At 47.4% G+C, this 72,089-nt stretch overlaps 2 long non-coding RNA genes and 1 pseudogene across 5 annotated transcripts; 2 read left to right on the plus strand and 1 right to left on the minus strand.

Moving 5' to 3' along the window:
• Nucleotides 1-9,647: 9,647 nt before the first annotated feature.
• Nucleotides 9,648-34,165, minus strand: LOC131830639 (uncharacterized). 4 transcript variants are annotated; one of them, XR_009353255.1, is made up of 6 exons: nt 33,834-34,165; nt 28,630-28,825; nt 15,697-15,839; nt 14,369-14,504; nt 13,617-13,790; nt 9,648-12,801 (listed from the first exon to the last, which is right to left on the minus strand). It is a non-coding gene; the product is annotated as an uncharacterized LOC131830639 (long non-coding RNA). The 4 variants fall into 4 exon arrangements; XR_009353254.1 differs by having other exon boundaries at nt 14,355-14,504; XR_009353253.1 differs by having other exon boundaries at nt 13,617-14,504; nt 15,697-15,833.
• LOC131830974 (U6 spliceosomal RNA) lies at nt 12,907-13,003 on the plus strand (annotated as a pseudogene).
• LOC131830638 (uncharacterized) lies at nt 29,402-37,835 on the plus strand. The gene is made up of 2 exons (XR_009353251.1): nt 29,402-29,494; nt 37,535-37,835. It is a non-coding gene; the product is annotated as an uncharacterized LOC131830638 (long non-coding RNA).
• Nucleotides 37,836-72,089: the final 34,254 nt, after the last annotated feature.

The following is a 72,089-nucleotide window of genomic DNA, read 5'->3' on the forward strand; positions in this document are numbered from 1 at the left end:
GTGTCTGTTCAAGTCTTTTGCCCATAATACTCCTTGCCTTAATTACTATTGTTTGATAATAAGTCTTGAAATCTAGTAATGTAAATCCTTCATTTTTGTTATTTCTTAAGATTGCCTTAGCTTTTCTTGGCTCTTAAATATCCAAGTAACTTTAGAATCAGCTCATTGACTCCACAGAAAATAAAGGCTTTCTAGAATTTGTTTGAGATAGCATTTAATCTATAGATGGATTTTGGGAGAATCAATATCTTTATAATGTAGAGCTTTCCAATCAAGGAACATAGTATATCCTTCCATTTACTAGGTCTTCTTTAATTTCTTCAATAATGTGTTTTAGCTTTACTTGCATACCCTTTGTTAGATTCATTTCTAGGTATATGATGTTTTTTGAATGTGGCATTACCATAAGGATAGATAAATAGATCAGTGGAGGTTTGATTCTATTCTGGAGCGTTAAACATGTTTTATATCTTAATCTGAGTATTTACACAGATGTGCACAACTGTCAAAACTAATCTAACTATATTCTTCATTAATATACTTCATCCATTTTCCCTGTTTGTTTTACCACAACAAAGCAGTATGAAATATATATATATATATGTGTGTATATATATATATATATATGGTAAGGCAGATAATTCAAAATAGAAAAAAATGATAATAATAAAGAATATAAATTACAATAAGTATGATGACTTTTTGACAAATTAGCATCAAATTTTCCTCTTTTGGCGATATTACCAGTATAATAACCAAAAAGGTACAAGAAGACTGATACTTTTATATACTACAAGAGGAAGTAAAAATTGTTATAAACTTACTGGAAGGCAGCTTGGGAAAATGTTTAAAAATGTGCATGCAAGTCCACTAGAAACTTCACTTTCAGAAATATATTTTAAAGAATATATCATACTTTTACTTAATGAATATGTCATAGCATAAATTTAGCTATTAGGATGTTTACTATAAAATTGTCTATAATAATAAAATACTGAAATCTATCTAATAATAGGGAATTAATAAGATAAATTATGATATAGAACAATGAAATATCAACCACTAAAATTTATGACATAGAAGAAAAGTTAATGATACAGGAAAGTATTCTCAATGCACTATTTGGCAAAATAAAGTAGTCTACAACAGTGATCATTGAAGAAGTTCCAAATTTGAGTTTTTAAATTCAAATTTATATATCTCATCACAAGAAAAAAATTGTAAGTGTGTGAGCTGATGATGTTAATTAAACTTAGAGTGGTGATCATTTCACAATATATGCATATGTCGTATCATACTGAAGACCTTCAACTTACACAATGAATCAATTATATCTAAACAAAACTGGAAGAAAAAATATATAATAATAAGAAATATATAAATATAATAAAATATATAATATAATAAAATATGTAATAATATATAATACATAGGTGTGTGTGTATATATATAAAGAGAGAGAAAGAACACAAGGGTATAGAACTAAATGTCAGCAGGGACTTTCTGTGTATTGTGATCATGGGTGATATTTTCATTTCTTCTTATGCTTTCACTTTTTCTAAATGTTTAACAATGCACATGTATCACTCTTTTTCTAGTAAAAAGAGTATTTTAAGAAATTGTAAAAGAAAGATGGTAGGCACAGCCCTATCTAATACATTTAAGAATGTCAATGAATAAAACTGTTCTCTTGCCAAGAAACAGAAATTGACAAAAGAAAAAAATACAGATTTATATGTGTTATGGAGAAAAACACACTAGAGTTTCATTGGGATTGTGGGCAACTTCTTCTTAACGTCCATCTTCAGTTTTCATGCTTCTTCCAGTAAATATATATTCATATTATAATCTGATAAAAAGCCATGCGAACCCAGGGAAAAACAGGGGAACAGCAGGAGCTCCCCATGCGGTTGGAGGACTGGCCTTTGTGTTGACGGCAGACACTTTGCAGAGCTCTGGACACAAATACACAATCACCATCTTTACTCAGACTCCGTCCCAGTGTCTACACACAGTCCCTGCAGATTTCGCACACGCTCTCTCAAACTTCACGGCCCACAAAGGTAGACGTTACTCTTCAGATTTTCACAGGTGAGGAAACTCAGCCCCAAAAGGATGGTCACTTACTCAAAGTGGCCAGAGACGTATAAAGGGGAAGGAGAGATTTGAACCCCTTTTTGACCCACTTTCAAAGTCTATGCTGCTTACGCTACATGAAAACTTTCTTATTGTCATATCACAGTAAGACCACCAAAATGTTGTTATAAACTCTAAAGCCACAGTGCACAAGGGCCTCCTTCAAGATAAATACAATCTGTTTGGAATGCACCAGCTTTATTGAAAAATATTACTGAAATCAAAGCATTTTGCACTACTTTATTCATTATTTTTATGGTACTCCAGGATTTTTGTGGGATTTGTTTTTCATTTCACTTCTGTAAGCCTGCCAATGCTTTAAAGCAATATTTCAATTGAAGGCGGGGGGTGGGGGGGGAACCAGTTTTCCCAGACAAAAACCTCAACAGTGTTTTCCATCCTTCCTACGGTTTGGGGAAATCCTCCCCTCCCCATCCCTCTCCCCAAGTCCCATGAAGTGCAAATTTAATACTCAAGCTACTGTTTAAACAGCCTTGAATGTTTAAAAAAAATGAAATCGGCAGTTGCAAAGTTTTGAAATGTCCACATTGCCAGCCTTTCCACCGAGGATGACTCAGATCACTCTGATACAAGGACAACCAAAAAATACGCTCTGTGGGTCCTTGAAGTCAGACATTCCGTTGCCCTAAGAGATGGAGGATTGAGGGAGGGGTCTTCCAGGACTTGAGAAGCCAAACCAGACCCCTGATGTGAAAACAAACGGCTTCACTTGTCTGTTCATTTCACAGACGCTAGTGTTTTCACCAGGTACTGGTTTAGGGTCTGGTTTAGGGCAGGTAAATTTAGGCACTGAAGTTTATTTTCTGCAGACATCGAGCACTCCTGTAATGATGTGGCTCTGGAAAGCCCCCCTGGAACTCTAGGAAAGCCTGGCAGGGGAGGGGAGTGTGTGGGGAGGGAGGCTTTGGAAGGGATCAGAGCCCAGGGTGAGGATACTTTGCCCACAAACCCACCCCTCACCTCACCTGACGCAAGCACCTGACGCAGCTTGACTAGGATCTGTTTCATGTACTTGGATTCCCCATCAGTTTTATTTTGTTTGTTTGTTTTAAGATTTTATTTATTTCTTTGACAGACAGAGATCACAAGTAGGCAGAGAGGCAAGCAGAGAGAGAGGTGAAGCAGGCTCCCCACTGAGCAGAGAGCCCTATGTGGGGCTCGATCCCAGGATCCTGAGATCACGACCCTAGCAGAAGGCAAAGGCTCAACCCACTGAGCCACCTAGGTGCTACCCCCCTCATCAGTTTTATTTTGGATGAAAGACAATGTGTTTTGTTTTGTTTTGTTTTGTTTTGTTTTGTTTTGTTTTTAAAGCAAGTTTGAGAAGAATCCCTGCTTTACTGCCCTGAAACATGCAGAAAAAGAACAGGGGGCTTCTCTGTGCCTCAGAACACTGAAAGAATCAAACCCTTCAATCACAAATGCCCAGATTGAACCTCCTCTTTGAAGAGTTGAGGAAACTTTGGACCAGAGCAAGGGAGAGAGAAGCTCAGGGTCACAGAGATGTCTCAGCAAATGTTACAGCAAAAATGAGTCAGAGTGACTTGTCCATCTGAGAAAACTTAGCCCCAGGCTTTTAGTCAGCAAACCACATTGCCAAAATGCACCTTTTAAACTCACGTCCTGCTTCTTTTCAAAACCAGAAATACATAGGAGTAACAACCTGAGAGCGAATATTATTATTAAATGTGGAAATTAATTTTGAGCTTCCTACCACTCCAGGTGAAAAGAGAAATCCACAGTGTTGCATCGTTCTTATACATAAGGAAACATTGATTCTTTTTAATGGGAAATGATTTTATGAAAAAAGGTGTCCTTATTTAAACTTACAAAGAGAAAGAGTTGTCCTCTTTTTTGAATAGAATAAACCAGTAAGTCCTGAGATACTACCTTTCCTACCTAGAGAGACTTTTTTGGTAAGTTTGTGGGTTAATATGTGAATTCACCCATTGGCCACTTCCACAGATATTATAAATTAAATCATCGGTTTTGTAAATTGAGATCATAAAACTTCTAGTTTTCTTTTTCTCGTTCTTCAGGGTTACATCCTTTTCCCCCCCTAAACTTTGCATTCTGTGTGGCTTGTATCTGTAAGCAAGGAATAAAAATTCCGTAGAAAGAAGAGCATAGAAAAAAAGAATAAAATTGTTTGCAATCTGGGGGGCACTGAGCACTCCGTACGCCATCCCACAAGCTTGTCTAACACTACAGATTCCTACTTCATGTCACTTACTTCCTGTACTCAGCGAAACCCACCCTGGACCTCTCTTTACCATACCACAACTCTTTAAAATGGCTCCTGGAATCAAAATACGGAAAAGTCACGGACTAACAGGGCTCAGAAGTTTGCCCTGGTGATAGGGATCTTCCTTCAAATTCTCCAGCCACCTGCTATACGTAAGCCAGGCACTGATCAAGGTACTCCATGTCCCCAAACAGTAAGGATCACTCCTCTGCCTTTGGTGACCTCACTCCTGTGGCCAGAGACAGCCAGCGGTCAACACACAAAAAAGACAAAAAAGAACAACAAGCAAACAAGAAAATCACAGACTGTGTCACAAGCTGGGAAGGAAAGAAACTAGGAGCAGGGATGGAAGGTAATTGGAAATAGGAGGAATGGGCGTGGGGCTTTCCACTGGGGATCATCGAGGCTTCTCCAAGAGGTGACAGTTAAGCTGAACCCAGAAGATGAGAAGCAGTTGGGGAGCCAAAGGCCAGGCAGAACCGTGGGAGCCTGGATCTGAACCAGGCAGTTCAGGAGGCCTTGGGTCCCGTCTTGCTGAGTTGCTCTGACAACCCCATAAGGTCAGCATCTTCTTCCATCTCATAGGCATGAACACTGGGGCTCAGAGAGGTGGAGTGATTTGAGCTACACCACACAGCCAACAGCAGAGGAGCAAGATTTTAATCCAACAACATCTGGCCCAAATCTCTGCTCTTAGCATTGGCTTCATTTGTTTTGGCTCACTGATCCATCGGCGACCACCACTGACAACTCAACATATACGGGGTCAGTTGATGAACTAGCTAGTTGTCTATTCATTTTTTTTTATTTAAATTCAATTACCCAACTTACAGTGCATCATTAGTTTCAGATGTAGTGTTCAATGATTAATCAGTTTCATATAACCCAGCGCCCATCACACCCTGTGCCCTTCTTAATGCCCATCACCCAGGAACCCACGCTCCTACACACCTTTCCTCCAGCAACCTTCAGTTTCCTAGAGTTAAGAGTCTCTTGTGGTTTTTCTCCCTCTCTGAAGGTTTGTCCATTTGTACTCACACTCAGCCTCATTCCAAAGAGGGTTTGAACCCCCAGATTCTCTGTACTTGCTGCCCTTCTGTACTCTCCTTCAAATAGAGCCTCCTGCTCCAGCTGGATGGGTGGCACAGAAATGCCATGGCAATGATTTCTCAGGGTTCATGTTCAGACTTTTACAGAAACTCACAGACAAGGAACCTTCTGACCCTCTGTCGGTGTTCCCCTTGGATGCTGCCGTTCAGTGTTCCAAAGGTCCTATGGATACCTAGAAACTCGACCTTCCCTTTCTCAGGCCAAACACCAAGCAAAAAAGCAAAGAATCTTCCCACCTTCTCTGGTGATGCAGCAATCATCCCCTGGAGAATCGGGGTGGGGGGGCTTGCGTGCTCTGCTCCTCTGCCCGTCTCTGCTGTCATCATTATGAACATGGACAGATGTCACCATGGAAGCATCCCTTCGTGCTCTCCCTTGCTCTGACTTGAGCTACAGGGGTGGTGAAAGCAGCCTGACGTGGAAGAAAAGTCTCCTTCTAACCCCATGGCTCATTCCCAAGCCTGCTGGTTGATGAAACCCATTGCAATGACTTCGATGAAGTACAGGAAAAATGGGTCACTCCCCAAATGACCACATCTGCCAAAAATAGGCATGTTACATCATTGCCACACAGGACCTGACTCTTAACTCAACCAGGTGTGCAATTTTGGGTTTTTTCTAGTAATCTTCCAGCTTTAAAAAGAAGCTGCCCCTTCAGGAGCCCTCATTAGCTCAGAATAACGGTCACATGTGTTCAGCCTTCCCAGCCACTGGGAACTATTCTTGGCCTTTTACCACATTAAGCCCATAATTCTCCCCGCAGCTTGGCCCGGGTGGGGGGCAGGGGGTGTCATCATCACTATCTTCCAGATCAGGACACCAAGGCATCTCTTGCATCACTTGTGTGACATCTCAACTAGAAAGGGGTAGGGACTGGATTCAAGCTGTTTCCCCCCGCTCTGCCGGTCGCAGGCAATGAAACAGCTTTTCCAAGTCATACGTGGTTTTCAGCCTGTTACTCTCACGCCCAAGTCAGAACCTCGTATCCAGCTGTCATCACGGACAGGAAAGGCGTAAATGTTGGGGGTGACCTTAGCAGGCTCTTCTCAGATTCTGGTTTCACTCTGAAGCATGCAAAAACCATGCATGACAAAAAATATATATTTTTTAAGAGAGGAGGCTGGATGTAGGTAGGCAAGCTTGGAGACAAGATTAGAAGTCTTCGGTTCGAGGGTCTGAATTAGCAGCTGCCTGGGACAGGTCAACGCCCGGCTCTGGTGGCCCTGTCATTTGCAGGGTGACAAGCCTCCCTCCTTTGGACCCTCATGTGAATTTGAGCCAGAGCCACCAGATGACCTTCCAGGAAATGGTGCTGTCTTGTGGGCTTTCCCAGGGCCTCTGCCGCCTGGGTTCCTAAAACCCAGCTCCGAGAGGGACCTTCTTCCCGCCCCACCCCCACAGCCATTTTTATACTGGGTGGTGATGTGTCCATCCGGTGAGGAGCTCTGGGCTGAAGATGAAGTTGGCTTTATCTTTAACTGCCTCCAGAACAGGTCCCAAGAAATCATATTTTTGAGGTAGAAACCCATGAGCCCCGTGGTGGCACAACAGTCCGTGTCCTGCTAGTTAGGAAAGAACGAGAGGGAGAGAACATACAAGCTCCCACCTCGCCCTCGGCCCCGACCCAGGGAAACAGGAGGCTGGAGACCCCCGGAGCTCTGTCTCTCCCTGCTCACTACCCCCACCACTAGGAGGAGATGGGCCACACATGTGCTCCAGGGCACGCACAGGACGCACACAAGGACATGGGGGGGACATCAGCTTAGAGCCCTGGTGAGAAGCCAATCTCCTGGGGCTTCCCGTTCCCAAGGGACCAGAGCGATAATGTGGCTCTGCCCTATAGAAATAAAATAGGAGGGGGGGTCTGGGTGGCTCAGTGGGTTAAGCCTCTGCCTTTGGCTCGGGTCATGATCTCAGGGTCCTGGGATGGAGCCCCATATCAGGCTCTCTGCTCAGCAGGGAGCCTGCTTCCTCCTCTCTCTCTGCCTGCCTCTCTGCCTACTTGTGATCTCTGTCAAATAAATAAATAAAATCTTTAAAAAAAAAAAAAGAAAGAAAGAAAATAGGAGCCCCCTGTGCCACTTTAAATTGCCCAATATCCCTATACAACAAAATAAGTAAAAAGAAACAGGTGAAATTAATTGAACAGATTACTTAAGCTCATCAATCCAAAATATTATCACCTCAGCATGTAGTAAGAATTATTGAGATATTTCACATTCTTTTCTTACATACTAAGTTTTTGCGTATTTTGCACTCATAGTACATCTGAATTTGGACAAAGCCACATTTCAAATGCTCAAGGTGAGTGGCCAGGAGCCGCCCTCTAGGACAGCAGGGGTCCAGCTCATTGCTCTGTCTGGATTATCGATGACCTTCTGCAGCAGTTCCCCAAGGAACTAACCAGCTCCCTGCCACCCCAGTGTGGTCAGTGGCAACACCAGCATTCCCCGGGACTCCTTAGAAATCCAGAATCTCAGGCTTCCCCCACGATGTATTTAAATCAGAATCGAACTTGAACACTCTCCCTAGCTGATTGTCACACCAGAAACTCTGAGAGCCTCTTGCCTTCTCTAAAGGACTTCCACTAGCAGGGGACTCCCTTGCCCATTCCCAAGGAAGCTCAGACCACCTTCAACTGGTTCCAGTTATTAGAAAAGCACTCATCCTTCCTTCCATTACTGAGCATTCTCGATGACCCAGGCACTGTGCTAAGTGTGTCACACCAATGATCTCATTTAAGCCCAGCACCGCCCTATGATATGGGGGCTAATTTTGGCTCCTTTTTTATAGCTGAATAAATGGAGGTCCCACAAACCTAGATGACTCACCCCAGATCGTGTGACTAGCCAGCCGCCTGTCTCAAGGCATGTTTTCTTAGCCACTTACTACATACACCAGGGGAGGCCTGAACCTTCTGCCTGCTGGTTTCTCCTACATACTACCCAGAGCCAATTTGGAGCCTAGGAAACTTTCCCATCTTCATAGTAAAGGAAAGTGTTTTGCAGATTCAGTAGAGATGGTCTTCAGTACCACAACTTAATATTTTTGTGGGTTTCTTTTATTACTGATTTCATTTCTTTTCATTTCATATTTCATTTATTGCTTGAACAAAAGCTGCCTGCTCAGCATTTCCTTCCCTCATCAAGGTTCAAGACAAGTTTAGAAATTGGCAACTAAGCAAATAGGCAGAAATTAATAAAAGTCAGATGATGTCATTAGATAGCTCAAAGGTTCCTGGTTTCCAATTAAATAAGGTAGGTGGTTAGAGCAATTATGTAAGGTACACATATTACGTGAGGGACCCCAATTATGTGAGGTTCACGTGTAGGTACTATGCTGAGGACGATACTGAACTTGCACAAAATGTCACGAGACACAAGCAGGAAGGCTGGGTGATCAGATGGGGAAAGGAGAATGCAGACGGTCAGAGAACACAGCGACTATGGGACTATGGGGCACAGACAACTTCACTTGGGAGGGTTCCAAGGGATCCCAGAGAAAGAGACGGTCCTCCCGAGCAGTGGGTAGTAACCAGAGGACCTTCATCATAATCTGTGTGATAGTGTCAAACATACCAAGAAGCCACAAACAGAAAAAACATACAGTAGCTTCAAACACGAATCCCGATTGAGAGTCCTAACAGCAGACCATCTGAATTACAGCCCATGATTTATGATCTAGAACCTTCTGAATGGATATTTCTACATGGCTTCAGGCCCTGGTTGATTGGAAGATGGTTAATGATTGCCCAGCACAATCCAGAGACTACAGTCAGTGGTCAAACACACCCCACACACCACCACAGGCCCCCTCGGAAGCAGTCCACTCTCCAAGGTCACTGTCGTTCTTTTTGTTCATCAAACACCTCGCACCAATGTGACGTGTCTTCCTGCAGTACATGGGTCAGGGTCTTCAGAATAAATAAGATTCCCAGCAGCAAGAAACTGTATTTGGTTAACGTGCAACAGATTCTCTGGGACAGAACCAATCTTTGTCACCACGGTAACCTCAGAGCCCAGGACAATGCTTAGCTCCCCAGGGCAGTCAGTATAAAACTATCAACTGACCGTCCTTGGAGACCTCACTCCTGTGTTCTAAAACTCTTCATTGCTACAAGTAGTAATCACAGCCATTAATATTTATTGGAGGTTTATTTTGTCCCAAACACCATGCTTAACACTCGACTGATATTAGCCAAACATCAAACACCCCTCCAGCATGAGGAGATCACGACCATTATTTGTATTTTCCATACAAGGAAACAAAGGCACCAGAAGGTTCAGGAACATGTCCAATACCCTCTGCCAGTAGGTGGCAGGACTGGGATTTGAACTCAGATCCACCAGCTTCCTTGTCTGGAAACATCTCGCTATAATGTTTCATTTTCCTGCTGGGCATACAGAAACACACAGTAACTCCAAATGCTCCTTCTTGGGCAGGAGGGTAAGGATGGGCATTCCACAGCAGGGACAGCTCCCTTTGAAATGCCCTCGGCAGCTTCTTTCAAGGGCTTACACATTCGCTCATTCTGAAGGCTGAAAGTCATTCTGGGGCTAGGACCCTGGGCCAGGCACCGGAGATAGAAGGATGAATAGTTTCTGGTTCCCACTCTCCATGGGTCACAGGCTGGTCTCAGCGGTCAGAGGAAGGGTCCAGAATGTTGACAAAGTGGAGCACTGAGATAAACTTCTACTGGACATGGCCAAGGCATCAGCAAGCTAGGCGCTGAGCAGGGTGTAGAGACACTGTATACCCTGCCCTCCAGTGGATCCCCACCTTTCTTCCCCCAAACAGACCAGGAACTGAGTAGTCCACCCTTGCGCCTAACTGCAGGGTCAAGATCAAATGTGTTAGAGGCGTGCGGAGCGGGTGAGATGATTGTGAGTTGAGGTCATTGCCATTCTCAGGGAGATGAAAGAAAAACCAGCCCTGACAGATGCCTTGAGTGTCCCTGTCATTTCTAAGTATTTCCCTGGAGATGGTTATTTGGAAGAAATGGGATGGTAATTCTTGCTGTGGCCACATCTGTACAGCAGTCCTAGGCTGGGTACACCCCAGGACTGCCTCTGAGCTTCCATGGCTCCACTTTGGTTAGAAAACCTCAGAAGAAGGTCATCTCAGGGAAGGGTGCACAGGGTTGGATGTGGTTAGTAACTACAGATTGCAGAGGTGCAGGAAGGTCAGGTAAGTTTCTTGAACTGGGCTTTGACCTTGAATAACACATATGAACTTCTTTAACACTCCAAAGGGTAACTTCTAGCACAAATAGCCTAGAGATCTTTCTCCAGAAGGGCCACAGGGGCAGGCCCACTACACAGAGCCCTGACCACGGCTCAGGGGAGCCCTTCCATCTTTCACTGGACTAATTTTCCAAAGTGCTTTGTAATTAATGCCTCCCAGAAGAGAGCCCCTCCTTGTCACCGAGAAGAGAAAAATAAAAGCATTCCTGCAACAGGTTTGTACCTTGGGCAGAGCAGACTGATTTGTAGTCAGCTCAAATAACGGGCCATGATGTGAGTGATAATAGAAGCCAGTAGGTTACAGGACAGCCCATCACAGGCCCCTCAAGCATGTCCATCACCTATGAAGTGCAGAAGTACAGCTGACACAGAGTCTGCAGAAGATGTTAGTGCTCTGAATAGAACAATTTATTTTCCCCTTTGTGGAATTTTTGCAAGAAGATAGCTGGTTTACTCTCCATAGCACCTGCAAGTACAATCTGTTTCTACACCGTGCATTATTTACTCACTCACCAAACATCTATTGAGCCCCTCCTAAATGCAAAACACTTGGGTAGATGCTGGAGAAAAAAGACAAAGTCCTTGCCCTCATGGAGCTTACATTCTTGTGAGGGAGACAGACACAAATAAAATAATAAGATAGAGCTGTTAAATATCTCAAGACTTATGATTGACTTTGTGCAAAAATAGAAACAAGAAGTGACTAATATTAAGAAAATTTGTATTTGGGGTTCAAGATCAAGAAAGACCTTTCTGCAAAGGGAACCTTTGTACCACATTCAGAAAGGAGTCAGCCTTATAAAGGACAGAGACGCTCTTTGGGGTATTAACAATAGCTTGTGCAAATGTCCTGGGGCAGGATAGAACACAGCTGAACTGGAAAAGCTGAGGGAGAAGCATGGGGTGTACTATAATGAGTGGGAGAGAAGAGTATGGAGGAGTGTGCAGGAGCCAAGCCAGACGCTCCATGCTCTGAAGGTGGCCTCTCTTCTCTACTCTTCTGCCTAGTTTCACTTAGCAACTCAACACAACAGACCAGTGCCTGACTCCTCCCACTCTCCCCCATTCAGCACCCCAGGACTACTATCTTATGGCTTAAATAGAAAAACCAACACACTCTGGCCACTCTCTGCTTTGTTCCGGCAGCTTCCGCAGTGATGAAGAAGCAGGCTCCATGAAAAGAGTGTGGGTGATGTCTTCCCAGCGTGCACGTTCTTCCCACCCCATCGAACCAGCCTGGGGTGGCTGCACTCGGTATGCTGCCACGGTCGTTGATAATAATTGTTGCATTAATTGGTGCTGTCCGGACCAGACAGAACGTAAAAGATCCCACTGTGTCCAATAATTAATGTTTTTCCCTCACTGCAACGCCATTAATAAGGGGCTCTTCCAAGAAACGAGTAATTGGCTGGTTGGGCGTCATTAGGGTATTTATAGATAAGCTTTGGTCTGAAGACATAGAGGAAAGCTGATTATGTTTATTTAGACTCTATTATCTATCGCTAATGTGTTATCCTGCGTTCCGATCATCTCCATTCTCTGGGTCCTAATGATACAGGGCACACTCACAATGTGATTTCAGTGACCTGCAACATGGCTTTATCTCCGCTGCAAGGGACAGAGGGGGACAGAGGGGGCGGCTGTTCACAGGTTCCGCTTGCTCCCACTCATCCGCCGTGAACCTTCTCTTGCCGCTGAGAAATTTAGAGCAAGGCTCTTGGAAGTACTAGAAAGACAGTTTCTCCTAATTAAACCTCAGAGGAGTGGAAGTTTCTTGGGTCTGTGATTATCTGAAGGGTTTTTGAAAATGTAAATCTGGTTGGGGAAGCATGGCTTTGAAAAATAGAGGGAGGGAGCCTGGTTTTGAGATGCTCTCTCCGCGGTGACAGGCAATGAAGTCTCAAGGCTGGTAAAACCCGGCCAAAACAGACATCTTAGCAGATAAGCACAGGTGCCTCCAAGCGCTCTCCGGCCCCCAGGAATGTGGACAAGGTGGCCTCTGGGGCTGCCTTTTCTCCCAGAAGACTTTGATCCATTTGTCCTTTGCTAGAATTTTTAGAAAAGATTTCTTAGGTTGTTTTTATAAAGTAGGTATGTGCCTGTGAATATACTTGATGTCATTGGACTGTACAGTTAAAAATGATTAAAACAGTGCAGCACAAGCACTAACATTGGAATGATACAGAGAAGAGTAGCATGGTCTCTGTGTAAGAATAACATGCAAATTCATGAAGCTTTCCATATTTTTGAGTTTCTTTACGTTTACAGGGAAAGAATTGAATTTATTCTCTTCAAAACTAGATTTTTCACAAATAATCAAGTTAAACTTCCAAAAATGATTAAAATAGTAAATTTTATCATATATATATAAAATCATAACAAAAATTAATAGGAGAATGAATAGGATAATATCATTTATAAGCAGAAATTGAAAGCATAAGGAAGAACTAGGCTTTTAACTTTGTAGCTATAATGTATCTAACATTAATTTTGGAAACCAAATACTTCAAAATGTTCTATTCTGCACATGAAACTGCCCTCACATTAATATTCAAAAATCCTTACATTAACAAAAAAAAACTCAATACAATTATTTTGTCCATTGGCTGAGCTGGAATTTATGGGTTGGAAGATTGAACTCAAACTTTATTCATTTTTACCACTTCCTGTTAAACTTGTTCTGCAGACAACTCTCTCTCTACTTCTGGCTGTAATCTCACATGGGTTCTATAGCTTTCCATGCCTCTTATAAAATAAAGAACCCAGACCTATCTAATAACAACAACAAAAAAAGTATACCTCGATGTGTATGTGCTTCTTCATGATATACACATATGATAAGCTCTATACCTCATACTCACATGTCTCAAGTCATGGTGAGAGTCTAGAGACCTGAGTTCAAGTTCAGGTTTGCCTGTGTCACAGGGCGTGTAAGGGGTAAAAGTATGCATGATGTCATGTAGCTCAGTTTCTGCACCTGTGAGATGGGGGTGCTTCAAGTGCACACGGGGTCTTTGAAGGATGAAGGATGGCATCTATCGAGACAGGGGCAGAGAAGGGGCCCTTTGAATATCCATCTCTCCCCCATCTGACCTTGTAGACAGGAAAGCATCTGACGTGTACAGTCCTCCCCATCCCGTCCATGCTGTCTTCTCTGTGAAGAATGCACTTAGGAACACGGACCTGCCTCTGGTCTTGAAATAAGCTCCCAGAGAGCTGACCTGTGCATGAACGTGTGATGTAACTTTGCAAATTAAGTGTGTAATGCTTTTAGAAAAACGATGCCCTTTCCTCCCTTGCTCCCCACCACCTCCCACGGGGACCCGGTAATTTGCGGGCACATCTGTTGCAGGTGTTGGGGAATACTCTTGGAGATTTTCTTAGATCCTGGCCTGGGGTCTAAAGGTTGAGAAGCCAGCTCCTGGCATGGGAGTAACGGGAGTGAGGGGGAAGGCCTGGGAGCAGGACCCGGCCTGGGCAGGTGGCCAAGGTTAGTGGGTGGATTGGCCAGCAGGGAAACCCGAAAGGACCAGGACAGGCTCTCAGGGGCAGGAAAGGGAGGCAGGGACCAAACCCAAACACATATACACCATGCTTACCAGATACCACTTACCACCTGGCCCAGACAAGCCACTGAACCCCTCTTGGCCAGAGCGATCTCACTTGTAAGGAGAGGCGCAGACCTGCTAAGCTCTCAGGCTGAGGTTGCTCTGGCTGGTAGCTCCTTAATTTACAGATTGTACCACGAGCTGGGGGGAGTAAGTATGGGATCAAAGAGAAGAAGAGGAGGTATAATCAGTATCCTTGCCTCCAAGAACCCACCACTCTTCTTACAATCTTGCCAGGGCTCCTCAATTTTCTTAGCATGAAATCCAAACTCGGATTCAAGACCCACACAGAACAGTGGGGTCCAGCCCTGGTGCTCTCTCATTAGACAATATCTGATAATGCTTCTCTGCTACCCTGAGGCAAAATTCAGAGGTAGTATGGTTTTTCTCTACACTAAAACATTGCTTGGTGTTTTAATCAACATAATGCCTTAACTGTAATATAAAGGTGGAAAGAGAAGGAGTAATTTGTAATAAAATAATACACATTTCAATATGCAAATTCTCCGGCATGACTTCACTCATCAACACAAGGATGTGCCTTTGTGTGGAAAGTCAGAGTGAATGCCATAGCTACAAACACACGTGACAACAGGTGTATTGTTCGGAAGACTCAAATACCAAAAGGGACGTTGCCATGAGTGACGTGATTTTCCCCACATGGAGAACACCACTTGATGATGTTCCAAACAAAGCACAGTGCAATCTTTCCTTAATTTATATGGTAGATCCATTCCTAGATAATTCAATATATACATGATCCTGTGCCAAAGTTATGTTCAGTTTATATGAACAGGAGAGTTAGGTCCAGGTTAAGATCATGAGAAATTGGCTTTCCACTTTCATGAACACCCATTAGGACACCCCGAAGTCACGCAGGACCCAGGACAGTCCTTTGGTGGGTCAGACTGTTCCATGTACCATTTGAAGTCTTCCATCCTTGGTGCCTGCTGACTGAGTTTATGGCACGCCCCCCACAAATATCCCAAACAAGCTCAAGAGGGCAAGAAGGCACCCTTGGGAATCACTGATCTAGCCCTGCCTACACCTCCAATGCTGGTTTTGTCCTACTCTCTCCTTGTCCACTGCATTCCCGGCCACACAAGCTTCCGTCCGTTCCTACAACACATCAAAGGCCTTTAGCACATGTTCTTCCCTCCCCCGGGAATGTTCTATCCTAGCAACTCACAGAGCAGCCTCCTCAGCCTTCGTGTCTCAGCTCACGTAACATTTCCACGAGAGCAGCTTTCCCAGCTGCCCTATCTGCAGTAACACATGCAACCCCAGGCCTGCCGGGCTCAGCCATAGTACCCTGTCCTTGCCTCTCACATACCATGCTGGAATGATCTTTTTCTAGGTTGTCTTTCTCATTAGCACTGACAGCAGCAAATCTTTCTGTAAAGGTCCGGAGAGCAAATATCTTGGGCTTGGCAGGCCATGTGGTCTCTGTCACTGAACTCCATTCCGTCCCTGAAACTCAAAAAGCAGCCAAACACATGTGAACATGTGTCCACATGTGAACAAATGGAGATGGCTGTGTACCAATAAAACTTTATTTACAAAAACAGATGGCAGTTGGGCTCAGTCCAGCTGAGGGGCTGGGGTTTGCCAGCTCCAACACTAGACTATAAGCTCCTTATCTGTTCACTTTCCTCTTGAATTCCTTGGGTCCAGCACAGAGTGGGGCCAATGATAAGAGCTGAATGAGTACATGTTGAAGAAATGTGTTTGTTGTCTGGCTAGAATGAGGAACCACAAGAAAACACAAAAAGACCTTCCAATTGTTAGCAGCTAGGAAGGCATTCACACTTTGGTCACACATCCAGTGCTGTAAGAGTCTTGATAAGAAAGGGCAGGAGAATGCAGGGAGGGCTTCCTGGAGGAAGTGACCTTGAACAGCAGCTGAAGCAAGGATGGCATTTGAACCATGGTAGTAGTCATGGCACTCACTTATTCAATCATTAATTCATTTCCTCATTTGAGAGACTTGTGATGAATGTCATATCAGGTCAAATAACACAAAGAAGACTTTGATCCTCTTGCCAGAGTAATCTAGAGATTCTCGGAACTCTGTGGTCCACTCACACTTCGAGGTACCTGATGTGTAGGAGACACCAAGGTCACATCCGAGCATGGCTCAGTAATGCCATAACTGGATTGGCCTCCCACCAACTAGCCACAGTGTCCAACCCACTGTGCTTGTGAAATCAGGTGCACCTGTCCTCAGCATCCCCCCAGACCCTCACCCTCCAACCCCACCCAATTGCAGGGCCTCAGCTCGAGGCCCTCCCTCACCCTGACCGCAGCCTGCTCGTGGGCCCTTCATCACCCAGAGGCATAATCAGATGCTCTTCCCAGGAAGGGGTGCCCTAATGATAGGTCTGCAGACAGATGCCTGGGCTGACTTTGAGCAGCAGTACTCCTGGGCCATCAGAACACCATGACACACCCACTAGGCAGTTCCAAGTAATTGGGGAGGGATATTTCAGCAAGAGGATGGGTACCCTGAGACCATGAGTGACAGGTTTTTGGTCTTTTAAGGAGTTATTCAAAATTATTTTCCAAAAAAAAAGGATCAAGATTATGCTCACTCTTCCCTCTTGGTTTTCTTCCCTCCAAAGCCCAAGGCCTTGAACCTCCTAAAAACCTCATCACTGCTTTTCCTGCCCTCTTTGCCTTGGCTTCTCAGAAACTCAGAGCCAAGGGTATAGCACACAACCTTCCAGGCCCTCCCAGGGATGTGCTGCGTAGTATGTCTTCAGGTGAATGGATTTTGCTGCCATATTTCTCTCTCCCTGGGACTTCTCGTCGGCTCTTGAAATTGTGAGAGACGAACCTCTGTAGGGCAACTCAAGTTCTCTCAGAGGTGAGCCAAGTGTCTTTCTTTTGCATTAAAAAAAAATTGCAGAATGTTCTCCCTATCTCCCCACCCCTCCAACCCTGAACCCATTTTATTAATATTGAGCTTTATAATTTTTGAAGTGTAGTTTAATTTAAACCCAGGTTATTGTGAACATTTCATAAGTAACACAGTCATTTTCTACCTGCTAATGAAGGGTAAAAATAAACCTAGTTCTCAACACAGTATTGATATCATGTCATAAAAACAAATAAGAGAAAACACTCTATATAGGAGCTTGAGGCCATGATCATCTTCTTGTCTTCATTTCCTCAGATCTGTGCCCTTGTGGTGACCCTAACTTCAAGGTGAAGGCCACAGCCTGGAAGCTACTAAAGGTCACAAGTGAAAAAAATCCCCAAAGGGCTGCACTTTGAGAAGGGACCAAGGGCCAGTCTTTGGGACCAGAGAGCCCCTCATGCATTCCTTTGTTGGCTCATTCAATAAATCAAGTGCCTTTCCGGTCAAACACACTGCTAAGCGGAGGGAACCGACGGACAAGAGAAAGAAGGTTGAGCCGCAGTGGGTCAAAGCCTCTGCCTTTGGCTCAGGTCGTGATCCCAGGATCCTGGGATCGAGCCCCACATGGGGCTCTCTGCTCAGCAGGGAGCCTTCTTCCCTTCCTCTCTGCCTACCTGTGATCTCTGTCAAGTAAGTAAATAAAATCTTAAAAAAAAAAAAAAAAAAAAAGGTTGAGCCAAGAATCCCCTTCTTCTAAAACAAAGCAGTGGCCTTGGGCAAGGGGACACTGCTGGGATTTGGGACTCCCAGGAAACCATCGGCCAGTCCCTTCAGTTATAAGGGTCCTGTCCCTTCCAGACTTTGCTGAAGACCCCAAGCCCCCAGCCCAGACCACACTGGAGGCTCTAGGCCCTTTACTATGCCATCTAAAGGACCGTGTTGGGAATCCCCAATGATCTTTCATTAGCCAATGAGCTAAAGCTCTCTCTGCTTCTGTCTCGAGATAACGCCATCCAGGCCCTGCCTCGGAAGAGAGACAAACCCACTTGACAAACACCAAGGGCTGCTCGCCCCATCCACGAGTGGGAGACGCTTTCAAACCCTTCAGAAAATAGTCGCCCATGCCAGCAAGCCGGGGGCACCCCTCTGGGGTCCGCTGGTGACATCTGAACACCAGGATCCCACAGTGACAAGCATGGAAGGCACAAAACTCTACCTCGTCACCTTTTTAATGAGTACAATCCTCTGGCTGCTGCTGGGCCCTCAGAGACCTGCTATTAATGAGCGCTTAGAATAGCCTGCGCCTGTCTTATCCCTGTACGGTGGCCTGGAGAGACACTTCAATTTCCATTTTACATCTGCGGCCATGTTCAAGTGGCTCCTTCAGGGCAGGAAAACACTTGGCAAATTCTGCCTTTAAAGAGACACGTTCAAAGAGAGCATTCGCTCCCCACAGCCACATTCTATACGTGAACGCTTTTCAATTTGCAAAGCATATATTTAGATTATGTATATGGAAACCTGGTAGGCAGCAGGTCTCAGCGCACACACGCCCCCACGCCCCCCGCCCCTCCGGTCTGGTGCTGGGATTCGGGGGCTCCACTCACGGATCACAGAGAGGGGGACAAGGGCAGCCTCTGTTTTGTGTCTCTTCTGGAAACTTGGTCCTAGCCAGCCCACGCTGTGACTCCTAATGTCGCCAGCACACTCTGTCCACAGGGTTGTGCACCAGTGGGGATCCGGGAAGGGGGTCGACCCCAGGGCGTGAGCCACCTGCAGTCCAGAAAGGAGGTGTGACTGCCTGGAGCCCACAGGGGGGCTGGAAGGATGGGGCTGGGCTCCTGCAGGGGTTTTTCCAAGGCTATGGCCGGGTCTTAAGTAAAGGAGAGAGGAGGAGGAAATGAAGACCAGAAGGAACTCCGGCCTTGGCATGCACCTGGAGGCCTCAGCGATGCCCCGTCGTCGCAGGAGCCACTGCCTGCAAGGGGGGTGAAGGTGAAACTGGGAATGCATCCAGCGTTGGTGGCTGGGGTGATGCAAAGCACCACCTTGGGCTCTTGCATTCACCAGCTGTCTTAGTTCTGCCCCTGTCACAGAAATACCACAGCTTGGTGGGGGGCTCTTACACAGCAGACATCTGGGTAGTCTGGGGGGCTCAGTGGGCTAAGCGTCTGACTTCAGCTCAAGTCATGATCTCAGGGTCCTGGGATCAAGCCCCCCCACCCCGCATCGGGCTGTCTGCTCAGTGGGCAGCCTGCTTCTCCCTCTCCCTCTGCCTGCTGCTCCTCCTGCTTGTTTTCTCTCTCTCTCTCTCTCTCTCTCTCTCTCTCATGAATAAATAAAGTCTAAAAAAAAAAATAGCAGACATCTCTTTCTATCAGTTCTGGGGCCTGAAATCTGAGGTCAGGGTGCCGGTATGGTGAAGGACTGTGGAGAGCTGCCTTCTAGCTGTATCCCCATATGGCAGGGACAGAGCTCTGCGCCCTTTACCTACTTCCAAGGGCACCCACACCGTCATGGGAGCTGCACCCTCATGGCCTTATCCAAACCTAACTATCCGTGAAATGCGCACCTCCAAACACCACCACGTTGGGGATTAGGGCTGCAACATACAAACTGGGGCGGGAGGAGGGGGAACAAATGTTCAGTCCATAGCACACTGTGTGATCTTGGGCAAATGGCTTACCCTCTCTGAGCCTTTACTTTTCATCTGTAAGATGGGGCCACCAGGCCCCTGGCTGTGGGTCTGGGGATGCTGTGACCTGCACATGGCCAGTGTCTGGCACACAGGCAGAGAGGACACAGTGGTATCTGTGTTTACTTCTATAGCCCCGTGATCATCAGAATCCTCCAGAGGGAGAAGCCCGTTCTCCAAGCAACCTAAGAAGACCCACCAGATAAATGTGTCATGAAGAGAAGAAATCCTGAGAAATAAAACTAATCCATACTTTGAAGGGACAATGTGGGATGAAAGCCGATGACAGTGTGAATTACTGCCAATTTCATCATTGTTGCCATCTTCAGAACAAAAAGCCCCAGAAAACACAGTGGTTCCAATCCTAAGCCTGCGGCATCCCCAGGCATTTCCAATGATCTCCAAGTGTGTTCTAGAATGCTCACCAAAGATAACTCAAGTTTACACTCATTCAAGATGCCACCTTTCTCCGTCATCAGCACATTGGCAAGTGGGAGCGGAGCACAACATCATGGTGCAGCAGCGTCCACCTGCCCCTTCCCTAGTACCCATGCTCCCTCATTCACGAGCACCTAGAGTCTGGAGGTAGTGATGTGCCCAGTTACAGAATGTGCTTCCCAGCCTCTCTTACAGCTGGATGTGGTCACATGACCAAGTTCAGGCAACAGAAGCAAGAGAAACACATAAAAGGAATTCTGAAAGATCTCTGAAAGGGAGAAAAGACACTTTGAGAAAGACCCTTTCCTTTCCCTCTCCTTGCTTCCTGCTGCCTGGAATGTGGGTGTGATGGCTGGAGCGGCAGCAGGCATTTTGAAATACTGAGGACAGAAACCAAATGCAGGCAGTGACAGAGCATGGGGAGAGACAGAGCCTGAGCCCCAGAGGATCACGAAGCTACCACACCAGCCTACCCAGGACTTCTCACACATCAGAGGGGAAACTATGCATTTCAGTCATTGTTATAGGAGTTCTCTGTTAAGTACAGCTGAACCTAATCCTAATATATATACTTAGTTACTAGAGGCTGGTAAGTGTGTGAAAGAGGAGCTCTGGGTCCCTGGTTACCAATATGCCCTGGCAGTAGACACAGGTGGGATATGGGGAGGAAGGGGACAGAACATCATGTGCAGGATGAGGGTCCAACAGCACCTCCTGGCTAGTGCCTACCACATTTGGCTAGTGCTGGACCCCAGGTGAGGGATCCATTTCTCCCTGTGACCCCTTCTGTAGCCCTCTAGCTTGAGCCAGAGTCTAATAGTGGGCAGAATATTGCTAGAGCAAACAGCTCTGGTTTTCTCTGGTGCTGCCAGAGCAAACAGCTCAAGTCAAAATGAACTCTGGTTCAAGCCCTAGCTCTGACTCACCAGCGATGTCACTCTGGTGAAGTCACTTCACCCCCGGGCCTCAGTTTCCTCCTCTGAAAAATGGGAGTCACAGTAACACCCACCTTAAAGGGTTATGAAGAAAATGTAAACCCAGTGCCTGGAATTCAGGCTTCAGAAATGATAGCTGTTACTATTAGAGATGAGTTATGAATTGACATTATTTTCAGAGAGAGGTTTTGGGGAAAAGGCACATCCTCTCTCTGGAAAGGCAGGAGGGAGCAAGGCTCTGGCCCAGTGGCAGTGGTCCATTCTTCCCAGGTAGGGGGAAATCAGCTCGTATGCCACCAAGTTTACTCCCAACTGTCTGCGAACCAGAAAGAAGACAGAACCGGGAAGGAGGAGACCCAGCTTCCATCCCTGGTGTCACCACTAACTAGCCGGGTGACTTCAGGCGAGTCCCTGTCTCTTTCTGAGCCTCAGTTTCAACCCCCATGAAAGGAAGATGCCAGCTTCCAAGTCTGAGACCGCCCCCCCCCCCTCCAGCATCAAAGGGCAGCAATCCCACAGTGCAGAGAGACTGGAGAACCAGGACCAGAACAGTCAATCCACTGATTTGGCCCCAGAGTCCTCACTCCTACCATCCATTCTTGGATATTCTTTCCAACTGTATTCCGATCCTTTTGAAGGCCTGATTCATGCAGAAGCATTCTTGCTGCAGACAGTAAGGCTAGATCTAAGGACAGGGGTAAAAAGAGATCCGAGACAGTAGTTTGTCTACCTTTATGCACACCTCATTAAAAAAAAAAAAAAAAAATCAGGTGCACAAACCCAATAAATCGGAAGGTTCTCAGTTTGTAGAGAGAATCATCTAGAAATGCAAACAGTTTTGCTCATCTGAGTCTTGCTCATAGGAGTCTGCACAGATGCTGGGAAGGAAATCATACTGAATGTTAGCTACCAAGTTTGAGGTCTTAACCACATGGTTCACATAACTATCACTAATGCAGTCCTTTCCAGAAGAATCCCCTCAGGGAAGCACTCCGGTCCTCATTTTGCCAGCAAGGTAGAGGGACAGTGAAGTTGTATGTTTGTTGCTCAAATTAAGGTCATACTAACAATCAGTGGTTGAGCTGGGATACTAATCTTGAGCTCATCTAGGCTGTCACCGTCACACCATCACATCCTAAAGAGAAACAGCACAGATGGGAGGATACCCAGCAACGGAACAGGATTCTGTCCTAAAGTCAGCTGGCAGTGGCTGCCTGTGTGACCTTGGGGCCATCCCAGAAGCTCTCTTTGCTGGTGTTTTCTCATATAAAGGTAGGCACTGGAGAGATCAGAGGGAGCCCCACTCCGCAGGATCTCCTAGTCACCGGGATGCCCTGCCACGCTCCATAGTCAATGAACACCAGGACTGCCAAGCGTCAGGCATGCGGCCCTGGAACAATGCCCTGCTTGGGAACGTCCAGATGGGAGGTACAGATGGCCGGCGACCTTGACTTCACATGTCTTCCCTTCCCTGCCCACCCCTGACAACACCAGAACCCTGTGGGTCCCTCCTGGGTTTCCAAACCCAAGTAGATGTGCTTACACATACCTAAACGCGTAACTCGGAATATTTGGGAAAACTGGAGATCGCTCCAAATGTCCACCCAACTCCCATGCTAGAGACTCCATTTACCCAGCAATGTCGTTGGGAGGTGGGAAACCCTGGCTTGCATTCAGGTTTACCTACGGTGCCAAAGGATGCAACTAAAGGGTGCGACTGCCCCGTGGCATCCCCTGAGACTCTTGCAATATAGAGACGGTGTCGCCGTAAAGAATTTAACAGGCCGGCAACTGACACCCGAACTCTTTTGGATTCACCCATGAATCGGATACCCACATGTTGCCAAAAGCATTTATTGTCTCATAATTTGATTTACTTTTTTCCAGGCTGCTCCCAGTGCCTGCAAGTAGGGGCAAAATGGCTGATGTCTCCAGATGCCACGGAGGCTAATAAAGCTTGCTGTGCTCCCAGCATGCTCTCTGCTGTCAGAAACCGGCAATTAACTTAATAGGGTTCTTGAAATGGAGTCGATCCGGGAAACGTGGCATGTGTTGACACTCTCCCGCTGATCCAAGCAGCCTCCCACCATTGACTTGCAGGGTCTGTTTGCTATTTGAATTATTTAGGAGCTTGTTATGTGAATTAAAAAGCAGCACTTTGCAGCATTAAGTCTAATATTTTATGATCTTCAATTGATTAGGTGGGCTTTCAGGATTACATGGAAAGGTTAAGATAAAACACGCCTCAGACAGGCAGCTCTCACCAGCCTGCTTTGCTCTTCAAAAACCTCAGTGAAAACCCAAAAGGAGCCTGCCTCCCTTTTCCCTTCCAAATGAGTCCTCTGGAACCTGTGTTTGGACCATCAAAGAGCTTTTCTACCCTGAGGACACCAGGTGCCCTGGGTTCTCAGCACCAAAGGAGGCTGGTCCCCCATTTCTCTACCTTTCATCTATGTCTTTCTTGGCACAAAGATGCCGCTGACGATGTGGTGCCCAGAGAGCTGCATCCCAAGCCCGAGCCTGCAAAAGGAAAGTCCTGCCGTGGGCTCCCAGCCACTCAATTGGACCTGGATAGGGCACCACTGCCCATGGCACACCTGCCCTTGGCCAAGGGTGTGTCTAACACACCTTCCTCCAACCGTGAGTGCCAATTCCTGCTTTCTTTGCCCTGCCAGCTGTCACCACCCTCTCCCCTGGCCCATGACCATAGTTTTCCACTGGGCTTCCCCCGTCACCCCCATTCCAATCCACCCTACATTCCGCAGCCAAACCTAGTTCCAGCCACAACACTCCCCCTTTCAGAAACATTCAGTGCCTCCCCGTTGCCATTTGTTAAGTATATACGCATTGACCTCAGCCCAGACTCTCTTTCTAGCCTCATCTTCTATTGCTCCCCATATCAGCCAGCCAGACTGAGCTACTTATTATTCTTTAAAACACTTTTTTGCTTCTCAACTCTCAAGCTTCACGCATGCCATTCACTGGGTGTGTTACACCTCCCTTCTTCAACTACTGAAACTCTCCTAGTCCTTGTGATGAGAAGAGAAAATAAGTAGATGATCTAGAGCTTCATTCCAAGCACTTTAAATGTTATTTAATGCTTGTAATCCTGTAAGGTGGGGACCTTTGTTATTTCCGTTTTATAGACAGCGGAACGGAGGTTCAGGGAAGCTAGCTAATTCGCCCACAGTCATCCAGCGAGCTGGGATTTAAATCCAGGTAGACAAAGATCATCTCAACCCCACTTCCTTGGTAAAGCCATCCCTGCTGTTATGTGGGTGCACTTTTTCCTCCAAGGTTTGCAGCGTCCACTTTCCCCTGCGCTGACTTCTTCAAGCAGCAGGTTCAGGTACACAGCTCTCTTCTCCACCGGCATGTCAATTCCTTGGCAAAGTCAGGGCCTCTTTTGTATCACTGCAGGGCTTAAGACCCAAGTTTGCAGACCCAGTAGGTGCAGACTCAAGCAGGCTGTCAACCTAATCGCAGGGTGGCTCCCCACCCCAAGTCCCAGCCCCTGGAAGAGTATTTACTGGTCCCTCTTGCACATTCTAAGAGGGGGAAGGAGGCATTGCCAGGTGCCAAGGGAGTGACAGTGCCAAAGCTCCGAAGAGTGACTTGAATTTGAATGCAGGCACCCCCTCTTTTAGACACACGACCTTGGGGAAAAGAGCAAATTAGCCTCACTGAGCTGGGTGTTCTCACCTCTAAATGGAAATAATGGTAGTCCCCACTCCATCAGGAAATTCTCAAAGTCAAATACAATAATGCATCAAAAGCACTTCGGTAGCACATAGTAGGGGCTTAGAAAAAGTCTGCTGTCATGGCCATTGGATCGACCCCCATAGAGTCTCTGAAGCACCCCCAGCAGCTCTGGGCCCTGGGCTAGGCATCTCCACACCTCCAGATCCTTACCTGGAACACGGGCTTTCAAGCTCGCCTGATAGGATTATGGGAAGGATTTAGTGAAATAATAGGTGGATCTGGAACAGAACAAACACTCAGTACATGATTATTATTATCTTATATTTAATTACTAGAACCTTCAGCCAAGCTGAGAGTATTTACTTTTCTACAACGCCATAAAGATGGTCCTTGACCCCCGGAATCAACAACCTTGTGCAAAACACGTGATGTCTGTCTCAGCCCAGCTCTGCAGCAGGCTGTGAGGAGGAACGGGATCGAAGCCATCCAGTCCCAGCCTCCAGGGAGCACTCACCGGAACAGGGGAGGCAGGACCAAGAGAGCTGATCTTCTCCAGGGCAGGAGCCCTGGAGGGCCCGGAGCAGAATCCCAGGGACTCAGCCGGGAGCAGCTGCTGCCTGGTCCTGTGACCTGTACCCATCAGATCTGTCGATTGTACCACGAGGATGAGAGCAAGCACTTTGGCAGCTGCAGCATGGCGGAGAGCGTCTGTATGGTTAGTGATGTTTTCATAGGCGACCTTTTCCTGGAGAGACTAGGCTGTCACTAAAGTCCCTTAAGCCTTCAGGATCTCTCTGCTGCAGGGAGGCCCTGAAGCCGGAAAGGCATTCCCAAGGCTGTTTCACCACCACATTCTGCGGTTCTTATTCCTTAAGGCAGTCCAGGTCCTCACCTAGGGCCAGGAAGTCTCTCAAATCTGTGCAAAATCTTACATGAATGTATGCAGGTGTTTATACTAGGTAGAGGTTCTAGAAGATTCTGTATATGTCAGGAGAGACTAATTGCTCACTGCAATAAAAACTCCTAAGTCTCAATGGCTCAATGCAACATGTTACAGTCCAAGCAGGCTGATAAGGCATAGGGGCAAAGAGCAGGGCTCTGCTGGCCCGGGTGCCACCATCTCCAACATGTGGCCTCCACGGTCACCATGAACAGTGACATCACTTTGGCAGGTGGCGGAGAAAATGAGCATGAACTATCTTACTTTAGGGGCCAGGCTTGGAAACAGCATATGTTACCCCCACTCACATTCCACTGGCCAGAATTCAGTCACGTGGGGCCCCTGACTGCTTTGAAGGCTGGGAAATGTAGTCTTCCTAGGTACCGAGGTGGGAAGGAAAACCGGTTTGGAGAAGGTATCTCAGAGCCTTTCAAAAAGGACTTGTATTGGGGGGGGGGGGGGGGAGGCAGAGTATAAAGAAGACGAATAAATACTATTTGCTCTATGTACATTATTCATTTACTCCTCACTACTAGTAGTAGTTTTTTAAATTTTATATCCATTTTATAGATAAGGAAAATGAAGTTCAGAAGAGTAAGACACTTATAAAGGATCACACGGTAGTGAATGGTGAAACCCAGAATACACCACATGCTCCTTTCTTATCAACATACAGTGTAAAAGACACTCCATTCTATAACTCTGTGCGTTACATGTTCTGAGTGGGAAAGCAGACGTAGATGGAGAAGATCATTTTGAGCTTGTATTTTAGAGTCAGCTAACATTTATGGACTGCTGATTCTGTGCCAGACATCCTTTAAAATGCTTTTCCATGTACTGCAAAGTTAACTTCTCCCACTGACCTTGTCAGCTTCATCTCGCTATTAGCTCAGCTTTCTGGATGGAGAAAAATGGAGGCACAGAGAAGTGACACAATTTTCCCAACTCCCTACAGCTGGTAAGTGGGGGAGCAGGGACCCCATCCCTCACTGTTACGCCAGTCCCATAGGTCTGCACCCCCCCCCCGCCACGAACCCATGTGTGCACCCACTCAGCGTGCAGTCGCTCTAGGCCACCCCATAAGATCAAGGCAAATGGAGAATGTGTATCCTTCATCCTCGGGCCCTGTCTTTCCCTTCTCCCACCACAGCCATAGCCTGACAGTAGGAATCCTCCCACGGACATGTGGACACACCGGCAGAGTCACCAGGCACCTGTTGTCTGGAAACACCATGACAGAGCCTATCAGCCCATGTAGAGGGGATTCTGTAACCCCATGGGTGGCCGCTTCCCCTTTCCAACCCCTTTCAATCTGCCTGATGGTTTCATGAAGGTAGAGTGTTTACTCTCTCCAACGACTGCCTCATTTAGGCCAAAATAAATTTAGTTAATGGGGCCAGAAGCCCGTCTAGGGTGAACATGGAGGGGCAACAACATATCTCCTCATACCACCCTGGCCCCCTGAGGGATTGTTTCACCCAGGGTGAAGGCCTAGGGTTGGGATAACATGTCCTCACTTGGCGCCTTGTACAAGGTCAAGATGTCGACCTCAGGCTCTTGCACCAAAGCAACAGGCTGGTGGGCGGGTGTGTGGAGGAGATACAGAATCAGCCCTAAGGCACTCAACAGAGGCACTGTGTTAACAGAACCCCAAGACCGAGAAGGGGTGAAGGCTTTAACGCACCACGGCTGAGGTGGGGGGACCTTCAGACAAAGTAGAGCTAAAGCCAAACATTCAGAACCAGAAGGGATGAGGGCAGCCCCCCCACCAAGCCAGCCCCGCACCAAGACCTGTGGAACTGTAGCCCTGGCAGGACCAGAGTCAGCTGGACTTGTTCAACCAGCTCCTCCATTTATTAACCCGTTGTTTTGGCTTCGTATCTTAGCCTGTCAAATGGGTATAATGTCTGTCTCTCCTCACAGGGCTGTTGGAAGGCCTGGGGGCTTGAGCACAGGAAGCATCAAGCACAGAGTCTGGCATGAGGCCAAAGTCAAGGGTTGGCCCAGAGACCTTTGAATACAGTCCTCTTAGAAACAAACAAACAAAAAGTAACAGACTTAATTGTCTACTCATCTGTATCACCAAACATCTCATTGCAGTCATTTGTTTTGCAATTAAAATAATCACCCCTTCATTTTCCCTGGGCTGCATGGCAAGATCAATGAGGTAGGACTGTCCCTTTGTCCCCTGCCCCACTGTGCCCAGCGTGGGCCAGCGCCCATAGAACCCAAGACTTCTGAGGTCAGCAGCTCGCACCTTACTGCAGTCGTCCCCAGATGTGATCTTCATTAATCCTCACAGGGGCCCTGGGAGGGTTTCAGTTAGAGAGTAGCAGCTCCAGGGCTTCACGGCAGATCCTCCGGCTCCAAACATGGTGTTTATGACACCTGCAAAGGGGCTCAGCGCCCTCCTGGCTGCCTGAGGATGGCCAGCCAGGCGCCAGGGTAAGAGCATGGGCCCTGGAGCGAGGCTCTGTGCATACCCAATCCAGCCCTGCCATTAACTATCCCTGAGACCTCTGGCAAGCTGCTGGACCTCTCCGTGCCTTATCTATAAAATGGAGCTGATGTCACTTCCTCCTCTTAGAGTGCTGCCATATGTATAAAACAACGAAAACGGGGCCTGGGGTAGACAGTAAGAACCATGAGGCATCACGACGGATACCCTACATGGAGAACCACACCCGCCCACCTACCTTCTCTGTTTGCTTCTGAGGCTCCGTGCCCCTGGAGGGCCACGGCTGTGTCTCATCCACCCTGGAGACAGAGACAGAGGGTGAGTGCAGCGCGGTGGTAAGGAGCGCACGCTCTGGTTCCAAGTCCTGACCCTGTTGCTCCTCGGCTGTGTAACCTTGGTGAACTCCATGTGTGCGTGCTCCGGGCCGCTTCCTTCTGCAAAGGAGGGGATAATAATAGAATCTGGTTCATAGAGCTATAACACCGTAAGTGATGGAACACATACGAAGCACCTAGAACAGTTCCAGGCCCAAGAAAAGGGCTAAACAAGTACAGGCTATTATTGTACCCATGTCCTCGGCGTCTGTCACTGTTCTCAGTCCAAAGGTGCTAAGCAACTGGTTTTGGATGCATGAAGGAGTTGAGTGTTTGTGCTTCTTGGTCTCTGGATCGCCAGAGGTCCTCAAATTCTTTCCCAAAGACATGACCCTGGGATGGGGTTTGGCCACCAAGTATGGTGACCGTGTCCGAGATACTCATTGTTTATAATGACCTCACCAAGTAAATAGTGTGAGATGGAAGCCAGACCAGACTTTCCAGAAATACTCTGTCTCTGGCTCCAGCTTGGGCACGGAGACACAGTGACCCTAGCTAGTTGACTCATCTCTGCAGTATGAGCTGAGCTGCTAAGGCCGCCCCACCCAGCCTCTCTTGGCCCTCACTGGCTCCTTCCCGAGGTCTGGCAAGCCCGGCAGGAGCCAGTCTACTGGAAGCAGCTGGCTCCAGGGCGGAGGAAAAGCAGGTGTGAATCTGTGATTAATGCCGAAGAGGACCCATCAAAGGAGCAGAAAAGATCTGGCTGGAGAGACTGAGAACAGAAGGCCAGTGCTGAGTGAGGTGGTCACTGTGGGGGTTTGGGGGGGCGGGTGACAGCGAAGGGCAGGTAGCCTGAGATGGTGGGCACTGCTGCTCTGTCGGGTGGAGGTCTGCAGAGTTCCTGGGCAATTATGGAAGAAATCAGGACTGGGAAGAAAATCCAGAAGGCCCCTCCATCAGAACTCCCAAGATCAGGTAGCCATGGGGAGAGCTCAGAATAGATCCGTTCCACCCTCCTGGTCAAAACTAGTGAGTGTCGAAAGACGGTGACCCCTGAGAAAAGTCTCTAAATGACACCCTTTTGAAAACCTCAATCTCTTTCAAAAAATTATCTTTTTTAATTAAAATAATAGAATTTCCATGCAGACAATTTCACTTGTTAAACAACAGAATGAGGCACTTAGGCGTGACGGGGTTCAACCACTTTGATGTACAGGTCAGAAGACGTGACTCCATCCATCCATCTACGGCTTTTACTGAGAACCTACTCCAGAGCAGGCCCCGATCAGGGTGCTGGGACCTGCAGAGAGCAAGACCAATGAATCCCCACCCCCCACCCCAACCCCCCCACCCCCAGTTCACAGAACTTTGATTTGGGGGAGGAGATAGACAATAAACACAAAGCAAATAGAGAAAAACATTCCGATCAGGATAAACGTTAGGAAGAAAACAAAGAACTTTGTAGCAGGGATGGGTGGTATGGCAGAGCTAGGGGCCATGAAGATCTTTCCGAGATGACAGCTAAGCTGAAGCCTAAAACAGAAACCAGGCCAAGAACAAGAGAAGAGCTCTGCCTGGAAAGGGCCAAAGGCCCCCGGGGCCGGGACGCATTTAGGGAGATCCAAGAAAAGGGAGCAGGTGTAGGTGGCTGAGGTGGGGTGAGACTTGTTAACGGGTGTAGGCACCCCACTTTGTGCCCAACGCCCCCACCCACCCAACCCCCCCCCCCCCCCGCACGGACTGGCAGTTCATTAAGTGCCCATGAGGACCCTTGAAGGTAGGGGCTCCAGCATCAACTCCATTTCCGTTGTGGAGCCTGAGGCCAGAGAGGTAAAGTAACCTGCCCCGAGTGACCCACTGAGGACAGGCAGGCAGGACTCCACCTCTGACGAACCCAGAGTTCACTGGAGCAGACCCCAGGCAGGAGCGAGAGGACACAGCCCCTGCGGGCCTCCGCAAGAAGTTCGCACTTTGTTCAAGTACAAGGGAAGTGACCAGTTCACACAGTATGTCAGCCGTCAGTTCAATGACTCCTGGCGCCTAGCGCCGGGGGCCCAGCAGCATCCCAAAGCCCTCTCCTGCGCCCCAGACTGGCTGCGGTGAGCCTCTCCAAGCGATCCCCACCAACGCCCCTCCCACCACCACCCCACACACACCCCCGGGCTCCCCCAGGGTCTCCCTTCCAACCCTGGCGCCGCGGGTCTGGGGGCGAGAACTGGCGCTCTGCTCTCGGGGCCACTCGGACCGTAGGCGCGCCCGAAGCCCTCCAGCGCCGCGCCCAGACGGGGGCTCGCCCATCGGCCTCGCGGCACCTTCGCTCGACCACGCCGCCTCCTCCCGGAGCCCTCCGGGAGCCTCTCCCGGAGGCAGGCACGGCGAGGCCACCGGGAACCCTTTCTGCCCTCAACACGGCCGAGCACGTCCCGCTCCGTAGGCCTGCTCCGGGGGCCGACGGAGCCCAGGGTGGCCACGCGGGGAGCGCTCCGGCCCGTAGCGCGCAGCCGCGACCTCCTGCGGGCACCTCGGGGGCCTGGGGCGGCCCGGGGCTCCGTGACCCCCGCGCCGCCGCCGCCGCCGCCGAGCCACCGAACGTTCCTTGCCCGAACCTCCGCAGCCGCGACCGGAGGATTGCCAGCCTCGTGGTGGCGCGGCCTGATTGGCAGGTCCCCCCTTGGCAGGGGTGGGGACCGGGGAGGGCTGTTGTGCACAATTGCTGTTTTTACTCCTGCCATCATTAATTCAACTGCTGACAGAGAAAGGAGGGTCCGCCGCGGCTTTGTGTCACGCACTCACTGTAATTTACTTGAAAAGAATTAAATCACAATTACCTGCCATTCGTTTTGCATAAAACAAGCTGTAAGGAGCTCGCCATCGCTGAGCGCTTGGAAGGACAACAGCCCCATTGTTGCCACATTAGAACAATATTTCTCAATTCGAAACTTAAAACATTCGAATTAGCAGCTTTGTTTGACTACGGTGGCCCGCGGATAGGCAAGGCTGACGCCCCACCTCGGACTCCAGACGTTCCAGTTAACAAGCATAATTTTCATTCATTTGAGTCTAGACCGATCTTTTAAAATCGGTGCATTTACTGAGCAAACGTACCTCCCAAACGTTGGAAAGGAAAATGTAACCTTTAATCTGTTACGTAGCCCAGTTGATAAATTATCTAAATGCCATGAAAATTCCTCCTGCCGGAGCTAAAATCAGTGCAAACTGTAATTAATTCACTTGAGATTTGTTTAAATGTCCAAAGAAATCACACTGCTTCTCAAATAAAGTTACTTCTGTTCTCATTTCTTCCCTTTCAGATATGGTCATCAGGTAAACATGACTGATTAGCTTTTAAACCAACATTTTTCAAGTGTATTTAAAATACTCAATTCTGCAAAATTACATCACCGTGAACCTGTGTGTTCAGCAAATTTGAAGGCAGGCTGGGTTTTAACAACTTCTGTAAAAGTAAACTGCTTGCTGCTTTGAGTGAACCGTAGTTTCCATTAACGTTAATAGTTTTTCAGTAACAAAATGTAACTGTTCAATCAAGCTTGAATATTAAAAGGAACCAGTTACTAATTGTAAGAACTCTGGAACCATCAGGAAAAACAGCAAATACAAAAATACAATTGGTAACAGGGAGAGTTGTGGGCAGAGAGAGTAACGTATTACAGCAACTTTCTGCATATGAAAATAAAGAGAAGTGACAGAAAACACAGTTGAAATTAGAAAAGATGGAAGACCAGAAAGGTAGAATTTTTAAAATCTGAATGGTAAAAAAACAAACTGAATTGCAGATTTAGTGCAGAGAATAATTAAAATGTGAAATAAGAAAACTTACAACCTAGAAAAGTAAGTCAATAAAGGAGTAAAAATGCATTTGCTTTTGCTAACACTGAATTTTTCTAATTTTAAAAAGTACAATTTTGTGATTAAAATGTTATTAGTATTTTAAGAGTTTTTTTTTTTTTAGAGTGAAAGTTGCAAGTTGATTTTTTTTTTAAGTGGGTGGATCTCTCCTTTAAAGAAAACATAGTTTATTGTCTCTTTCCTTTTATTGTTTTAATGAATGTGAAAATCACAATGTTTACTTTGATTTTTAATGGCTTAAAAATTTTTTTAAGTAATTTTTCCTTTTGTGTGTGTGAGTGTGTGTCATAGAAAGAGAGGGAGAGAAGAACCGTTTGGCTTCAGCAGAAAACAAATTACAAGTGGATCAAACCAAGGACTCAACTCTATTTTCATGACTGGGTTTTTGAAGAATAATCCATAGAGATGGGGGAGGAAAGGATTCATCAGGCAAATGAAACAAAGTCCCTGATCTATATTCTTAGTCTGATATCACCTCCTGGAATATCGGCAACATTTTAAGTTCCAGCCTAAGCCATGAATTCCTTCAGAACAAATCAAATGTCTTTAAAGAATATTTCTGTTTGAAAAGGAATTAAGCTCTCCTGAAAGAATTTTAAAGGTTGTGATATTCACAGTCTGATAAAGCAGCACCTTTAATGAAATTCTAATTAGCAATTTCATGCACTTTGCTATTAGTCATATCAGATTAGTGCACATTTTCACAGCCTTCCTTTAATTAAGTGCACTTATTCCAAGTTTCAAACACTTTCCTTATAAGATGAAAACTGTGCTGAAATGTTATTTAGTAAACAGAGGAAGTGTGAAAGTGTAGGTGTGCGTGTGTACAGGGGCGGACATTTTTAACTGTCTACAAATTTTTTTTTTTACATTTATAGAGTTGGTGAGCTCAGGTTTTCATTCCTTTTTTTCTTGTATTCTCAATGTTTCCTTGGGATTTCTAAGGGATCTATTCAAATCCTTAGTCCAAGGGCACATCGTGTGTATTTTTGCTTAAAACATATATTCTGGGTGTGTTTATATGTGGGAGGATTTTTTTTTTTTTGCTTAAAACATCTTTTCTGTATGTATACACGTGTGTATATGTAGTATACATGTATAATATATATATGTATATACACATATATGGTGGGGGAGAGAGAGAGAATCAGAAAGAGAGGGAGAGAGAGAGGGAAACTACACAACAGACCATATTTCGTTTTTCGAATCTGAAAAGCAATGAAAAATTATTTGCCCATATAACATCCCCCACCCCTGTCACCTTTTGCGGGCACCTCTTTTCCTTTGAAAACAGCAATAGGATTTCATTCGACCTTCTAAATTTCATTCTGAAGCTCCAGAAAGGAGAAGGCAGCTAGCTTCGTGAGCCAGATCCACGGGTCCCGGATACTCTCCTTCATGTCAGACCCCACTACTCCACCGTGAGAGCTCAGCAGTCCAGCCAGTCTTTTCCAGGCAAAGCAGGACCTAGTCCAGGGGCTCAAACCCTACAAACCCCTGAGACCCACACCCCCGCTTCCCCCCACACCTACCCACCCACCCCAGCCTGCTGGAGGGTTGCTCCAATTCAGGGAGATTTGTATTGTCTGGGAATCAACCTGATCTTATCTGTAGCCTTTTGTCAAGCGGAAATTTTTGTTGCCTGTTTTGCTCAGAGGTTGAAACTTGTAATATATTAACTAATTGCTTGCATCTCTAACACATGTTCTCTTGTTGGTGTCATTCATTTATACTGTAACATTTTTGACATTTTTAGATCGTCTCTTGGGACTCCTGGGCCTCTTAGCAGTTCCCTCCATGAAGAGTGTTTGCCTAATGATTACTGACTGACATCTCAATAACGAGCAATGTACGAGTTGGGCGCATCTATTGAAGTGTTCGGGCGTGTGTGTGTGTCTGTGTGTGTGTACGCGTGTGTGTGTGTCTGTGTGTTTTAATTCATGGTCCACTTTGTCAAGTCATGTGTGAGCCATAATTTAAGCTAATAATTACCAGACATGAATTCAATGAAACATTGGTGTCTACACTTAAAAAAAAAAATAGTCCTGAATTTTAATGCATTCAGAAAACGTTTGCCTAGGGCCAGGCTGGGTCCAACACGCATATGGAAGCACTTTAAAAGTGATAAATGATTTGGAATCTACCCTGTCTACTGGTGTGCTTCTCAGGAAAGAAAATTAGAGCTAACAGGTGTTAGATAGGGAATGCTGGGGCATTTTAATAGAATTGTCAAAATGTTGGTACCAGATGTTGACATTAATGCACACAACTCGGAACGTAATGCCGGGCCGCCATTTAAATGATTATTTGTTTAAATTTCAAGTCGCCAGCAGGAAATCCTTACTTTGTTCAGCACCTTTCTCTACCCACCATCCCCCTGCTCTTTCCCTACGATTTGCATCAAAGTGCAGTGGCTGCTGAGCTCACATATGCATGCTTTAAATAATCCATGCCTGTCAAATTTCATTTTTTCTTTTCAGATCATACTCATCACATCCCCATCCTCGCCAGCCTTGAAGTCTGCCTCAATGTATTCGTTTATGAGAAAAAAATGATTTAAATACTGCCAGTTACAGGCTAATTAATCTTTGAACTCTTCGGCAACTTCAAATGTATATAGCAAGTAATCTGCATGAACTTGTAATTACTATGTATTTATACGATCTTTTCCATGTAATCACCAAGTCGTTACATGGTTATGTGAGCCTTGTAAATCATGGTGATAGCAGAAAACGAACCTTGCCTGTGCCACCGCAGAAAGCCCATGCAGGAGCCGCTAGTATCCACCGCAGTCCGTTAATCGAAGGATCCAGAAAGACTCTGTGATTTAAAGGATACTAGAATGCTCCCCAGCAATAGACTCCCAACTTAAAGGAATATCAGGGGATTGAGAGACTGGTGAGGTGGGCAGATAGCAGCCTTTTTCTTCCAGCTTTTGTACAAAGACTGTGATTGGTTTGGGCCATTTATCCCTGCAGAAGTTGAAAGGCAATTAGAAAAAAACAAAAAAATGTCTAGGCAAAATCCACCATTGGTTGTGCAAGCAGCATTCTGCTGTGACTTGGGGAAGGTCCTGAAATAATTTCCAGTGTGAGTTTCCAGAGCAAACCCTGAGGCGGACTTGGGTTGTCATCTTTTTTGAACCAAATTAAAGTGGAAGCAAAACCTCCAGTTTTTCCAGACCAGGGCTTCTGTCCCAACTCTTCAAAAGTCACCTCCTTTGTAAACAAACTGTGTGTGTGTGTGTGTGTGTGTGTGTGTACACATATGTATTTGTGTGTCCGTGTGCCTGTGTGTGAGAGCTAATGTTAATATCTTCAAAAGCCACATTGGAGCCTGTTCGAAAAGCAACCCCGCATGTGGGAAGGCCCTTCTCTCCTCCTCGGGAGGTCCCCTCCTCTCTCCTCCACTGGACAGCTGAGGTCGGGTTTTCCTTGGCACAAGAAAGGGTGAGGCAGAATACAGAACCTTGACCTTCCAGGGAGTCCCGAGGGGCCACACAGAACCGAGCAAGGGGGACCAAGAGGTGAAAAGCGTGGCGGATTCTGAATTTCTGCGGTCATGAGCTTCCCTCTTTGCTCAGCCCTACTTGGGAATAAGGAGGGACAAAGTAAGCAACAGGCCTAGAGGCTCTACCAGCACCGGATGCTCAGCAGACCCTCGCCCAGACCCTCGCCTGGGGCTCCTGACACCGCGCCAGGGAACATCCCCACCCACTCAGACCTGATGGCCTCAGGGCTCAGAGTCCTCAAAGCCCTTTCTCTTCAGACACTCACCCACCTAGAACCGCACTGTTCGACATGGTAACCATGGTCATGAGTGGCCATATAAGTAATTAATTAAAAGGAAAGATTCAGTCTCTTGTTGCACTAGCTGCATGTCAAGTGTCCCAAATGTGACCAGTGACTACCATTCTGGAGAGTGCAGATATAGACTATGTCCAAGATCATTCGTCTAGAATGCTACATAATTCTCTGTTCTGCCCTAATAGTTCTCTCCCCAGAGACAGTGGCATATAACAGGGTCAAAGCACAAAGCCAGAGAGGTTTCTCTGAGCCTTGCCTCCTCAGCAAGACCCCTCTTCACTGTACCCGGCCTTTTGTGCAGGGCCAAGGTCAGGCCGAGGGCCCAGCATGTCACCCAGAACTCAGTGGGCATTGGCCATGAAGAACAGAAGCCCTGGGCCGCACAGAGCCCTGGGATATGCCTGAGGCCACAGAGGCCTTCAGTGGCTAGAGGCCAGTCCTGCCAGCCAAACTGGTATTGGCATTATGGAGATGTCCATCTTTGCCGGTATGAACCCAGGATGCCACTCTGTCTTCTGGGGTAAGAGATTCCAGGCTCCTTAGTGAGGAAGAAATTCTAATTATTCATTATTTTTCAACATAGATGCTGATACTGGCTGCTTGACTGCTATGATATGCTCCTCATGATTGTGGCTGTTTTTCCAGAGCCACCATGTGCCAGGCCCCTTGCATCTGGAATCCTCACAGTAACCCTATGAGGCAGAAACTGTGGTCCCATCTTACAGATGGGAAAACTAAGGTGAAGACGTACTCACTGACTCCGCCAAAGCATAGGGCTCATGAATAGTGGATCGGGATCCTAAACCTCACTCCTTTCACCATCCCCCACAACCCGCACTCTTCAGCCTCATATGAGCTGCCTCTACGCCCCACAGGCAGCCAGGAGGCTAAGTGGAGTTCCTGGCCTCCCAGATCCTCAGCAGGGCTCAGTGTCAGCATGTGATCCCTTGCCTGCCTCACTCCCTTAGCGGCTGCTGTTGGACCAGCCCTCACCACCTGCAGCAGTTCATAAGCTAGCCCCCATTTTCCGCCCTTCCCTATATCCATTCTTCCTTTGTGATGGGACTTAGCAGCCCCTTTCCTCAAGAGCTGGGATGTATTTTGCAAAGTGTGTTTCTGAATCTAAGCTGGTCTCATGACTTACTTTCGCAGGGAGAATGTGGCAGAAGCAATGACGAGCGTACCCTGCCGAGCAGACCTCAAGACGTTGCGTCCTCTCGAATCCTGCCACCAGCACCTAAATGAGCCTCGGCTAGCCTGATGGATGATGGGAGATAAATGGCCCAGTTGTCCCCCCTGCCTGGCGAATAGCCAGCCAGTGTCCAGAAGAAAAGCCACTTCATGGACCTACAGCACACCAAGACGCATGAGCGTGTGTACTTAGGGAAGAGCAGCCCAGCTGAGCCCAACCAAATTTGCTGACCCACAGAATCACAAATAAATGCTGCTTAAGTCACCATATTTGGAAATGGCCGGTTTCATAGCAGGTGGTAACTACAACATACCCTCTAAGCTGGATGGTTTTACTTATGATCCGTGATCTATTCACATTGTGCTCTCCAATTCCTCAATGGACAGGTTATCTTGTAGGGCTACCTAAGGACTTCTACTAGAGACCCGGAAACCCATCACCCTGGCCAATTTCCATGAGCTCCTCCTGTCCCCCTCTCCCCGAGCATCTGAAAATCTCTTTGCTTGCTGAGTAACTGACAAATGACAATTTTTATTTAGCTCTAACTCGGTGGCCATTGGACATGAGACTCCTTCCCACTTTTGGTTCTGACTTTGGACCAAACCACAAAACCCCCTACATATTCACCAAGACACTTGCCTCTATTTTCTTTCCTTTCGTAGCCAGGAACCCAGAGGCGCGTGCTGGTCCCTCCCAGATCCGTCAGCACCCGGCAGGGATGAGACACACCCTGCTTATTTTCCATTTTCCCGTTGGATCCATGGATTCTGGGCCTCCCCAAACCCGGAAGTGGAACTCACATTGGAAACGCTGTAGGGCCTCGTGTCTGGAGCCACGCTGCAAACACCCAGCACATTCCAGGAAGCCGGAAGTGAGATTCCGGAAGCTGGGTCATGGGCGCTTGGCAAGAGCGCCCTAGTGGAAAGGTAACACAAGCGGTCCCCTACGCATTGCTGACAATATCCATGGGGAGGCAACGTGTGGAAGGTGACTGATAGACTGAGGGGTTACGAATGGGAGCTGGTGAAGGGCTTCTCCCCTGTAGATGGGTGTCCTTCAGTGCCGAACCTCTCTGAGACTTTTCCATTCCTCAGCTTGGCCTGGATAACAACTTTCCAGGCCTCTCGGGCTTTTTGTATGTATCAGTTAGAATGTTCGATCAATATGCTGTCCCTCCATTGTGCAAACTGTCAAGCACTGATGGTCCAAGTCAGGCTTCTCAAAGTGTGGTCCACGGACCTGCGGTATCAGCATCACGGCCAACTAGTTAGAATGCAAATTCTCCGGCCCTAACCCTCTGGAATCGGAATCTCTGAAGGCAGGACCCATACATCTCCTCCGGCAATCCTTAGCCTGGTGAAGTTTGAGAACTACCACCTTAAGTAATGCCAGTTCTGCAGGAGAGCCCCAGGTGATCACCGAGATCCCAAGAGAGATATGGAGCATGGCCTTACGCTCTGGAGGTGTCTCAAAGTGTCTGCTAAATTGTGTGAGCCCTACAAATGGCTCATATGAGCCCAGCAACCTTCCTAAGAGATGGAGATCACATTGTCACCATGGAGACAGGACTAGGAAAAAGGAAGGAAGGAAGGAAGGAAAGAGGAAGGAAGGAAGGGGGGGGAGGAAGACAGGTGGGCAGACTTTCTCTAGTAGTAGCCCTTAGGACAGCTAGAAACAGCTGGAATTCGAGACCATGGTCATAGTCCCCAAGACCTGAGTGGTCCAGGCTATCCTGCCTCTTAGGGGCCATTTCTATGTCAGCGATCACGCCGCCCTCTATACGCTACAGGTCACTCACTGGTTCTTGCTTTCCCAGAGCCCAGCTGTGGCCTCAAACTTCTTCGAACACAGTGCTCCATGCTGCCCCTACTTCCTTGCCAGACCTGACTTGGACCCTCCCCTTTTGCCCGAGACATGAGCAAACTGAGGCCCAGGTCACAGCTCTCCCGTGGCATCCTGTGTGGCCACAGCCCACAGTGCCTCACAGAGCTCACTCTTTCAGGCCCTTTGCAACTACCCGTCACCTGGGATCAAACTGCCTCATACCACTGGGCCTGCTGAAAAGGAAAAGGGGGAGAAACATCACAACATTGGGTGAAGCCAGCCTGAGCCGTCTGAGGAAGGTAGCTTCAGCTATAACCTAATGAGTAGAGATCGCCCATTTCTCAGATGAGCAAACGGGGGTGCGGAGAGGTTAACTGGCTTGGGAGGGTGGCGAAGAGGAACCTAACCGGCATTTCCTGATGCTACTTGGCCCTTGGATATTGGATTTGAAGCTTAGTTTGCTTTTGACCTAAGGGCTCGCACTTGCTGCTGGCCTGAAATTCTCACACTGGGGATTTGTTCCAATGGACCTGGAGAACCGTCTGGTCCTCTAGAGTCCTATCTGTGCCCAATTTGCAAATGTGGCCAGAGCTTGGCAGTGAGCTGAGAATAAGGCCATCCCACCGGTTTAACCATACATGTGTGGCTGCCATTACTTAGTCAAAACTATACTGTACATTGATTTGCTTTTTTCTTAGTCACTTTAAGACATCCATTTTAAAAGAACCCTTCACTTTAGTACTGGAAATGGAAAACCAAACTCCCTCACTGTAACTCATTAAAGCAAATATATAACCTTCAAAATATAAAAATATTCCTCGGTGTTAAGACCTCCCGTCAGCTCCACACCCCCAGCATGGAGAAAACGCCCCCACACATGGGAAGCTTGAAGCTGGGAGAGAAGGGAAAGAAATTCTCATTTCTGTGGTGAGGCTGCATGGCGTCTTTCAATGGAGTCCCAGGGTCCCGGTCTTGACTAAGCCCCTTCTATTGCAAGCCTCAATATCCTCGGCTCTAAAATGAGACTAAGCGTGATCAATTTTCCCCCCAGGATGTTTGGAAGGTTCATTAATTGGGACTGTGGCTGTTTGTGGGCTTTATAAATAGTGACACAACAAAAATTGAACGTTAGAGATTTTTTTTTTATCATTTTGTTTTAGTTCCTCGTGCTAAGTGTACTCATTAATCTCCATTCTGATTTTCCCCATCCCTTTATCCAACCCTCTCCAGTATCTATCAGTTTGTTCTCTATAGTTGAGTCTGTTTCTTGGTTTATCTCTCTCTCTCCTTTTTTTCCCCATTGCTAGTCTGTTTTGTTTCTTAAATTCCACAGATGAGTGAAATCATGTGGTATTTGTCTTTCTGACTGACTTATTTCACTTAGATTTTTCAAGATTCTTTTTCCCCATTCTCCCCATAGTGGAGATGCCAGTCCTGAGCAGATGAAGGTTGCACAAGGGAGGTTGTTGTTGGAGGAAAGTTTGTAACATTGGTCATGGCAACATGTAAACATAAAACAGAAACAAACCATCAAGACCAGGGAGAGAAAAAGAGGAGTATGCAGGTCTCACGGGATCACATAGTTGCCCTAATTTGGCTTCAGATTTAACACTGAGCCTCCCAGTGGCAAAAGGGAAAAGGGGAACATGGTGATGAAGGAGGAAAGCAAAGAAGCATTTTCTCTTCTTGGAAAATACAGAGCTCTTCCTAGTCTTGAATTAAAAACTTCATTTTTCACACAAGGTTTAATACAAGGACACTAGGTGACAGGGAAAATAGCCCTATCCCAGGGCAGTACATCCCACCTCAGCAGCCCCTTGCAGATCTCAGTGCCACTTCTGAACCTGAAGACACATCTTGCTGGCTTTCAGGTTCTGTTTCATGATGTAACCATCTCTGCACTGTGCACCCTGGGAAGAATGCTAAACTGTGAGCCTAAGAACCCCAGGTCCAGTCCTGGTTCGTGGGACCCCACCCAAGACAGCTAACTCTAGCTAGCCCAGACTTCTCCATCTGGTGGTGCGGTACTGAAAATCACTGTAGTCACATGGGGATGGCATCAGAAATGCTCACAAGGGAAAACTGAAGGGAAAAGGGCCGGAGGCAGTCTTGTAGCTGGGGTAAGATTTCCCCTGTAGTACGGACGTATAAAAAGGCAGAGTGGTTCGGCACATAGGACAGGTGGTGGAGCCAGCCAGTCCGTCTCGGTTCAAGCCCTACCAACCACTGCCACTGTCTGTGTGGCCTCGGGCAGCTCAAAACCTCTGTGCCTCTGTTTTCTTTTCTGCAGTGAAGATAATAGCAGTCCCTACCAGCTACAGTTTTAAGGAACAAATAAACTAATAGGTACCAAGCACATACAATGGCACTGGCACACTGAGTATTCAGTGTGTGTGTGTGTGTGTGTGTCTGGGAGTGTGTGTGTGTGGCCAAGGACAAGAATCCAAAAGGAAAAAAAAATCAAAAACAGTAAACATCATCTGATATTTTTGTTGATTTTGTTTTTCTTCTATATGCTTTTCTTTACTTTTGAAATGATTTTCTTTATTCTACTTTTCTGCTCAGGGGTGTGGGATGTTTTACATTTGACTTTTATCACCTGCAAAGTCAGGATGACAAGCTCCGTTCGGCATACCTCCCAGGGACACCGCAAGGTTTCAAGCAGACACTGTGTGTGTAGGGTTTCTAAACTGTGAAGGGCTGTACCTGGCTAAGGGCGGGTTACCTGGTTAAGACGACTTGGGTTCCTTCTCCATGGGTGAGTCCTGTGGCTGTGTCTCCCTCACACTCCGGGCCAGGATCTGGGCTGGGGGCTTCCTCCCTCATTCAGGTGAGTCCTCTCTGAACCCCTCCCCCAAAGTTCCCTTGAGCAGCAAAAACCTAGGTTCCCCCTGTAGCCATCAGAGCTTCTCTATTGCCTCAGATTAACAGCCGGTTAGTCCTTTATCATCCTCTTCCTGGTGGGAAGAATATCTTTCCTACCCTCTCCCACCCATACGCCCCCCCCCCCACCGACTCCTATTGCAATCCAGCCTTTGAATGTTTTCCATTAAATTCAGTGATTCTTTTAAAAAAAAAAAAAAAAAAAAAGCGTGCAGGGGTCTCCTTCCTCGGGCATTTATCCCACCACTCGGGGGATATCTGCAGCCAGACTTCTCCAGCTTCCTGATCCAAATTCATATCTAGAAGTGAAATGTTAAAATAACCAATAGGCCCTTTTGGGATTTTCCACTTTTTTTTTTTTTTTTTTAGTTTTTTTTTTTCCCCCTTAAAGCCAATTTGGCATCTTAAGCGAGATACCACTGTATATTTATGGGAGTTTAATAACTTCTTCCATTAATAACATGGACAAACTAATTTACCCAAACGTGTCTGTTTTAAACTCTGGGAACAAAGGGGAGGAGGAGGAAAATCAATCTTTCCTTTGTACTTGAGCCACTGACCCGTTAAAGCTTTGAAGATCATTTCTTTAAGAAATTGTGAGGAGTTATTTAACTACAAACAGCAGCTACCTTCCCATTCCAGCTGCGTAATCAAGCATAATAAATTAGAACTTTAAAAAAGTTGACTCCATTTTTTTTTGGGGGGGGGGGTAACCGAAAATCCTTAATAGCACTTTGACAAATCAGCTTTGTGGCAGACACCGGCCAGCCCGCCTCGCCCTGGAGGCCGGTTAAGCCAAGCCGAAACTGTCTGGAGACATTCCTGATCGGAGGCTGCAGAGAGAAACCCAGGTTTTACCTTTGAAGCCGCTCGATAAGGCTCCTGGGGTGGCAGGAGGGGCTCAGGACCCGCCACCCCGAGCCGGCCGCCAATTTCCGGCCTCCACCCCGACACCCACCAGACCCAGCGCCACTGGGGGACCAAGAGCAGCTCAGGCTGGGCCCCTGGAGCGGCGCAGAACCTCACCCCCACCCGCCACCCCCCACCGAATCTGGGCAGCATTCCTCCATGCAGACCCTGATCCACTCTGATAAAAATCAGCCTCCATGGGTCTTGAAAGAGTCAAAGGCCCTTCTTAATCAAATGATCAACTGTTCATTTTGAAAGCTTGACTGGTTCAATTAAGATCACAGGCAGGAGACGGCCGGTCATATTACCCTTCTTTCCAGCTGGTCTGGCCAGTTGCCGTCCCCAAGACCTACCTTTGACCAGCCTACCCCTGGGCCCGCCCAGAATGCTCCACCGCCACCACCACCACCCCGCCACAAGGTCTGACCACCCTTCTGGGCCCTCTTCTGTGCCCACCTCCTCCCAGAAGCCTACCCTGGCCCTACCAGCTGGCCGTGACCTTTCCCCTCCCCTGAAACCTCATAGGCATCTTGTGGGTCCCTTTGCTCATGGTGTTACTGACATCTGCCTTTGCCTCGGGCAAGCCAGGGGACTGTCAGCTCCCTGAAGAGCCTCCCAACCGTGGAACAGGGCCTCCGTGAGTCCGTCCTGATCCCGGACTGAAGATGGCCCTTTCTAACCCCGCTGTGGGCTTGCGAACAAGCAGTCCTGGATGACAAAGGGTTGGTTGGTTTCCAAAGGTTTACTTGTGAATCAGTTGTTTGGAATTTCGAAGTAGGCTTTCATTTTTTTTCCAGAATAACAATGTTCTCAAACGAGGCGAGAATGTTCCGGAGGGGCCTGGCCCCAGGCTAGCCTACGAAGTCCTATTTTGTCTAGAACCTAACCACAGGGCTATTCAACAGGCAGATGCCAGTTAACGGCATTAATCCACCGTGAGCTAAATAACTTTTCATGGGCTAGCCTCGGAACTTGACCCCATTATCCACTAAAGGGAAATGCTTTGGTGAGAAGCACACTCACCTCACCACCGCGCGCCCCGCCCCCCCCCCTCCCGTCCCACGCCCCGCCACGGCAGCTGGCAGAGTGCAGGAAGAGGCAAGGCTAGGAATCTCCTCTCTCCCAGCCTTGAGATGTGTTCTCTCCAAACACTGTTTCAGCCGAGAGATAGAGAGCAGAGACCCCCATAGGCTCTAACGTCACCCTCACTGGCTCTCTGATCTTCCCCGCTTCTGTCCCTGGCGCGGGGCCACAGCGAGCAGAGCCTCCTTGCATACTCCCGGCCTCAGAGTGCAAGGTCAGATGACGCCAGGACCTCCCGGTCTCTGACCCTGCCCTGCTATCTCCTTGGGGCCCCCAGCCACCCTGAATTTTTTTATGTTTTGAATCAGCAACCCTTCACGGATAGAGCTTTTTCTATCTTCCCACGAGTTAATCTGCCCTTTAATTGCTCCTTCCTGTAGGGTTTGTGCACTTAACAGACAGTATGACATACATGTCTCTTCTGATCAAGGAACCCCGGTATTAGGTTTATGTCCGTTGTTTTTGTTTTGTTTTGTTTTTAGAAATGTCTCCACCGCAAATCTCAAGCGCACTCTCTCTTCAGTTCATGTGACCCCAGAACACCTTCTAAACTAACATATTAACCCCAGGGAGGGTGAGTAGGGAAGGAACGTCAAAAGAGGCCTGTGTCATAGGACTGGCATGAAATTCAAAGGGCAGAAGCCTAAAAAGGGAAGATTTGCCAGCTGCCTTACCTTTTCACTACAGCACTTTGCAGACGCTGTGTTAGAACCCATTTAAAGCATTCAAGCATATAATCAAATTTCAGTAATGAGTTATTAATTAAGCAGGGGCAACCAATTCTCTGCTAACTGCCTCATAAACAATCGACAGGAGATTTGTGAATTTTGACTTCCTGACACTATTAAACAAATCAATATTAGGTTTCAGACACAGCAATTCAGACAGTTTTCTCTGTTATTTGGCAGCCTTCTGCCTGGAATACTAATGAAAGAATTAAGAGCCGGAGATTTTGCATGTGTTCCATCAAAAAGATCCTTATCTGTGGGGAATTGGGGCCTGATTTGCATGGAAGAAGTCTTTGCTTTTGTAGGTACAATTTTTCTCAATATGTCACTCATTAGTATTTATAAAAGCGCTGGGCAGTGGAACGTCCACCCGGCTTCAGAGCAAGCAGCCGGAGCCCTACTGGAGATAGCTCGGAACAAAGCAATTCATTTATTTATATATTTCGTAGACTGGTTAATTTATAGCTAACCCAAGCCATGGAAAACTTGGGTCTAAGAATCCAGCCAAGCTTCTTACTCAGCCTTTATTTTTTAAAAAGAGCTGTGTTCCAGTGTGGCAACGGCTCACCGAGTGAGAGAGAAAAGAGTTTTGCAAAATCGGGGCAACCTCTAAGTGGCAAAATGTGGTCATCTAGAACATTCCCCTTTGACCTCCTCTCTCTCTCTTTCTTTCATTTACTTCCACAACGTTCCCTCGATAGCAGTGCTCTTAAAAATATCCTGTGGAGACAATGACAGATTCAATTCCGTTTACCTAAGGAAGAAATGTAGAGCCGGCAGTAGCAACGTTAGGGAGCTCTGTCCTTCCTCCACGTACCCCAGACCTAGCGTGGGGGATCAGCTCAAGGGGCCACTACAGCAGGCAATCCATTCACTCTGGGCCTCCTGGATTAGGAGGGCAGAAAGGTGCCAATTAGGAGTCAATGCGAAGATTTACAAATGGGGACTAACACAGTGACAAGGACCCTTTCCAGACTTGCAGAGGTGGAAGGTCTCCTGCTTATCATATATTTATTTAAATTCCTTGAAGCTAAAACAAAAACAAAAGCAAAACCCTCTTGTGAGTGTTTCTGTGCATATATACACATACCTATGTCAAGATGATTTGATATTCCAAGATTCAATTCATATACATTTCAGAGGTGTAGCAACTGACTGTGTTAGATCTCTCTATTTACAGAAACAGGTAAGAGGAAGACAAAAAGAGGCATCCCTCATGAGCTGGGTATTTACTATGCATTGGGCCCACTCCCATACCTTCTCTCACTTAATTCTTACTGCAAAGTAAAGTAAGCCACGTACACTTTCCGTCCTTGTCCAGGGTCACACAGGATGTGGCACAGTTGGGATCTGGAGGCTGGTCGACAGCATACCCCATTCTCTCTTTCTGCCCTGGCTTGTCGTGAGATATCTCGTAATATTTCCTTGTCACATAGAATCCCTGTTAATCTTGTCCAAATATCATACTTCGGTTTTTCACTGAAAACCAGCAATTAAAACAATATGAAAGATTGACTATACGTATGGTCTGCTGTTTGGGGACATGGAAACCTTCTTCACACTTTTGTAGAATTATAACTTGGGCTTTCATTTTTTTTTTTTTATTACTTGGTTTTTAAATTTTAAAATATCCATGTTATTACTTGGTTTTTAAATTTTAAAATATCTATGTCATATTTGCAGTCAACGTCTCCTAGTGCTCCAGAACTTAGTTTGAAATTACTACAGATTACCAAAATCATTTATATAAAAAAATCAAGAGAAAGTTCAGAAGTTATCTCTATTCCTCATCCATCTTTTTCTTCTCCTTGAAAAGGCCACCTGGAGACATATTATGTATTTAAAATTAAGTTCACTCAGAGAGCTGGCCCTATGACAATGAACAACTTGAACATTAAGGTTGACATTGACAGCACCTTATTCCTGGTTGATACTATGTCAGCCTTTGAATATGATTTCTGGACAACAGAATCAGCTCTAGTTAGTTTAAGCAGAAAGGGATTTATTTAGGAGGATTAAGTAGTCCACAGAACCTCCAGGAGGGCTAGAGAACCAAAACTGGATACTATGAGAAATAACTGCAGCCAAGCTACCACTTTGCTAGAAGAACAACCACACACCATGAGATGGCTGTGCTGTCAAACCCACTGATCAGAACCTACCATACTGAGCAATGAACTTCGTATACTCCACCATAGCCAGCTCCAAACCCAGATGCCTACCCTCCACTCAACGGCGCATCTGATCTTCTTGGGTATGGCCATCAACTTCTATTGCTCTCTTCACTTCCAGATCCGGGTAGCACACCCACTTGGCAGAATTCAGATCCCATGCAGATTCCTAGCTGCAAGGGACTCTGGGAAATGTAGTTTTATTTTTAGCTCTACAGCATCTATAATACAAAGAGAAGCTAATGGGAGTTGGGATGAATAGTAAGTGAGTGAATCTACAAAATCGGTCCTGGTTTTTCTTTTATAAAAATGAACCCATAGACAGTAAGGCTCACAATGTACCTACAGTGTACAGGTGCTGTACACATCTATAACAATCTAATTGAATTTCCACAAAAATCCCCTCCACTAGGTACTTAACTATGTTATCTGCAGTGGAGAAAACTGACGCTTGGAGGTGTTAAGAAACTTTCTCGACCGGTAGGGAGAGTGAACAGCACAGTTGGCCTTATTCTAGGCCAGCTGAAGAGCTGCTACAGGGAAAACATAGAAGCTCAGCCGCTGATGAGCTCTGTGCCCTTCAGTCGTGCCCTTCGGTTTTTATTTGACTTCCCTAAGCCTCAGCTTACTCATCTGAAGAATGGAAATCATTACTACTTCCTAGGTAGAGCGGCAAGGATCAAATAAGATCGTATAGGTACAGTCTCCACCTTCAGAATCAGAATAGAATGTGCCTATATTAAGTGTTAAATCAATACATGTATGAACAAAAAAAAATTTTTTTTTTAAGGGAAAATTGTCCTAACTTTTCACTCCCTGACAACCATTCTTCTCTTGCTGAGAAGCATTTGATCTGCTTGATAATCTGCCTAACACAGGAAGGTCGCATGCCCAATAGCTCAGCGCTCAAACAGGATTATGTGCCCAGGAAAGGGAATCTATTATAGCCGCAGAGGCTCGCTTTAAAACCAGGAGGGCCGCGAACACTCAGGCTTAATTAAACTGATTTCTTGAAGAATCCGGTATGACAGGGACCAGCACTGTTAATTGTTAACCTGGGAGCCGTCCTAGGCTTTCCCTGGGGAGAGGGAGAAAGGGGCATTTTAAGTCCTGTCGGTGAGGTCATCCAGTGGATCTCCCTTAATGTTTCTGCGATGAGGTTAAGTCAAATTGGGAATTCCTTTTTAATTAGCTTTGGCTGATGGATCGTGCTCCTTTAAATACGGTCCTATAAAGACTGGGTCACGTAGGGACAGACTTCTATTTGGGTTACACTAACTTTTAAAAATGTAGCCATCAAGGCTGTGGTGTTGCCTCATTTAAAGGTTCAGAACTTATGGGTTTGGGGCCCTCAGAGAGTGGAGCATAGGCAAAAATCTTGCAAGAAATCTCTGCCTTTGATATTTAGCAAAGCATACAGATTGAATACAGAATATGCCTCAAATGCACATATATGCTTGACAAATTTTCTTCTTTTTATTGGAAAAATTTTAATTAAACAAGTAATACATCTAATTCTTGTTGCAAAATGTTCAGAATTAGAGACCCCCTAACCATTCATTTCATTTAAAAAGAATAAAATAGGGGCACCTGTGTGGCTCAGTGGGTTAAAGCCTCTGCCGTCAGCTCAAGTCATGATCTTAGGGTCCTCGTATCGAGCCCGGCATCAGGCTCTCTGCTCAGCTGGGTGCCTGCTTCCTCCTCTCTCTCTGCCTGCTTCTCTGCCTACTTGTGATCTCTGTCTGTTAAATAAATAAATAAAAATCTTTAAAATATAAATAAATAAATAAATAAATAAATAAATAAAATAACACTGTGTACCTACTTGCCCCAGACACTGTTCCGAGTACTTTACATGAATTAACTTATATTCCCCTCCGGACATTCCCAGAGATTGCTGCTTGTATTTTACAAACATTTTACAAATGAAAAAGCCAAGGCACAGGGAAGCGAAGAACAGGCCTGAGGTTACACAGCTAGCCCGTGGTAAGACTGAGATCTGAACCCAGGCTGCGTTTGTTCCTAACCACCGAAACATGCCAATTTCAATCCGATTTCCATCAGATCTCCGCAGAGAAAGATACTAGTGTCTCTTCAGGGTGGTACCTCCCAGACACTTTTTGTCATGTCGACAAACACAGACAAACCTACAAAAATATTTTTTAAATCATGTGCATTCTCTGTTAACAGGAAGATTCTCAAAGTGTGGTCTTTTCCAATCAATCGGCATCACCTGGAAACTCATTCAAGTGCAAATTCCCGGGCCGGACCCTAGAGGGTGACTGAATCGAAAACTCCAGAGATGGGGCCAGCAGGGCCTCCAGGTGATTCCAGGTCACACGGAAGTTCGAGAGCCACCGCCTTCATGGTATGCGATGGGTATTCCAAGAGGTTGAAACCCAAACAGGGCTAAGTGTGTACGATTTTCAGTAAGGGAGGTCCCTGGATGAGAGGATATAGGGCAGGCGTGACGTAGGAAGGGAACAGAGTAGAATTAGGAGGAATTCTGGGAAGACCATCAGACCACAGAGCAAGTGTGACCCCAAGGATGGAAAGGAAAGAAGGGTAGGTGGGGGAAGGCTAGACAGCCACGGAGGAGTCCCAGAACAAAGTTGGCCAATGAAGGAGTCCCGTCTCTTCCAGCAACAGGTTTATTCTTCCCACACCAGATCATTGCAGGCAAGCAGCCCACGGGGAGCAGGACCTGGACTCAAACACAGGGGTGGATTTGAAAATGCAACAGCGGGGATCCTCAGTCAATGCCGCTTGGATATATGCAAGACTTTCCCATGGGCACCATATAATATCACAGGGAGTATTGGCATTCTGCCGCTGACTCATTTGCTCGATTCACGGTGTATCTGGGAAACTTTCTCCCTCCGTACCTACTGATCTGCTAACTCCATTTAATAGTTGCATGGTATTCCACTGTATAAACATTCCATTTTTTGTGTAATCATCCCCTCCACTGATGGACATTTAACTTATACCCAGTGTTTTGCTCTGCCATACAGTGTGTTAACGTCCATTTCATCTTGTTTTCTAGAGGAGTCACCAAGAAGTGAGGCAGTTAAACTAGTATGGGTATGTACACTTGCATTTTAAGAACCCCCCTCCAAACTAGCTGCATTGATTTCTACTCCCACGAACAGAAAACAGATAACAGTAACCATTTCCTCACACCCCAGACAACATGAGATAACATCGAACTTTTAATTTTGCCTATCTGATGAGTGAAATGATTCTCATTGTTGTTTTAATTTGCATTTCCCTGATTACTAGTGAGATTGATCATCTTTTCATATACGTGTTGGCTATTCGTATTTTCTCTGTGAATTGTCTATTTTATCTGTGATGTTATTAATTTACACAGGTGTGATAAATAAAATACAGAAATATTTCCAAATATTATTAAATCGGGAGTATCATCATTTTTGATCATTTTGGTTTTTTTAATTAACAGGTACTAAAAATATTTTGTATTTTTTTATGTTCAGTGGGTCCTTGTATGCAAAAAGGTTTAGAACAGTGGATTTTTGTGGACCCTGGGCTCCCGGGGGCCCATGACCTTTTGCAGAAGGTGGAGGGGGTTGAACCCCGGATGCCTAGGAGTGCCAGGCCCACCACTACTAAGCTTTCACAGACCCTGCCAATGTCAGCCCTGCACAGAGAGGGTCCCAGACACCCAGCCAGCCCCAAGGTTGCCTGGATGAGTCTCCCCATGTGATGTAGAAGGAAAGATTTCCCGCCTACTACATTTTCAGTCTGGTGTCCTGCTATAAAGTCAGGTGACAATGACTTGAACACTAGCTCTGCTCTTTACTCTTTGTGTAAGCTCAGGCTAATCATGGAACCTCTCTGAGCCTCAACTTTCTCATCCATAACACCCAGAGAAATATGCCCTTCCTAAAGTGGTAGAGAGATCCAAGTGCAAGGGCAGCCCACCTGCTCCAGAGAGAAGCCCATCAGACACCCAATGAATGGTTGCCATGACGACTGTAGTATATGTTACCGTTGCCAATCACCATAAAGAAAAGAAGGGGGTCAAAACATCACCCAGGTTCCTTTGAATTAGGGAGAAGGAGTCTCCAGTCTTACCCTTACCCAAGAACCCCTAGCTGTGGGTCTTCCCACAATGCACTTCTTCAGCCCCTTCTGAAGAAACACCCAAAGCAGAGCCTGGGACTGCCACTTGGTGGTGCCTCCCGTCCCAGAAGCCTGTCACTCTCCTGGCACCCTGGCCAGGTGTCATTTGGCACTGATTTCTTCATCTCTTGTTGCCTGTCTTAATCTTGTGACGCCAATTAACTTTAATGAAAGTTACATGGGGAAATTGTGGGGTGTAGACGCACAAATATGTCTTTAGCAGGGAAACAAGGACAGCCTCAGAACCGTGGTGATTTCCAGGTGGAAAGAAATGTGGAGCTTTCTGTCTCCTCCGGGTAAAAGAGGATTTGTGAAACCCAAGGAAAATAACTCTTGAAGCTGAGGTTTGAACTGTGCCAAGTTTGTGACACAGAGGAAGCCGCTCCCGGAAAGGAAGTTCTGATTGAGACTGACAGCTTTGCTGCCACTCCCGGGGGGACGGGCCGGCATTTCTCTCGGACAGGTAAGCGGGCCCCACCCACCCACCACATGAGCCTTAGCGGGTCTGGGGACACACCTGACTGCGGGTGATGGATTTCCCCCACTTTTATTTAATTACCCTAATTCCTCACATCTGTAGAGACTTTCAGAGTTTACAGCACACCCATTATCTTGCTTTGGCTTCATAACCACCCCTTAGAGTAAGAATTGTTTGGGTCCCCATTTTTGTGCATGGACGTAAACGAAACTCAGAAAGGTGAGGTTATTTCCCCAGTGATGAAATTTCCAGAACACAGATATTCCACTGCAGTGTGCAGCCTTCCCCATGAACACACGGGTCTGGCTGGCTTTCCCTCTCACTGTCCTGAAAACACTTCATCGTGGCGACAAGCAGTACTTCCCGGGGACATGAGAACAAATTCACGTTCTCTGATGTTCATCACAATGGTTTCCTGCAACTGCCACCTTATATCCTCATATCTGAGGGACGTCTCTAGGCTGTTCAGGCCATATCTCTTTGAAGGCTCTACCTGGAGATGTCCCTGGGGCAGATGTCACATCCTACAAGGGCTTTTGCCTTCAAGGCCATATACTCTCTGAGTCTTGTCCAAGCATTTGTGGCTGGGCCGTTTTTTTCCATACCACTCTGCCCCACCAAAGGACCAACATTATAACATTCATTATAAAAGAATTCTTTTGAAATTATTAAATAGTAGCTCCCATTTCTCAACTGTATGTCAGATCCTGTGCTTTGCAGGTTACACACATTACATGCTTTAGTCCTCACCACGAACATCTGACATAGCCATTTGCAGGAAGACAGCTAGGTATCCACCAAAGAGCAATCTCTCCTCCTTCCATAGAAAGAGGATTGTAGCTGAATACATCGTTGTCCAGCTAAAGACTACATTTCCCAGACTCCTTTGCAGCTAGTCTGGCCATGTGACTACATTTGGAGCTGTAGGATGTTACAGCAAGTTATCTGTGCAATTTTTGAGGGTTTTTTTATTTTTGTTTTTTTTACTCCAAAGTCAAATCCCCTTACTACCTCTCTCTCATTCTCATCGCTGTGTATTGGTTTTGACCATGTGGATGAGAAGAATAGCCCAGGGGAGGCAGAACAACAAGAGGGAAGGGGTTTCAGTCCTAGAATGACCATGTGAACAGAACTGCCTGCCAGCCTTGGTCATTCACCCAAGCCTAATCCATGGGAGGAAAATAGAACCGTCTTTTTTTGAGCCACCGTATTTTGACATTTCTTTGTTTTATTGCAACAGCTTTATCTTTAATGCAGTATTATTATGTCTGCTTTACAGACAAGGGACCTCAGGCTCATGAAGATTAAGTGCCTTGCCCAAGTTCACACAGATGCAGAGCAAGGATTCAAGCCCACATCTATTGGATTCCAAAACATCTGTAATGAGTCATTCACTCATTGATTCATCTAAGCTCTCCTAACTCTCTGGGTAATAGAAGCAGGAATCCCAGGGTTTTGCCTGTACAGGAGGGTCATAAATCCATGTGTTGCTTCCTTCCCTTCCATTCTCAGAAGAATGCCCTGCTCACCCGTTGAGGTGCTTAGAGATGCAAGTTAGAGTTCATTTCAAAACTTCTACTTGGTCTTTATGAGGCTTGAAGTGCAGACAGCTCTGAGATGGGCACCAGTTCCTTATGCAGCCAGAGCTCAGCAGGAAGCCTGGGACTGGCCAAAGAAGGATTAAAGGGAGATAGACCACCTTGGTTAATACTCTAAAGGCTTTGGCCTTGGACAACAGGAGTCCATGAGGATGAGGTTGCATTTGGGGAAATGTCTTTACTCCTTAGTATTTTCTAGACTGTTTGACCTCTGAGAATCAATAGTTGTCATTGAAAGAGATGCAGGTAAGTGTGTGTGTGTCTGTCTGTGTGCGCACACTCGCACGCGTGTGTGGTTTGCTTATGTTCTCATATTTGTTCTTATGTTCTCATATTTGTGTGTATATGTAGTTATGTAGTTACATGTCTCTGGTCCTATGTATGTGTCGATGTAAGTATGATGTGTGCATCTATTATACGTGTGTTGTTGTGGTTGTGTTTGCAGTGTGTGTGTGTGAGTGTGTGTTCATCTGCAGTTGTATTAATGTTTGTGGGGTTGTCGGGGTGGGTGGGTGAGATGATAACCCGTTGTCCACTGGTTAACTGGGAAGAATCATCCCTTCACACCTCCCCCACTGGGAAATCTGGAAGAAGACCTGAGTTGGTGTGGCCAACTCCATCTAAATGGTCCTGTTCAAGTCCCTCTGGTCTTCTCCCAAACACACACATGCGTGCACACACATACTCACTCGTCTTTTTTAGTCTTGACCAAATCACTCACCTTCTGGAAATGAATTTTAGGGATTACAGAAGCTCGAAGACTGGCTGCCTAACGTGTGAATTCCAAGGCCACACCAATCCTCCAAGCAGAGCACGAAGCTTCCCTAGGGTCAGGTGGAAATTCATCTAGAAGGTTTAAAGGGGGAGACAGGCTCTTAGGGCAGGGAGAACCCCAGAATAGGTCCACCCCTGCTAGGAGCTCACACCTGCTGTGAATAACCATCCTTATGTCTTTCTTTTGGAGAATCTTGGTGGGAATCCCATTAATTGGGCATGTTCCGCTTCTGGTCTTGTAGCTCCTATCCCTCCCATCTCTCCAATAAAGTCTGCCTCAGCTGTGAAGCATCAAGTGACAAAGTTGCAGGGACAGAGAAACAGGGCCATACGATTCTGTGTGTCCTCTGCCTCACCCTCACACCCAAGAGGTTCCAGGCCTCTCAGTCTGCCAAGGTTCACCACTCAAGAGTGCCTAGCAGTGACCACAGTGAGGGACACAGAGGTACCAAGGACAGGGTCAGGAGCGGCAGACAGGAGGCAAACTTTGAGCTGCCCCGCGTGTCCTGGGTAGAGGTAACTCAAGGTGGGGAAGACTGAGGCTTGGGCTACACCTACTGTGTGTCAGGCCCAGTGCTTGGTTCTGTGAGCTCTAACCAGGCACAGATCCTCCCCGCAGTGAAGCACAGTCCCGGAGGACAAGCAGACAGGACAACACATCATCAAAAGGCAGAGAAATGACCATTATGGCAGAGACTGAGCTGTAAATACCAGAACTATGAGCCCTTGCTGAGTCCCTGGGAGACCCCAGGGGCTGGTACAGGTGACTCCTCATGTCTGAACTCATTTGATCCTTATATGAGTCCCATGAGATAGAGATTATTATTATCATCCTCATTTTACAAACGGGGAAACTGAGGCACATCCTGCACAAAGGGCTTGCCCCAGTCACACACCTAGTCAGAGGCAGGCTAGAATCTGAGCCCGGGTGGTCTGGCTCTGCTGGTCAGTATTGTCCTGCCTGTGAGTGAGGCATGGCGCAACACCAAGCAGCAGGAAATGGCCTCTGCTTGGGGGAAGTCGGGGCAGGCTTCAGAGGGGATGTCTGAGGGGCGAGGGTAACCTGGCAACTGATGGGGGGCAGAGAGGGTGCGGGCATTGTTCTGGGCACCGTCAAGTATAGAGCTGACTGGTGGCAGTTTTCAAAACTCCTTTTCACCATGACCCACGGTGTCTGATGCATATCACGCCATGACCTGGTGCGCGCATACAGACGTGTCACTGAGACCCCGTCCCTGAATTACAGCAGATGAATTTTAGTATTTCTATCCTCTCCCACTTCCTGGTTTATGAGTGCTGCGTTTTGGAATTTGCTGTTTCGGAATCCTGTTTTGGATTCCGCTGAAGTTCTATGATGAGTAGTTTGAAAAGCACGGTGTGCAGGAGCTGGAGCTCTGGGAATCGGCAGGACGTCCCCGCCAGGCAGGGCCTGGACAAGGAGATGAGCGAGCTGCCTAAGGCGGCAGGGTAAGCAGGTTCTCCCTCCCAGGGTCTGGCAGGTGCAGGGGTGGCCCCAGAGAGTGGGCCTTAAATTGTGCACCCCACTTACGTCTCTTGCCACCCCATGGTCTCAGTTCGGGAACCCAGCCAATGTGCTGGGCCAGGCTGGGAGCTGGAGCTTGCCGGCACCATCGCCCTCCATCTCCCCGGGAGACCTTCTCTCCATGGAGGAAACCGAAGCCCAGACAGATGCCCAGGAAGCATTGGCTCCGACTGGTGGCAGCTCCCAGAAATCTCAAGTGACTGAGGGCATCGAGACAAGAAAAGGACAGGAAAGGTGGAGCAAGGGTAGAGAGCCAGCCGAGGGCCGAACAGCCAGGCTGTCGTCCGTGCCCAGGGGCTCCCCTGACCCGTGATCCAGAAGCCCGGATACCGACATGATTTTCCACAACGCAACTTCTCCCCACTTTGCCTATGAGTTTCAGGGAACTCAGCCTGGGAAATCCTCAACAGCCGTCTACTCCTGTGTGTTAACAGCAGTGACACCAAGTGCCCCAGAAGTTGGCCAACGGGTAAGTTTTGCTAGAAGCTTCAGTTGATATTGTGGGAATCCCATTGACCTGAGGAAAACCTATGCTTCTGTGCTTCTCCAGAACAAAGAGCATCATAAAAAAAAAAAGGTATCAGCGATCACTGTGGAACATCACTGCACACACACCAAAAAGCCAAAAGTGTTGGGGAATTTGTGGACCAACCTGACCTCCCACGCCCTGCCGCCGGGTCTGTAAATGGACACAACAACTCTCGTCAGTATCTACTAAAGTCAGGACTGCATGTCCGTGATGCTGAGATCTCCCTCCTAGCGATACTGAACTCAGGAAGAGACTTAAGAGCGCTCATAGCAGCAACATCGTAGTACCCAAACTGGAAACAGCGCAAATGTCCATCGCTAGAGGAACAGACAAATAACATGGCAGAACAGTCACATAAAAAAATGAAAACAAACACTTGATAGTCTAGGTGAGTTTCACAAATGGTTTATTGGCCAGAAGAAGCCAGACACCGCTGAATCCACGCGGCATGATCCCATCTCTGTAAAGCCCCAAAACCAGGCAAAACAAAACGGTGCGGTTTCGGCACATCTGCTTAGGGGAGAAAACCAAAAAGAAAAGCAGGGAAGTGACCTCTGTAAGAGAATAGCGTCCACGGCTGCACGACATGGAGGTGACCGTGGTCGGGAGGGAGCATAGGGGGCCGCTGGGCTACACAAAATGGATCCCACGTGGAAGTTATGTGAGTGTTAACTTACAATGATTTATTAGCATGTAAATGTCTGTATTCTATACTTTCCTATATGTAAGTTATGTTTCACAATTATATATATATTCGCAATTATATCACGTGGTCATTCACTGACTCACATTGCCAGGTTCAGCATTTACGTTGAGGAGGTTTGTGGGACTCAGATGGAAATCGTTCCTAATGGCTCTTCTTTCTCCACCTCAGGTCCTGGGGAGGTCAGGTACCCAGTGTTTCACATTAAGAAGCAGCATGAGATAGAGCCCGAGACCTGTCCTGATCAATACTTTTGTCCCCAGGGGCTGTGCCAGGAGCTGGACGACTGGGGGTATAATCCACCCAGGGGCAGAGCGGACCCTCTCCCCATACCCAAGCTCTGGGAGACTTTGCACATGCTTGTATGATGACCAAGGCAGGGGTGAGGGCCCCGTAGTAGATGCCCTCCAGTCTCATCAGTCCCGCAGAAGAGACTAGCTGTCTAGAAAGGGAGGTGTTACTGTGTCTTAGAAAAGCTGTCAGGCCTGGGTGCCAGGAACCCTAATCATCAGAAAGTTACTGCAGGTATCAGATAAAGGAGGTTCCGCCCCTCAGAGCCAGGATTTGACAGGTCCATAAAGGCTGCCTAATACCGCTGAGCCCCATGTGCTTTTGATATCATGTCTCATTTTCTGCATGAATGAGAGACCCAGCCAATGGGAAGAAGACTTGAGTTTTCGCTGACAGCGCATGAAAACTGGCTCACCTGCGCTGGCAGCCTTGAGGCCGCGGGGCTCTCCCAGCAAAACCCAGCAGCCTGTCCCAAGCCGAACTTGGCAACTTAACAGGAACCATGGGAGGTCCCCTTCCCCTTCAGAGGGTGGGTCCTAGCAGACAGGGTTGCACGGCACAGTGTAAGTCCTGAAGACCTGGTGCTTTGAGAAAGAAAAGGAATTCAGGGCCCTGTAGTGAGGTCAACCCTTGGGAATTCTGCTGAGTTTGGGACCTGGATCTCCGCGTTCAAGCCCTCCACTCTTGCCCCCTTCAGGCAAAAGATGGAAGGGAGTGGACAATTATTTAGTACCTACTGTCATCGGCCTTTATCAGACTGTCTCCAGCTCTGGTCTTTCTTTAACCATCATTCCCATTTGACAGGTGGGAATACTAAGTCACACAGCTGGCAAAGTGTCAGCGCCAGGCTTCTCATCCCCTCAGAGAGCCAGCGACCTCTGGGCTCTCCCTTCTCCTCCCCAACCTTTGCTCTCTGGGCACCTGCTTTCAAGAAAGGGTCTGATAACAGCCCTTGACACCTCAATATGAAAGGGTCTGTAGGGCACGGGTGGCCGAAATCTGGTAGGAGGGGGCTGGGATGCTGTCTTGAAGGTACACATGCAATACGAGTACCTAGAGTTCGATCACATCCAGAAGCTTCCACTGGACGACTCTGCACTGAACTTGTGTATTCCAAGGCCCTCTATATTGTTTCACTCACGTGAAATTCTACCCACTGTAGTTTTCAAAGTCATCTTTGCCAGAGTGGACTCCTGGGCTCCTGGCTCTCCCAGGGTCCTCAGTGGCCTTTTGAGGGCACGTGCCGTGGCCCTGCCCAGAAGCCTGCATGGAGACAGGGCTGACCCTCATGCTATCAAGCAGGGGGGGTCCTCCAAAGAACCCCCAAATCTTGAGGCTCCCCTGCGTAACAAAGGAAGCTGGAGGCTCCCCCATTCATCAGTCACCTCATAAACCAAAGTGCCTCCTCAAGAAGTCTCCCCTGATTTCCTTACCTGCTACAGATTGAATGTGTATGCCTCCAGCCCCAAATTCTTGCGGTGAAACCTAACTCCCAGTGGGACGGTATTTGGAAGTACAGCCTTTGAGGGGTGATTTGGTCACAAGGGCACAGTCATCCTAATGGATTAATGTCCTTAAAAGAAGAGACCCCCAAAGAACTCTTTCATGCCTTCTGCCATGGGAGGACACAGGGAGAAGTCTGCTGTCCATGAATCAGGAAGGTCTCACCATACACAGAATCTGCTGGCACTTGATCGTGACCTTCCCAACCTCCAGAACTATGAGAAATAAATTCCTTAGTTTATAACCCACTCAGTCTGAGGTATTGTGTGACAGCGGGCCAAATGGGCTAAGACACCATGCCTGTCCTCAGTCCTGGTACCTTCAGATTTAGCAGGAGTTATTCAGGAAAATTCAAGAAAAGAATAAAAGATAAATTAACCATTGGGTGCCTGGGTGGCTCAGTGGGTTAAGCCTCTGCCTTCAGCTCAGGTCATAATCTCAGGGTCCTGGGATTGAGCCCGCATGGGCTCTCTGCTCAGCAGGGAGCCTGCTCACCGCCCCCACCCCTGCCTGCCTCTCTGCCTACTTGTGATCTCTGTCAAATAAATAAATAAAATCTGAAAAAAAACTAGCAACCATCCATGGGCAGTCACTGCAAGTGGACTCCCAATTATCCATTCTCCCCTTATGCCTTCCCCACAAAATCCCAATTTTATTCAGAGTCGCCATGTGCCTACCTAGAAAACTTCACGTCCCAGCCACCTTTGCCACCACGGATAATCACGTGACCCCATTCTGGCCAAGGAGGCACAAGCGAGAGTTGCTGTTTGGAAGTTAAGGAAAGTCCTTTGATAAAGGAGCCTCTCAGTCAACTTACACCTTTAGCCCTTTGCCCAGATCCCTCTTTCTGCAGGAAATGGCCCAGCAAGTGAGGCTATCACCTTGAGACCCAAGTGACAAGCCTGAAGACAAAACTCCCACGTTCAGGCTGGTCATAGGCAGGTCTCCCGTGGGGTCCAGCACTGGCTGCCTCCCCTCGATCTCCCGCTGTGTGAGCAGCGGCGCCCCTCTTGCCTGGGCTGTGATTTTCCAAGTTCTCAGCTACTTCCAGCCACAGAAACTTAACTCTTCAGCTCTCCTCCCGCCACCCATATACACCCGCTAATATGTTGCCCCATTTCCTTCTAGCCTTTCTCTGCATAGAAGCACACGCCCTTTCTTTGAATTCAGGCTACTACCCTAACCAGGTAGGTCCCGGAAGCGAAGTAAATTACTTAACCTCTCCATATCTCCGTTCTGGATTTGTAATTAACAGTAACTTCCAAGTGGAGTTCTTTGAAGGCTTAATGAAATAATACATAAAGTGGTAAGGACCGTGCCTAGAGTTTAATATGTGCTTAATAAATGTGATTATTACTAATATCAACATTTTATATCCTGCTTTTCTTTGCATGGTATTATACCACATGCATTTTTTCCTGTTATTAGAAGTCCTTGTAAACACCATTTTAACGGTATTGGGAACTTCATGTATATACCACAAACGTTAGTTACTATTATTAGTACCAAAATTTCACATCCTATTTTTTTTTTAAGATTTTATTTATTTATTTATTTATTTGTCAGACAGAGAGAGAGCACAAGCAGGGGAACAGCAGGCAGAGAAAGAAGCAGCCTCCCTGCTGAGCAGGGAGCCCGATATGGGACTCGATCCCAGGACCCTGGAATCATGACCTGAGCCAAAGGCAGGCACTTAACTGACTGAACGACTCAGGCGTCCTCACAACCTACTTTTTTACTTAACATTATGACATATGCATTTTTCCATGACAATAATAAAGTCCTTTATTAATATCATTTAAAATGTCTGGCATTTTTTCATATGGCTTAATCAAGAATCAGAAAATGTTTTATTAAAGGTCCAAAAAATAATATTTTAGGCTTTGTAGGTGATGTGGTCCTTGTGGCAACTACTCAACTCTGCCATTGTCGTGCCGGAGCAGCCCCAGACACTAAGTAATGCAATGGTCATGACTGTGTGCCAATAAAACTTTATTTACAAAACCTGATGGGGAGCTGGATTGGCCCAAAGGCCATAGATTCCTGGCCCCCAGGGAAGGATTATCACTTATTGAAACAATCCTTCTTACTGTTACAAATTAGGCTGGTTCCAAATTTGGATAAATCAATCTTCAGAGAAGATCTTGGTGCCAATGTCCTTGACTGCATTTCTGATTATTTTCTTAGGATAGTTTCTCAGAAGAACAATTTTAAGGCTCTTGAGTCATACTGGCAAATTCAGTAGGCATCCCTTTTTTTAAAACCATACTTTGAACTTTAACCTGTGTCTTTGGCTGCCATCCCCCACCCGCTCAACTGTTTTCCAGGTATTTCCTGAGCAGGAACTCTGTCCCTTCTAGCAGACTTCCAGTTCCACAAGTATAAGGATGTGACATCTCATTCTACCACTATATGCCCTGCCCTCACTTTACCATCTCCCTCCCACCCCCGACACACGCGCACACACACACACACCCACACACACACACACCCCTATGCAATGTCTATCATGTCTGCACACGTGTGATGCACGAGGAAAACGAGGTGGGTGGCTGACTGAATGATTCCCCACGTGTTTAAAACCCCAAGAAGGCCTGAGCCAGATACAAATGGCCAATTTAAATCAGTAAGACTTAAATGTAGGGGACCTTCATAAACCAGGTGAGAAATAAGCCTGGCCCTTTCCCAGATGAGTCATGGCAAAATGTCAAAGAAGACAGTGATTTGTCACCAAGTCCTCTGTCTCTCTTTGCTTTCCCAGAGCTTGGTGCCACTCCTGCCTCGCCGCTTCCCCAGAGAGCCTCTTGGAAGACCCTCAGAGGCACCACGTTGACTCTGCACATTCCTTTCATCTTCCACTTACCCCCACTTTTTTCCAGTCCAGTGCCATGGTGGGCCCTCTCACCATCAAGACTGAAGAGACGTCCCACCTCTGCCAAAACCAGGTTCATGAAAAATGGAAAATATCCTCTTACATTTCTTTTCACCTTGAAATTTTCATGAAACCAAATGGCAGTTTCCAAAGGTGAAAAACTGTTATTTTCCCAGACAAATTCCTGTGAAGTGAAAATTGCTAGTTTCACACAGCTCTACCACTGATGACTATTATTACTCTGGGCACTAGGTTAGCACAATTTGATCAGGAAAAAATAAAACCTGGGTTATATTCCCAGCAGGCCTTAAATGTTCCTGTGGCCAGACTTTCACAGACCGAGAGCCAGAGGGAGAGCTTCCTGAGGCTCTGGTCACCAGGCCCACCATCACCCTGCCTGTGGACGCCTGCTGAGCCCAGGCACCCCCCATCAGACATGGCTAAACTCAAGAACATGCCGCTTATCCTCCCAAAGACAGGGCTGTATTCCTTGGGAAAGCAGGTGCATCTCCCCTGTAAAGAACATGGGCTCAGACCCTCTGAGAGGAGATACAGGATGTTCCTTAGGCATTATAGAGTGGGATAAATAGAATTCCTTAAAACGGTGACCCGTGTGGGATAGTGTTCCCCCACCTTCAGAATATTAGATCATAGGGCTGCCCTGACAACGGACCATGGACTGGGTGGCTTCAACAACAGAAATTTATTTTCTCAGTGCTCTGGAGGTTAGAAGTCGGAGAATAAGGTTTGTCGACCATCAACAGTAAAAGCACTTTCAGGGCTTAATGAGTTCTGTGGTTTTCAAATTCTATTCCGTAGAACCCTTGTGGTTCCTAAAGTGACCCTAGGGGCTTCTTTTTTGCAGGGGGAGCATAGCACGTGGAAATCTGGGACTCCTATACTTGCTTCATCTAAGACTTTGTTTGGCCAAAGGGTTCTTCGTTTTACAGTGTTTGGAAATGGCTGATGGTTTTTCAGATGGCCAGACCGCAATGCAGAGGGGCGAGGAGAGTGTCTGGGAAGGGACAGCCCCTGCTCAGCATTGCTGGGGTAGAGCCGAACTCTTCCAATCTGGTTTAGAGTCCCTTCCACTCCTCGCTGCTGAGGTGGCTCTGACTCAAGACCTCGAGAATCACGGTGTCACGTAAGGATTTCGGTGATGCCCCAAGGTGAGCATCCGGTCGGAGTCGGATGCAGAATTGGACTCACAGATCATGCAACATCGTCTTAGCTGTTTGGACATGTGGATCTGGGCTTAAGTGTCGGAAAATCTGAGTCATCATCGTCCTGACGTCAGAGGTTGCTTGGAAATTTTCATTCCAAACAAGAAGCAAAACCCGCCCCATTTAGGTACATTTGAGTGTCTCATTTAGGAGTCACACAGAGTGCTGAAAAGTGATAAATATCTTTGGCAACAAGCCGTGGCTAACTATGTTTGCACGCTTTCCTGGGTGTCTGGCTGTCAACAGTGAAGATGGAGATGATGGAAAAGCATCAGTCTATACTTAAAAAAGAAAAGAAAGAAAAGAATTAAATCTCCTAAACCCCAACCTGCTGAGTCAGAGTAGAGCAAGAATTTGGTCCCACGTATGTTCTGAAGACATGCCCTGTGCTTGGAATATTCCAAGAAGTTCTTGGGTTTGAAAAGCAAAGTGGTGATTTTACCTGGAGACAGGATGGGGGCAGCTTGGGGCTAAGAGAAAAAGGTACATTCCTAACCATACATTTGCGCAATCCCTGCGCGCTCGCTCCCTGCCAGTCAGCTTTGGAATGCCTGCACAGGACATGGGCGTTGAAGCTGAGTCAGGTCTGTGCTTTCCTGGGGTCCAAGATAAAATGGATGAGAAAAAAATGGGAGTCTCACCCAACACCGGAGTCCTGACCAGCAGTGGGGATCTGCTTCCCTACATTTTTCTTTGGAACATCCTGGTAGGAACCACACCAAGCAGTTGGGGCCAACCAGTTTGGATGAGCCCCTAACAATACAGGGAGCAACTCTTTATGAAGTCATTGAAAGAATTCCTGGAGGAACAACGGACCCCGTGTAATATAACAGGTGTCACCGGCTCACAGGCTGCTCCTTGGCAAGGCCTTGCTCCTTAGCCTGGCCGAGTCTCACCGTGCTCTAGCCTGGCTGACCAGGGCCTTCCAGCAGGACTCAGCTGGGGTGTCACTGTTTCCCACCAATGACCAGCAGCGTCAGCCTACACCAGTAAGAGTTAGAGATACAAACATCTCCCAGCTGCCCTCCACCTGCTGAATCACGATCTCCATTTTTGCAGGATCCCCACTAAAATTGGGAAAGTGCTGGTCTACTGGAAGTTACCTTCAGGGGCTGTTCTAACTGAGGCATGGTGGGGGCGAGAGCCCTGTGGGATAAACAGCGGGCAGTCATACCGACCACCAAGGAAGGCTCTGCGTGGACAGAAAAAACTCACAGTGGTTGATGAGCCCTTGAGTAAGAGTGACAGAGCACACGCCAGGAAAGTGTTCACACGGAGTAGCAGGAAAATGGACTCCTGAAGATGTTAGGTTCTTTCCCAGGCTCAGCAGGAGAACGGAGCCAGCCAGCCACAGGTCCCCATCCTGAACCTCTCCTGCCCATGTCCAGGCACTGTGCTGAATGCTTGTGTGTTTGCGTGCATTAATTCTAGCCGCAGCCCTATGAGACCGCCCTCTACATGACAAATGAAAAATGGAGGATTTGGGTAAAAGCATCCTGAAAAATAATTTGATGCTGTCCCATAAAGTTGAATCTCTCTATTGCCTGAGACCCAGCAAATTCCACTTTGATAGCCCCGAGCTGTAGACGCTCACACACGTGTGCAGGAGAAGGCATGTGCTAAAATGTTCATGGAAGCACTATTAAGAATTGTGGAGGAAAACCAGATAAAACTCAAATGCCCATCAGAAGGCGACTAGATAAATAAACTGTGGCATATTCAGATGATGGGTTGGTGTCTAGTACAGAAAACACATGAAACACGGGGCGGCCTCATACAATCACAAATCATAGAAATATAATTTTACGCAGGAAGAAAACAAGTCACACAGACCCTTAGAGTATGATACAACCTTCCCAAAGCTCAAAGCAAAACAGAACAAAACAAAAAACCCACAAGCAAAAATAAGCTAGACATTATTTTGGGAGGTATATATAAACAATGAGAAAGTTGGTTTTGTTTTTAAGGACCAGAACTGCAGACACGGTTCAGGATCCTGGTTATTTCTGTGGTAGAGGCAGGTGTCTGAAGGGCAGAGGGTCATCAATGATAAACAGATACGGGGAAAGGCGTACTTTTTAGGTCGCGCAGTGAGTTCCCAGGGATTCATCACTGACTTGCACGTCTCATGTCTTTTTTTTATATGTGCATTAAATTATAATTTCTAGAAAACCTTTCAGTGCTGAAGCCAGGGCTCAGAGGGGCTGAATAGCTTAGGCAGGTTTACAAAGCTAGTAACTGGTCATGTTGGGGTTTGGACACAATCGGATGCCAAACCCACGCCAACGCCCGAGCTCAGCTGCCTGCTGCATGTGAGGCTGGCTTCAAGAGCCATGGTGGATATTAGTTGCACGTGTGACAGCGGGACACAAGGAGACAGATAGTGATGACCCACCCCCTCTCCATAAGGAGAGGCTGCCGACACCAGGGGCTGGAAGTCTTCAGGGCGAGGTCGGCGCTGTCCTGTGTTCGTTCATGCTTTGTTCACAGACCCCGATCTGCCTCTGAGTCCCCCACCTGCCTTGTGCCACTGGACACACCGTGACCCCGGCTCACAAAGGACTCGCAGAAATCTGCCTGCACTTGCTTCAAGTTCAGACTCCGGGCAGTTATCACAGATTGGTAGAACAAGGAAGAGAGCCAGAAAGCAGAAAAGTAAGTAAAGCCAATTCCATTTCAGTTCATCGTTCCGGCTCCCAACCCTTCCTAACTGGAATTCCAGGGCCTTGCTTTTGGGCAGCACATCACGATCGCTGGAAGGCCTTCTCCTCTCTGGGGCTTTGTGACACTCGCCCCTGTGAAAGGAGCTGTAAGAGCTATCCCTGCTTCTAAATAAAGACAAGTGGCACCCAGAGAGGCCGAGCAAACTGCTCAAAGTCAAGGCTGTGTGACCTTGGCTGATCATTTCCCCTCTCTGGGCTTCGACTTCATCTATAAAACAGAAGGGTTGACCCTGCTGATTCATAAGGGGTCTTCCCCTTCTGACAATCTGCAGTTCTCAGGGGGACCAAGCCAAGGGGAAAAAACCCATCCCCCAGTTTTACTGTTTCTTCAGGAAGGAGTGGATCACTCCGGCTCCCCTACACTAGGACGATACAAGTTCCAAGTAACCAAAAAGCAAAAGGAAAAGACAAGAACATATAAGACGCAGATTTAAATCATCATCATCATCATCCTCCACACTATTTATCACTTGGGTCAAATTCTAGAGAGCCTGAGCAAATAATGTGGGGGTTCTCGTCCCCGGCATGGCTCTGATGGCGAACTGCCTATCACCAAGGGAACACAAAGGAGAGAAGAAACAGAGTCGTGCTGCCGGCTGCATGGCCAGCATCGTGCAAAGACAATGGGCGCTGGTTTAATTTCCCCACCGCCTCCCAAACTGTGCTCAAAGCAAAGTCAGATGTCTTCTTCCCAGAAAGTGGAAGAGGAAAATATCAATCTGTTTCGGGGAAAGTTACGAATTGCGTGTGCCTGGAATCCTTGATATATGACTGTAGCCTGGTGAGCAACAAGTGATTCTTGCTGTTGCATTTGATCTCGGGATGGTAATGTGCTCTCCTGACATCATCCAAATGGAGAATGACTGAGGATGTTTTATATAAGATGGTTGCAAACTTCAAAGGCCACTCTTAACCCTGAACCGCCCCCCACTCCCTCCCTTTCTTCCTGCTTCCCTCCAGGCCCTTCTCTCCCTTCACCCGCCAAATTGTTTCGGGGCCAAAAGTGATTGTAGGACGATCAAGAATCAAGGAACTTGTGGCAGGTGGTACCACCTGTGTTTGGGCAACAGCCTCACGGACGGCATCTGCTCCCCAGTTGTGGAGGGAGGGAGGGGGCCGCGCCTGAGCGGGATTCCCAGACAGCCCAGCCGGCAGCCGGGCCGCCACGGAAGAAGGAGGGTGGGGGCCAGAGTCCCTGCTGCCTTCTGCTTTGAGAGAGACGGAGGAGGGCTCCCTGAGGACCCGAGTTTATCGCACGTAAGGAAACTGAGGCCCCAAGAGACGAACCTGCAGTTCCTCAACACCGAGGGGCAGGCACGGAAGCAGAGCCCAGGCACCTTGACTTCTAGCCCAGAATTCTTCCCCTACACCCGTCTTTGGCTGGATGAGAAAGTCACCCCAGGCATCCTCTCCCTCCCCTGAATTAACAAGAACTTCCGGCTCTCCGGGCCTTCCTCTGTGCCAGGCGCTGTCCTCAGCATTTCACACGCGTTAACTCGTCTTACCATCACATTGACCCAGTGCTTCTCAACTGCAGTGATTTTGTCCCCCAGGGGACATTTTTATGGTGAGGGGGTGCTAGTGGTAGAGGCCAGGGATGTTGCTGACCACCCAACAATGGGCAGGACAGCTCCTCAAAACGAAGAGTCATCCAGCATAAAAGGTCAGCGGTGCTCTGATTGGGAAGCCCTGTATTAATCCCATGAGACATGTATGTGTACAGTATTATTATTATTATTATTGTCGTAGTAGTCATTGTTGTCTTCTTGGTGGTGATCCTGGCCGTTATTCTCATGTTGCAGATGGAGACACAAAGATAAGGGACTTAGTTGCCTGAGGTCACACAGCTCGTAAAGGCAGAGCCAAGATGTCAGCCCAGACAGTCAAACTCCCAGTCAGGACACAAGTTTCCTCTCTCAAATTATGTAGGGAATGTAGGAAGCCAAGTTCATCTAAAAAGTCCCAGAAAATGCAAATCAAGCCAAAGAACCCTTGGCCCTCACCCAACCTCACTTCCCTCCCCAGAGCAACGCTCACTCCCCCGGGAATGTGTGTTCCTTGTCTCTTTCTCTCCCCCAGCATGTCCCCTGGTCCATTTCTCTCTAGGAGCATGAACACATAAAGCTCCACAGGCCTGCTGTGTGGTTGGAATGTATTTGAATGAAACTATTCTCTACTTACCTTATTCAGCTTGCTTTTTCTCACTTGCCCACTGTCTTCAAAATCATCCCCATCAGGACATGTAGGCATACATAGGTATACATCATTTTTAAGGAGCAACTTAATATTTCATGGTTTGGATATCATCAGTCCCCTACTCATGGACATTTAGGTGGTTTCCAGTATTTGATTCTTTGAAGTATAGGTATGGACAGGAGTTAAAAGCAGGGGCTTCGGAATTAAATTTGGATTCAAATTTTGGACTAGTTGTGTGAACTCCAAGGGGTTCCTCAACCTCTCTGAACCTCAGATCCCTTGTCCAGTGGGAATCTCACAGGACTAGTGTTTCAGTTTTCAATGACATTGTATAAAAAGGGATAAATACAGTAGCTGACACATAGGAAGTGTTTAAAAGTGGCAGAATTTACCAGTATTATTACCACGCATCATTACAACATATCACCATCATCATTGTCATTTATATTATTGTTACTATTCCAATTAGTCAGCTGTCTGCCCAAGCCAATTCACCCAGAAATGCTATCAAAAATGCTTTGGGAAAAGTGGGTCAAACGTTGCACTATCCCATGTCCAAAGACTTGGAACATTTTCCCTGAATGAACAGACTCAAAGGGGAAGGTCACCCATCAGGATCCTGGGGGCTGGAGAGGTTCATGGTTCTAAGGTGGGTTTCATGCAGACCACTTTCCATCTTCACCAACACAGAAATGCCAGCCTCCATGGGGAGCCTTGACTAATGAGTGTGCACAGATATCAAAATTAGGAGGACAGCTGTGCCAGCTGACCCCTGAGCCAACTAGTGAAGACATGGTACTTGACAAGCCCAGTGTATGACACAGTGTGGTCCTGTGCGGCCAGAAAACCCAATCCAGCACTGGCATCACAGGGAGTGTGCCTACAGGAATGGCTCAGAGGCTGAGGTTGGCCTCCAGCTAAGTTTTATAAACAAGCCTCCATTTAGCTCCCTCTTGGCTGTGCCCCAAATACAATTCCCCCTATCCCTTGGGAATAGGGGTATGGAGGGACACTCTTTTTAGGCGACTGAAGGAATAGGTCCTAAAACAGAAACTTGCCAAGGAGCTTGCAGATTGAGACAATGATGCCAAGAAAAGATCTCCAACTACTTACTGTTGCTCTTGTCTACATCCTAGGTAGAAGGGCAGGGGAACATCAAAGGCCATTTGTAATAAAAACCCATGGTTTCTTTCCCCACTGTTCCTCCGTGAGGGATCTCAGCGAGGACAGACTCTGCCATCTGGCTGGGGAAGTGGGTCATACCAGGGTGGATCCATCTCAGTAGAAGCTCATCTAGAAACAGTGATGGTGCCTAAGCATGAATCATGACTTGAAATGAGCCAATCAGAGATCTCCTTCATTTTTCCAAACTAGGAGGAGAGGCGGAATAGCTTTTCTTCCTAAGATAATCTGTGGATTTTTCTCTGGAGTCACTGGCCACTGTGGAGGTGTCTGAGAACACAAGACCAGTCCAGAAATGTCTGTGGGGAGGGGAAGAGGTAACCTGACAGCTGTCCAAAGTCCCAGAAGCAACTCCCCCTACCCGGCAATTACCTAAATCAATTGATTTATTTTGTTCAAGCCTGTTTGAGTTGAGTTTCCATTATTTGCAAAAACAAGGGTGCAGGTTCTAAGTTATGCATCAACGAAATCTGCTAAAACAGTGTCACTGCTGATAGGGTCTAGGTGGGCATGAGTAACACCTCAGTGACTCCTAAGTAAGTCTCATAGGCCAAGAGCTCTGGAAGTCTCGCAGGCCAGGAGCTCCAGAAGACTTCTTCCTGATGACAGAGCTCCTCACAGATCATCACCATTTGTGATGGAGGTTTGTCCACCCCAAACAAGAACCTGACCCATCCGCCCTTGGCGGTAGGACATGCACTCCTGCCAGCGTGCTGGATGGGAACCTTCCCGAGTGCTGGCACAGACTTGGGTTCCTGAAGGGGGTTCTGGGGAGAAGGACCCTCTGCTCAGAGCCGGGCTGAGGACAAACACAAAATCTCCAAGAGGAACTGAGTCCTAGCGATGAAGACAGACTCCAGCCAGGGAGAGATAGGGAAGCAACAAGACCCCAGAGAACAAAATAGAAATGGAGGGGAAAAAGCATCACCGAGAGCCCCAGGGAGACAGGCCAAAAAGAGTGAGCCTAGAGTCAAGGGGGGACTTGGCAGATCTACTTGGGAGCCAGAGCTCCACAGGTCAGACTTCTGGTTCCCTGCCCTGCACACACTGGCTCTCTCTAGGACACCAGCCATGCCTGGTCACCTGCTAGGCTTGGCCCCCAACCACCTTGTGTGTCTGAATGAAGGATCCATGCATGTTCGGTACACATGCACTTATGTGCACGTGTGTGCAAACAGGAGCATGTGTGTGCACAGGAATTGGGAGGCATCTGAGCTGGGGTTGCTGGCTGACCTGCTATTTTGGCATGTGTGTGCATGAGTGTGTGTGTGTGCGTGTCTGTGTGTGTGAGGGGCATGACGTTCATAAAGATGGTGGGTGCACGTGGGTGAGCGAGCGCGCTCGTGAACGGGGTAGCGGAGGGAACGCGAGCAAGAGATACTTGAGGAGAAGTAGGAAGTGGGTAAAGAGTGGGAAGAGGAAATGTCAACACCGTGTGTGCACGTGTGTGTGCGCCGCACGCATGCCGGGGTCTGCACCAGCATGTGACAACACAAGATGTGAAAAAGGAGCCCAACGTGACCTGTGCCCATGAAGGGCTGGAGCATCTCTCTGCCAGGTGCTCCTGGGGGAGATGGGAGTTCAGAGCGGACTGAGCAGCTCATGGGGAGAAGCCCATCTCCCTCCCTGGCCTTCCCCGGGAGGCAGTGGGCAGCCCCTCTTGTCCTAGAGCCTGAGCTCCGACAGCCAGAAAGGACAGCGACAGGCAGGCCCATCCGAGGCCGTCCCTGGCTGGCAAGCTGCGCACCTTAGACATCCGGCCCAGAGAGGCAAATCCCTCCCCACGCGTGTGCCGACACCTCCTGCGGCCAGCGGGCTGCGGACAGGATCTCGGGGCAGAGACACCCTACTTTGCTTTTCCAGCCCTGAGGCAGCTTCCAGATGCCCAGGAAAGAGGCGGTGAACATATCCTCGAGGACCTTCGAGGTGGCGGTGGATTTTAAGAAGTAAGACAACTACCCACCATGGATGGGCCATACCAGAGACACTGGCGTGTTCCCAGCTCAGCAAGGAGAGTGTGGGGCTCTCGCCGCGTCCGCCAGCCCCATCTCACCAAGGCCAACACCACCAGGAAATCTGAGTCACGAGGTCCCCAGGCACCTTGCTAATGTGAGAGCTGGAACAGGTCTGGCTTTTGTCACATCCTGACTTCTAATTCTGGTTTCCATTCAACACCCATACTCCATGCTTCTCGCCTGTTTGGGTCTCTCTGGTTGTCCATCTTCTCAGGCCTTTTGCACCCGAACCAAAGGATACTCTCCCCCCCCCCCCCCCCGCAGTTCCCACTGGCCCCAGGACTGAAAGGGTCAGTGGCCAGAGGGAGGCAGGCTGCCCTCTGGTTTCACAGGAAGGCTCCTGGGGCAGACCCCCATGTCTCCCCAAGTTCTGTGCGTGACCCACAGCCCGAGCCCTTCCTCCCGCCCCGCTGATGAAATCATAGCCTCAATCTGGACCTGTTCATGCCACAAGATAAATTGTCAAAATGTTTTCATCTAATTGGGTCTTTTTCAAGTCAGCTGAAAACCATCAGGCAGGGAGCCAGATGGAGCTGGTGATTAATGAGGGACATTTGGTCGCTTCTTCACATCCATCATGGAGCCCGTTTGGGCGGGAGTGTTCTAGTCCTCTGCCAGGAATGGGTATGTGCAGGCAGATAACTGAGGCCTCTCCTTGCTTCCGTGGGGGGCAAAGTGTGGCCTTTCCCCCCACAGGGCTCCAGAAACACACAGAATTCATAAACTAGAGGGAAAAAAATCACATCTTCAACCCAGCCAAGCCCCACTGACAAGTGAGCCTGGAGTCACGCCTCGATTTCCTCCCCTGATGATCAGAGCCCTTCAAATCAGCCCCACAGGAAGCCTTCGGGGATTTAAAGGCAAGGGGCATCTGAGAGGACACTGAATGGTTTCCGAGGGACGAGGAGGATAAACAATCCAGCATCCTCCCTGTGGTCATATCAACAGTGTCTACGTGTTATTCATTCGCCCAGCAAACATGTACTGAGCACCTACTGTATGCCAGACATCCCTGAGAATGCAAAACAGAACTGGGCCTTCCCCTCGAGAACCTTGCAGATTCGTGAGGAAGGTGGATATTAATCAGTAATGACACCAGCATGTGATCGCAATCTGTGACATGTGCCGTGGAGGCCGGGGGAGGG

The sequence above is a fragment of the Mustela lutreola genome, chromosome 4 (genome assembly GCF_030435805.1).
Source record: "Mustela lutreola isolate mMusLut2 chromosome 4, mMusLut2.pri, whole genome shotgun sequence".
Taxonomy (NCBI): Eukaryota; Metazoa; Chordata; class Mammalia; order Carnivora; family Mustelidae; genus Mustela; species Mustela lutreola.